This window comes from Bidens hawaiensis, unplaced genomic scaffold (genome assembly GCF_021521415.1).
Source record: "Bidens hawaiensis isolate Kalapana, Puna unplaced genomic scaffold, B.hawaiensis_p1.1 tig00025659_1, whole genome shotgun sequence".
NCBI classification, from domain to species: Eukaryota; Viridiplantae; Streptophyta; class Magnoliopsida; order Asterales; family Asteraceae; genus Bidens; species Bidens hawaiensis.
Genome location: NW_027494108.1, coordinates 114,393 through 185,967, shown reverse-complemented (window position 1 = coordinate 185,967; position 71,575 = coordinate 114,393). Strand labels below are relative to the sequence as shown.

At 37.8% G+C, this 71,575-nt stretch overlaps 5 protein-coding genes, 1 non-coding gene and 1 pseudogene across 6 annotated transcripts; 1 reads left to right on the top strand and 6 right to left on the bottom strand.

The window, feature by feature from the left end:
- The first annotated feature begins 35,954 nt into the window (after nt 1-35,954).
- On the top strand, nt 35,955-37,235 carry LOC143571992 (transcription factor MYB17-like). Its single transcript, XM_077057271.1, has 3 exons — nt 35,955-36,171; nt 36,315-36,444; nt 36,595-37,235. The coding sequence occupies exons 1-3, from the start codon at nt 36,009-36,011 to the stop codon at nt 37,124-37,126; spliced, it is 825 nt and encodes a 274-aa protein (XP_076913386.1). The 5' UTR covers nt 35,955-36,008; the 3' UTR covers nt 37,127-37,235.
- Nucleotides 37,236-37,288: 53 nt separating this feature from the next.
- On the bottom strand, nt 37,289-38,704 carry LOC143571991 (remorin-like). The gene is made up of 5 exons (XM_077057270.1): nt 38,551-38,704; nt 38,324-38,374; nt 38,157-38,244; nt 37,994-38,075; nt 37,289-37,573 (listed from the first exon to the last, which is right to left on the bottom strand). Exons 1-5 carry the CDS (start codon nt 38,687-38,689, stop codon nt 37,379-37,381), a joined length of 555 nt encoding a protein of 184 aa, XP_076913385.1. The 5' UTR covers nt 38,690-38,704; the 3' UTR covers nt 37,289-37,378.
- A 4,624-nt stretch (nt 38,705-43,328) lies between these two features.
- LOC143571979 (transmembrane ascorbate ferrireductase 1-like) lies at nt 43,329-45,177 on the bottom strand. The gene is made up of 4 exons (XM_077057263.1): nt 45,007-45,177; nt 44,148-44,196; nt 43,836-44,035; nt 43,329-43,758 (listed from the first exon to the last, which is right to left on the bottom strand). The coding sequence occupies exons 1-4, from the start codon at nt 45,148-45,150 to the stop codon at nt 43,459-43,461; spliced, it is 693 nt and encodes a 230-aa protein (XP_076913378.1). The 5' UTR covers nt 45,151-45,177; the 3' UTR covers nt 43,329-43,458.
- Nucleotides 45,178-48,638: 3,461 nt separating this feature from the next.
- On the bottom strand, nt 48,639-51,623 carry LOC143571998 (receptor-like protein EIX1). Its single transcript, XM_077057275.1, has one exon. It carries the CDS (start codon nt 51,621-51,623, stop codon nt 48,639-48,641), a length of 2,985 nt encoding a protein of 994 aa, XP_076913390.1.
- Nucleotides 51,624-51,837: 214 nt separating this feature from the next.
- Nucleotides 51,838-54,557, bottom strand: LOC143571997 (actin-depolymerizing factor 12 pseudogene; annotated as a pseudogene).
- Nucleotides 54,558-63,031: 8,474 nt separating this feature from the next.
- Nucleotides 63,032-63,105, bottom strand: TRNAC-GCA (transfer RNA cysteine (anticodon GCA)). Its single transcript has one exon. It is a non-coding gene; the product is annotated as a tRNA-Cys (tRNA).
- A 1,559-nt stretch (nt 63,106-64,664) lies between these two features.
- Nucleotides 64,665-70,818, bottom strand: LOC143571996 (pectin acetylesterase 9-like). The gene is made up of 12 exons (XM_077057274.1): nt 70,452-70,818; nt 70,282-70,364; nt 69,363-69,492; nt 67,593-67,667; nt 67,384-67,472; nt 67,175-67,299; nt 66,674-66,734; nt 66,535-66,591; nt 66,383-66,460; nt 66,200-66,305; nt 65,956-66,104; nt 64,665-64,873 (listed from the first exon to the last, which is right to left on the bottom strand). Exons 1-12 carry the CDS (start codon nt 70,573-70,575, stop codon nt 64,763-64,765), a joined length of 1,188 nt encoding a protein of 395 aa, XP_076913389.1. The 5' UTR covers nt 70,576-70,818; the 3' UTR covers nt 64,665-64,762.
- Nucleotides 70,819-71,575: the final 757 nt, after the last annotated feature.

Here is a 71,575-nt window from a genome sequence, read left to right as displayed (position 1 = left end):
GTTGTCTATCTTTCTGAAGAAAAACTAATCGACCCCGGGCAGATTACGGATAATCTGGTGGTTAAATAGATGTTTCCCACGAGGGGTTAGATCCGGCAAAGATGGTTCTTCTGATAACCTGCAAAACAGACACCGTGAGCTCGTCACTGAGAAGGGGGGGGGGTACCTCCTTGTGACCACCCTCCGGCGTGAGAATCAGACTAGATTGCTCTTGAATATAAGTGTATATTAAGAGATTGCTAGAGCAGATATCAGGTATAAGATGTAAGATACAAGATAAGATGAGATGATCATACCATTTGGGGTGTTTATAGCCGAAGGTAGGTTTCCAATAGGGTATAGCCGATTGAATAGTATTCCTGTTCTACCAACTGTGGCCTACGCACGTGCCATGCTGGTAGTTGGTGGGTAGGCAGCGGCTGACAGTGACCAGGCCTGCTGTGTACTATTCCTTTTCCACCAACTGCAGGCTATGCACGTGGTATGACAGGAGTTGGTGAGTAGGTAGCGGCTAATAGTGACATGTAACACCCCGACCGATGGCGGATTATACATCGGGGCGCCACGTATTGTTTCATTACTCGTGACACTATTTGGGTGTCAATATTTAATAAATATTTTCATTGCGCACGCGCAGAACATGAATCGAAAAGTAACATAAATCATATCATAACTCAAAATATTCAAATAACATAATTTGTCTTGTTACATTTTAATCTAGGTCCAAAGAAAAAGAAAACATCCTACGTGTCCTTGAGATTCCCAAAAGCAGCTACAGCAAACCTGAACATGTGTTAAAATAAAACGTCAACACTTGCGTGTCGGTGAGAAATCAAGTTTAATAGATATAAATAGATAAATACAAATCTGCGCGCAACATGTGCTTAACTGGGGTTTAACATAGGGTGTAATCAGATTGTGATCAAGCCTTAGATCATAGCTCATAGTTCAATCCGTGCTCCCAATTGAGCACAAAAACGAGAAATCATACGTGCATGTGTAAACAAAACAAGAAAACCGTAAACGATAGGTCTCCCGTGTTCATCTAATGGATCCATGAAAACTTCGGAATAGGCCGTCAAAGCGGTTAATGATTCACACATACAAATAAACAGCCAAGTAAACGTCCATAACACATGGGGTTTTGCGCACATAAATTTCATAAACAAGTTTAAGACTCAAGTTGTACGAACACATGAACATCCCAAAACGTTAAAAATAAAAGGGGATTAAGTACGAGATTACTCACCTGAAAAAGGTGTGTTGAAAGATAATGCAAGAATCAACTTTTAAACAAGCACAAGTTAACCTATAAGTAAGAGGTTATTGGTTTAACGATTGGTTTTTATGTCTTGAATATATGCAGTAAGTATCGATTTTTGTTAGTTAAACAAATTAAAACAAAATATATATATTTATATTTACCGAGATTCTGGGCTGAACAGAAGAGAAGACGGAGGCAAAGAGAGGAGCTGAGGATCTTCGGCAGAGAGCAAAGGGAGAAAGATTTGGGGAGTGTTTAAGTGTAGTGTGTGTAGTGTTAAAAGAAAATAGTTTTATTTATAGGAAAACCCTAGGGAACACAATCCCTTGAAAAGGGGAAAGATCTTATCAAAACAAGCAAAAGATATTAAAAAAGCACAAGAAAACAAAAGTAAAAGATATCAAAAGATATGCCGGCAGCTGCAGGGGATGGGGAAAGCTGACAGGTTACAGGTCAAAGCATGGCAGGAGTCAGATAAAACACTGTTCAAGACATGCAAAAGAAGATTTCAAAAGATTGTGTCAGTCACTTTTTCTGTCAACCAATAGGATTGGTGCGCATGCTGCGCCGAAAGTGGCTTTTCGGACAGATGTCGAAACTGACCTACAGTGCTTAAACAAAAGATAAGATATTTCAAAAAGAATACAGGCTGACCTAAACTGAAGAAAAGACTTAAGGTCTAGCGCGAGAAGGCTCGAGCGCGCGCGAGGGCGAAGGCAGACAGAGAACAATCCTTAGCGCGCCGCGGGAAGAACTTAAATACTTGGCGCGTCGCGGGAAGAACTACAATCCTTAGCGCGTCGCGGGAAGAACTACCATTCTTAGCGCGCTGCGAGAAGAACTACCATTCTTAGCGCGCTGCGAGAAGAACTACAATTCTTAGCGCCCTGCGAGAAGAACTACAATTCTTAGCGCACTGCGAGAAGAATTCGTCTCGCGTCTCGCAGGAACAGCCGGTCTTCACGCAGGCTTCCTTGTAAGGAGTCTGGCGCGTGGAGCTGCGCAGACATCCTTAGGCGGGAAGAACCAAAGGACAAGCAAAGAGTTAAGAGAAAAAGGGGGTTCAAGCTTAAGGGTTAAGCAGAGGGGCGGGACGGCGACAAGAGAGAGAAAGGGGCGGGACGGCGACAAGAGAAAGAAAGGGGCGGGACGGCGACAAGAGAGAGAAAGGGGCGGGACGGCGACAAGAGAAAGAAATTATTATTATTAGTAAGTAATATAAAATATATATATATAAATTATTTTATGTTAAATTTACAAAGATTAATAATCAAATTTTAAATCATAAAAAGAATCGGATTCGAAAACGGGTACCTGGGTCGGGTCGGATTGGGCAGATGTCACAGTCTCCCCTACTTTAAGAAATTTCGTCCCGAAATTTATCTCGAAGTAGGTTGCGCAGAGAATAGGTGCGGGTACTTGGTCTTCATTTGATCTTCCCTTTCCCAAGTGAACTCGGCTCCGCGCTTGGACTGCCAACGAACTTTAACAATAGGGATGCGACTGCGCTTGGTTTGCTTTACCTCGCGATCCATAATCTCAACAGGCTTCTCAACGAAATGCATAGACTCATCAACTTGAACTTCATCAAGTGGTATGTGGAGGTTCTCGTCAGCTAAACATTTCTTGAGATTGGATACATGGAAGGTTGGATGCACATTGCTGAGCGCGGGCGGCAGGTCAAGCTTGTAGGCAACTTTTCCCACCCTCGCAAGAATCTTGAATGGACCAACATAACGAGGTGCAAGCTTACCTTTCTTCCCAAAGCGGACAACACCCTTCCAGGGCGACACTTTGAGGAGAACAAGATCACCAACTAGAAATTCGAGAGGCTTCCGCCTGCGATCTGCGTAACTCTTCTGTCGGCTTCTGGCAGTCAGCAGATGATCACGGATCTTGGCGATTTTATCGGTTGTCTCTTGAACTAGTTCGGGTCCTGTGATTTGAACTTCACCCACTTCGTTCCAACAAATCGGTGAACGGCACTTTCGACCGTAAAGTGCTTCAAATGGGGCCATATCGATGCTAGAATGATAGCTGTTATTATAAGAGAACTCGATCAGAGGTAGGTGTGAATCCCAATTACCTCCAAAATCAAGAACACAAGATCGAAGCATATCCTCAAGGGTTTGGATGGTTCGCTCAGACTGTCCGTCAGTCTGAGGATGATATGCAGTACTCATGTCCAAACGAGTTCCTAACGCAGATTGGAGAAATTTCCAAAAGCGAGATATAAAACGGCCATCGCGATCGGATATGATGCTCAAAGGAGTACCATGACGGCAGACAATTTCCTTGACATATAGATGTGCAAGTTTTTCAACACGGTAGGTTTCACGAATGGGCAGAAAATGGGCAGACTTGGTCAATCGATCCACTATTACCCAAATGCTATCATGTTTGCTTGCGGTCAAGGGTAATTTGGTGATAAAGTCCATTACTATACTTTCCCATTTCCACGTAGGAATTTCAGGTTGTTCGAGCAAACCAGATGGGCGTTGATGTTCAGCCTTTACCTTAGAACAAGTTAGGCATTTAGCTACGAACACAGCAATATCCTTTTTCATACCAGGCCACCAATAAGAAAGGCGCAAATCTTTGTATATTTTATCAGCACCAGGATGAACGGAATAACGAGTTTTGTGCGCTTCACTCAGTATGACAGAGCGAAGATTCTCATCATTGGGGATCCAGTTGCGATTGAGATAACAGAGAATTCCATTCAGGTTAGGGACTAGATGCGCTTCTGCACCACACGCTAACTCGGCGCGTAGGTTGCCTTTGCTGATCGATGCGCGCTGCGCGTCGCGAATGCGCGATTCAAGATCGTTTTGGATCGGCGCGAAGCGAAGCTGCGTGCGCGGCAAGATACAGTTAAGTTGGCTGGGTTTGCGGCTGAGCGCATCGGCTACCACATTAGCCTTTCCAGGATGATATCGGATCTCACAATCGTAATCGCTGATGAGTTCGTTCCATCGGCGTTGTCTCATGTTAAGTTCCTTTTGATCAAAAATGTGCTGAAGGCTTTTATGGTCTGTGTAAATGATACACTTCGTCCCATAGAGGTAGTGTCTCCAGATTTTTAAGGCAAATACAACAGCACCAAGTTCGAGGTCGTGAGTCGTATAATTCTTTTCATGAATTTTGAGTTGCCTTGACGCGTAAGCGATAACCTTGCCTCGTTGCATAAGTACACAACCGAGACCTTGGTTGGAGGCATCGCAATAAACGACAAAGTCGTCAGTACCCTCAGGTAACGCTAGAACAGGAGCTTCGCACAACAATTGCTTGAGCGTTTGAAAAGCTTCTTCTTGCTTCGAGCCCCAAATATACGGTTTGCCTTTGTGCGTTAATGCTGTTAAAGGCAGGGCGATTTTTGAGAAGTTCGAAATGAATCGCCGGTAATAACCAGCTAAGCCCAAAAAGGAACGGATTTCGGTAGGAGTGGACGGTACAATCCAGTTCTTGATTGCTTCAATTTTGGATGGGTCGACATGGATACCCATCTTGTTCACAACATGACCAAGAAACTGTACTTCATCCGACCAAAACTCACACTTGGAGAGTTTGGCATAGAGTTGTTCGGTTCGAAGCTTTTGCAACACCAACTGAAGATGTTGTTCATGCTCGGCCTTGGTTTTGGAATACACCAGAACGTCATCGATAAACACGATCACGAATTGGTCCAAGAAAGATCTACACACCCGGTTCATTAGATCCATGAAGACAGCGGGTGCGTTAGTTAAACCGAAGGGCATGACCAAGAATTCAAAATGACCATAGCGGGTTCGAAAAGCAGTCTTGGGAATATCTTCTTCGCGGATACGCAACTGGTGATAACCAGAACGGAGATCGATTTTGGAGAAACAAGAGGCACCTTGGAGTTGGTCAAAGAGGTCGTCAATACGCGGTAAGGGATATCGGTTCTTAATGGTGAGCTTGTTCAGCTCGCGGTAATCGATACACATGCGAAACGAACCGTCTTTCTTTTTAACGAACAACACCGGAGCACCCCATGGCGAAGAGCTAGGGTGAATGAATCCTTTATTGGTCAACTCTTGAAGTTGACTTGCTAATTCTTGCATTTCAGCGGGTGCAAGTCGATAAGGAGATTTGGCTACGGGGGATGCACCAGGGACAAGATCAACACGAAACTCGACTTCCCGAGCGGGAGGTAAACCAGAAAGATCATCGGGGAAGACTTCAGGAAAGTCACGCATGATGGGGATTTCAGAAAGTTTCTTCTTTCCTTCATCGGGTTTGACCACATGAGCTAAGAACGCGACACAATTCTTTCGCAAAAGTCTTCGGGCTTCAGAGCATGACATAAGTTTAAGACCGTTAGATGGTTTCTCGCCGTAGATATGAAGATCTTGACCATTTTCCCGAGGAATGCGAATCAACTTCTTGGCGCAGATTACTTCGGCGCGATTTTGCGAGAGCCAGTCCATTCCAATAATCACATCAAAACTTCCAAGAGGCATGGGAATGAGGTTGATTAGAAAATCATGTTCATTAAGGTTAAGCGTGCAATCTTTGATCACGGAGTTTATTAAAATAGTTTTACCATTAGCCAATTCAACTGAAAAGTTTTCGTTTAAGTTTGCTCGTGGTCGCGCGAGTTTTTGTTCAAATGCGCGAGAAATAAAACTTCTATCGGCGCCAGTATCAAAAAGTATAGATGCATATTGTCCGTTGAGTAAAAATGTACCATTAACCACGTCATTATTCGCTTGCGCTTGGTGCGCGGTTATATTAAAAGCTCGGCCGCGCGTCACTTGGTTTGAAATTTGGTTAACCGGATTAGCTTGCGTAATTTGTACTTGTAGTCTCGGGCACGCGTTCCGGAAATGACTGGGGTCACCGCAGTTATAGCACGACCTGGGTCGTGGATTAGGGTATGCTGGTTGTGGGTTTAGCGGGTAAGTTGGTGGTGTTTGCGCGATTGGGTTGGCGGGAAGGACTCTACAGTTCTCAGCAGTGTGTCCAGTACGGCCACATCGGTTACATTGTCGACATGGGACTTGAGTTGGATGGTGAAGTCTACAGGTTGGGCAAAAGGGTTGGTTTCCTGTGTAAGGTTTCTTAGTTGACGGGGTAGGGAGTGCGGGATTGGTTAAGGCGTAGTTATGGACTACAGGGGGTGTTGGGTAAGTTGACAGCGGGTTAGGAGCGTATACTGAAGGTTGGTAGGCGGGTTGCTGGACAACGAGCGGGTTGGTAAGCGCGTAGGTTTGATGATTGGGTCTGCGCCTACGTTTGAGGTTGTTACGGTTTGAGGGTTCTGGCTTGGTTTCTATTGGTTCTGGGACAGTCTTGGCGAGTTTGGTCTTCTCGGCTCCCCGCAGGAACAGGGTTCCTGCCCTGACATGGTTGTCGCTGAGTACAGCGGCCAACTCGATGGCGTCAGAGAGGGTTGCTGGGTTCCTGGCCCATACAGAATCTTGAATTTCCATGGGGAGACCCCCAAGAAACTTCTCGATGGCTCGGCGGGAAGGGGTAACTAGGTGCGGGACAAGCAAACTTAATTCGTGGAAGCGCGTCGCGTACTCGCGCGCTTCGCCACTGAACTGCTTCAAGTTCCAAAATTCCTCCTCAAGGCGCTTTATTTCGTTGGGAGGGCAGAATTCTCTAGTCAAAAGTTCCTTGAATTCCTCCCAGAGCATGCTAGAAGCAGCCTCTGCGCCACGCGCGTGAGCTACTCCGTTCCACCAAGTAAGCGCCCTTGATTCTAGGACACTTGAGGCGTATAAGGTTCGTCGGTCTGGAGGGCATTGGGTATGGAGGAAGGTGTTCTCAATTTTCTCGAGCCATTGGAGCATTACGGTGGCTCCTTCAAGCCCTGTGAATTTCGGAGGGTTACCCGCATTAAAGGATTTAATATTGTATTCGGAGGGGTTGGGATTATTTTGGTTTAAGGCTTGGGCTATTGCGGCGGCCATTTCCTGGGAACGTTGCTGCCTACGTCTGCGCGAGGCTTCTCTCCTCTGATGACGGCGAGATAGCGGAGGCATTCTATAAAAGTTTTAATTTTTGTTAATATCTTGGTATGGGAAATCGTTTTAGCGCAAAATATATCGTCGTAAAGCTTGTTTCGCGGAGTTAAATGCTATCAAATTTTGAAGTAAGATATGAATTTAAATGCAAACTTAATACAGGTAATGAATTTGAATTGAAAATCGACAATTCATGTATCACCATGACTTTTCATATCTTCAATTTAAAATATCGAGTAAATGAATATTGGAGATTGACAATTCATGTATCACCATGACTTTTCAAATCTTCAATTTAAAATATCGAGTAAATGAATATTGGAGATTGACAATTCATGTATCACCATGACTTTTCAAATCTTCAATTTAAAACATAAAGTTAATGGTAATTGAAAATCAACTTATTCATGTACCACCATGACTTCTCGGATTTTCAATCCCCACAACAAACGATTATGTAAGTAAAGAAATAAATTGAAATTTAACAATAAAAATCGAAAGATCGCGAAATAAACATGAAATCATGTGCTGCATATACACAAGCATATTTTATAAATATCGAGTAATTAACAATTAGCGCGCAAACATGAGATATTTCTCATGCGCGAAAAGGGACTCTTAGGTATTCTAGGTCGTTACGTCTAACCACCTATCCTAAAGTCACGGAGCTCTGATACCAATCTGTAACACCCCGACCGATGGCGGATTATACATCGGGGCGCCACGTATTGTTTCATTACTCGTGACACTATTTGGGTGTCAATATTTAATAAATATTTTCATTGCGCACGCGCAGAACATGAATCAAAAAGTAACATAAATCATATCATAACTCAAAATATTCAAATAACATAATTTGTCTTGTTACATTTTAATCTAGGTCCAAAGAAAAAGAAAACATCCTACGTGTCCTTGAGATTCCCAAAAGCAGCTACAGCAAACCTGAACATGTGTTAAAATAAAACGTCAACACTTGCGTGTCGGTGAGAAATCAAGTTTAATAGATATAAATAGATAAATACAAATCTGCGCGCAACATGTGCTTAACTGGGGTTTAACATAGGGTGTAATCAGATTGTGATCAAGCCTTAGATCATAGCTCATAGTTCAATCCGTGCTCCCAATTGAGCACAAAAACGAGAAATCATACGTGCATGTGTAAACAAAACAAGAAAACCGTAAACGATAGGTCTCCCGTGTTCATCTAATGGATCCATGAAAACTTCGGAATAGGCCGTCAAAGCGGTTAATGATTCACACATACAAATAAACAGCCAAGTAAACGTCCATAACACATGGGGTTTTGCGCACATAAATTTCATAAACAAGTTTAAGACTCAAGTTGTACGAACACATGAACATCCCAAAACGTTAAAAATAAAAGGGGATTAAGTACGAGATTACTCACCTGAAAAAGGTGTGTTGAAAGATAATGCAAGAATCAACTTTTAAACAAGCACAAGTTAACCTATAAGTAAGAGGTTATTGGTTTAACGATTGGTTTTTATGTCTTGAATATATGCAGTAAGTATCGATTTTTGTTAGTTAAACAAATTAAAACAAAATATATATATTTATATTTACCGAGATTCTGGGCATAACAGAAGAGAAGACGGAGGCAAAGAGAGGAGCTGAGGATCTTCGGCAGAGAGCAAAGGGAGAAAGATTTGGGGAGTGTTTAAGTGTAGTGTGTGTAGTGTTAAAAGAAAATAGTTTTATTTATAGGAAAACCCTAGGGAACACAATCCCTTGAAAAGGGGAAAGATCTTATCAAAACAAGCAAAAGATATTAAAAAAGCACAAGAAAACAAAAGTAAAATATATCAAAAGATATGCCGGCAGCTGCAGGGGATGGGGAAAGCTGACAGGTTACAGGTCAAAGCATGGCAGGAGTCAGATAAAACACTGTTCAAGACATGCAAAAGAAGATTTCAAAAGATTGTGTCAGTCACTTTTTCTGTCAACCAATAGGATTGGTGCGCATGCTGCGCCGAAAGTGGCTTTTCGGACAGATGTCGAAACTGACCTACAGTGCTTAAACAAAAGATAAGATATTTCAAAAAGAATACAGGCTGACCTAAACTGAAGAAAAGACTTAAGGTCTAGCGCGAGAAGGCTCGAGCGCGCGCGAGGGCGAAGGCAGACAGAGAACAATCCTTAGCGCGCCGCGGGAAGAACTTAAATCCTTGGCGCGTCGCGGGAAGAACTACAATCCTTAGCGCGTCGCGGGAAGAACTACCATTCTTAGCGCGCTGCGAGAAGAACTACCATTCTTAGCGCGCTGCGATAAGAACTACAATTCTTAGCGCACTGCGAGAAGAATTCGTCTCGCGTCTCGCAGGAACAGCCGGTCTTCACGCAGGCTTCCTTGTAAGGAGTCTGGCGCGTGGAGCTGCGCAGACATCCTTAGGAGCGAAGAACCAAAGGACAAGCAAAGAGTTAAGAGAAAAAGGGGGTTCAAGCTTAAGGGTTAAGCAGAGGGGCGGGACGGCGACAAGAGAGAGAAAGGGGCGGGACGGCGACAAGAGAAAGAAATGGGCGGGACGGCGACAAGAGAGAGAAAGGGGCGGGACGGCGACAAGAGAAAGAAATTATTATTATTAGTAAGTAATATAAAATATATATATATAAATTATTTTATGTTAAATTTACAAAGATTAATAATCAAATTTTAAATCATAAAAAGAATCGGATTCGAAAACGGGTACCTGGGTCGGGTCGAATTGGGCAGATGTCACATGACATACAGTACAAGAGCATGCTGCTCGCCATACTGTTGTCAATGGGCTGTCGTATCTCTGGTCAGATCTTTTGCCCATACCTCGTCAGGTACAGTACAAAAGATCTTCCAGTATCGTACGGACTAGCTCATTTGGGCGGGAGTATTCCCCCTCCCGCCTTTGTGCGGGATTGTTCCCGGCTTTGCTCATTCCTTCAGGTGACTACTGAATTATTGAGAGCTAAGTGCCTTGTGCGTGTAGCCTTGCTGCGCGGGTGGCCTTCCCTGATGGTTTGTATCCGCAGCTGCGGGAACAGGCGGAGTACTTCACCATTGGGAGGCATTTCCTGCGGGAACAGCTTGCGTACTGCGCGTAAGGACGTCACGTCTCTGAGCATGGTGGGTCCTGCGGATCCAGTTGGTTTCTGCGCAGACGTCTCTCTTCCAGGTGAGTCCTGTGGGTCCAACTGGGCTCTGCTGAGACCTACCTCTTCGTTGTCTATCTTTCCATCCATAAATAATTAATCGATGTCAAAATAAAAAAAGGAAAATCGCATAAATATACATGTGGATCACAAACCTACTAAAACGAACATCAACCAAATTAATCACGTTTATAATCTTATTATATTAGCCAACTAGCTTTTAAACCCGTGTATTACACGAGATTATCAAACGATAAAAATAAAAAAAGTCCTTTATTTCAATTGTGATTCTCAAAATACTTATAAATTAATTTAATGTAGACTTAAAGGAAAAACAAACGTGTTAACGAAAATTACTAAAATAGCATGGTTTTGGAAATACCGGGTGTGGATTTGCAAGAAATTTAAAAAATGTACTAAAGTTGCATAGTTGGTCAAACGGCAGGTATGAAAATAACACTATGTTATAAAATCCACACTATGTTGTAACCCGCTTAACAAAATGATTTTGACCCGTGACCCATGGATAGCTAGAATGAATGAGATGAGAGAATAGAAATTTGAAGAACTGTAGGCTTGACACATAAGCTTTAACATTTTCTTTTATTAGTATTGTAAGATAAGATTAGACGTAGCATCTATTAAAAACCCCGTTATGTATCTCCTACCTTTTTCTTTGAATTGTGAACTTCTATAAATAAAGGCCGAAACCGCAAACAACCTCCACAACCCAAGGAAGGCAGAAGCAAACAAAACAGCTACATCAAAGATAATTTACATCAAGGGTACCAATTTAAGACTTGCAACTAGGTCTATTCTTATACCAAAGACTGTGATAAAAAAAAATTGAACATGAGACGTTTAAATTTAGAGTTTTCTAATGTCGTTTAAAAAAAACTAATTATGAAGTCGTTTTATGCAACAGTAATTTAAAATTTAATATTCAACTTCTTTAGAAAAAACATTTTACACTCAAATTACGTTGTAAAACATAGTTTATAAATTTAATTATAAAATTAGTATTACTTTAGTTTTTTATTTAAATTAATATTAAAATATAATCTATTTATAGAAAATACAACAATTCATCTTAATTAAAAAGGTAATTAGTTTTGCCATGTTATTTTGTAATTTATGTGCTCCTTATGTTTATTTTTATGATTCCCCATTTTAAATTTATTAACTAAATCATAGTAGCTATCACAACAGTTTATTTATGTTACCTTATCTATGTTACAATAGTTTCTTTTAAGTGCTTTGATTTACATCATATTTGCATAGCTCATGCATGGTTTATTTACTTTTACTGATTGTAAAAATCACGTCTAGACACTGATTAATTCTCAACTAATTGCTAGTCGATATCCCACATATCTATGTTACAATAGTTTATTTAAGTACTGTTATTTATATCATATTTGCATAATTATTTCCACGTTTCTTTATCAATTCTTCTTTGCCTTGACGTAGAAATAAAAATGGTTACACATCACTTCTGATAAAATGAAATTTTACCAAAACAAGAACACATAAGGCCCCCACAACCTTAAAAGAAAAACCGTTGTCTTTCCATTATGTTGTTTTAATAATGCATACATTAAATTTTTTAAAAAGTAATAATATTATGTAGGTTTATGTTGAAATTTTGAAGCACAAAAGTCAGAAAAAATGGTGGCCAGCTATTAATTGTGTAAGCTTTGGTTTTTCTCAAACCCTTTGTTTAGTCTATCCACTTCAATTAAAGCATTTTTAATTGGCAGTTTGATTTTTTTTTTCTTGAACGCCCAAATTATATTAGACTATACGGCCTACTAGCAAGTAACTAGTCCCACAAATAAACATATATCAATAAAACAAGAAAACACCTTAACGTGGCATGCCTAAAATTTTAAAAACAATATCATTCAAAATGAAAGCGTGCCACATTACCTCCGTTGTAGGCCGATCATCTTTCTCAGTTCCTTATATGCTTCACCTATAAAAACAAGCTCCAGTTCTTCCATTGTAGGTCGATCATCTTCCTCAGTTCTCCATATTCTTCGTCTATAAGAACGAGAGATGTTTGATTTATTCTTTTATCCTATTGATTTAAGCCTGTGCTTTATAGAATAAAAAGTGTCATTTCTTGCCTCATTTGTAAACAATTGTTAGAAAGAGAAAATTACAACTTTAATTAAAATTTCAATTGCTTCAATTTTCACATGTAGCTTTGTACTATTTTCGAAGTTATATAGTCTTACAACCAATACTTTTGGTGTTAAATATGATAAAACTTTCGATTTATGACGTTTTTAAATGTTATCTGAGACCGAAAAATTGTTAAAAATTAGATTTAAATGAAAAGTTAAAACAATGACAACAAAATTTGTCGTTTTACTATTTTCAGTCATGTAATTTTATATTAGTTGTAATCTAGTCATCAATCTAATATTTGATATTCCTTCCATGTTTATAGACATATATGTTTGTATATGTAACGTAACATATAACATTGTTGTTAGTAATTAATGGATAATGGTATGCTATCTTTAACCAAGACATGGACAACATTTATACGATATTGTTAGGAACATTTGTTTTGACGATTTGTTCGACGCATATGATTAAAAACCGGTTGTTGATAAGTTAGAAACGTGTAGGCAAGGTTTCAAGCAATCCAATTGGATTTCTTTTATAGTAGATATTTGGTACGTTGAGAAATCTAGATTTAGTTAAGCCTTCTTTGTACTTTATAATGACATATTAATAATTAAAAGTTTATAAATTAACTTTTGTATTCGCATACAACACATTATGTTCATATGTTGAACCAATATTATTTTAATAGCGTTTGAAACTGCACTTCCCTCAATCTTTACTTTACGCCACGCCGACTCTCCTCTCGCCATAAGGCGTGGAATTAGACCAAGGGGAGTCTCCATAGGAACCAATCTCTTTGATTTCGCACATAGGAGATCGAGACACTGCCATAGGCTATGGGTAAAGATATAGATTGATCACCCTATATAGGCAACTACATAGAGAGTCTCTACAACTCCATCTGTGTATTCTTTGATTTGCCCCCCCCCCCCACAATAAGATCAATATCATAACCAACGAGGTCCGCAAGTTTCACATCTTAGTAATACTAGATCCGATAGTTTACGATATAGGATACATATAAAACCTTTTTTTGTCAGGTTTCGAATTTAAAACTTGAGACCTTAAAATTCATAACCTTAATCATCACTCCATGTTAATGGATCAGAAAGTCCACCACATGTTTAACCATTACTAAAAAGTTAATTGAAAACAAAAATATTTAAAATTTAAATATTTATTGTGTGTGTTTTTGTTGACCATTATTTGTACCCATTTAACGTTCTTGCCGTTATCCACGTTTCGATGTACCTAAGAGTAGGAGGTCAAAAGTCCGAAATACCCTTTCTAGAAGCCAATGTGACTTTGTACACGTTTCCCATATATTTCACCATATATATTTCAATGGATAAAAAGAAATAAAGAGTTGAAATTAATTTATTTTTCTTGCCCACTAGACTAGACTATAATCATCCCTAGTAGAAGGGTCTAAAGCGGCGGCGACTCTTGCCATGGTTTAAGAGACAGAGCCTTTAGTGATAAAAGTTATCATGTTACTCTGCTTGTTTTTAGAAATAAAAGTGAAAGTTATGATTATGGATTATTATCGAATAATATAATAAGTTATATTTTGAATGGTTGAAAATCTAATTTTCCAAAAAAAACAAGAGCATAAGAATTTTTTCAATAAAATATTCGCATGTGTGAACATAACCAAAGAAAATATTCATTGAATTCTTTTAAAAAGTTGGACAAGAGACAAAAAAAATATCTAAATATAAGTTATTCTAGTTTCCATTAAGAAATACTCCTTTGCAAATTGATATAGAGAGAAATATTACAAGAAATATATTTCCTAACCATAAAATACATTTTTATTGATGAAATATCTCATCCTTTAGAAACTATATCCTTTACAAAAAGAAGTCTAACAATATTTAATAATATGACTTGAGAGCATGACGTTATAATGGTAATAATAATCTTACTAATATATTAAAACAAGATGATTCTTTCCATATGTTCGTATTCTAGCCTATCCACATAGGATTCCATGTAATCACATTTCCATATCAATAATTTCCACATATTCATAATTATTTTTAATCCACTAAATTAAAATAAGAATTCCAATTTAATTTAATTAATTCTACAATTAAATCTATTTATTCAAATTAATGCAATTAACTCCATGATTAAGTCTATTTATTCAAATTAATAACTATATTGTTAAATGTATGTCTTTCTTTTTAAGTTTCTGTTTCGTTTAAATCTATTTATTCAAATTAATGCAATTAACTCCATGATTAAGTCTATTTATTCCAACTAATAACCACATTGTCAATGATTTAATTTACTCTTGAGAAATAAGAAGAGCTGGTAAATGGTGATCAAACCGAATGTTTTTTAAGTTTTGTTTATTTATTTATTAAGAAATGACATGAAAAATGCTATAAAAATATAGATATCTTTGAAAATTATTTATAAAAAACACTCTAAAAGAAAAAAGAAAAAAATGTTCTTTAGAACAATTAGGAACATTTAAAAAAAATTAAATAAAGCTGTTTACAAAAAAATTTTCGAAAACTTAATGTGATACAGTTTAAAGCTGGTATGTATTTGTAAACTTAGTTTTCAATTAATATTACAAAATCTTTTACTAATGTGTTCTTTATTTTTTCTTCACGTCTAATGGTTCATTTATGTTATATTATTTATTATTCATTGTATTGTTTATTTATAAAGTATTTTCTTTTTATGTTATAGACATAGTTTAACATCTTTTGTAACATCTGAGGGTAAAAAACTTGTGTCAAATATTTGTGTTGACTGAATGCGTAGTTTATATTTTATATTATTTGTTGAAATGTTTTCCACCCGTGTGTAACACGTGTTATTATCCTAGTGTGTAATATTGTTAAATGTTTGACGATTTTAATATACGGAGTAATAAATGTATCAACTATCAAGTTTAAGATTAACTAGATACTTTACGTAAGGCAAAATATATTTCTCAAAATGTATTTTGAGGAGAACAAATGGTATCTTATATGAAATATGTTTGCTCAGCCGATGACCAAGGAATGTTCAAGTGAGTTTGCTGAAATGGTGGACCTTGTAGATAATTTGGGATATAATATTGGATCAGATAGATGGAGATGGGGCAATCAGAGCTTGGGAGACTTGTCGGTCAAAGAGGTAAGGGACATTATCTAAGATGAAAAAAATAACCGAGACCATTTCGTTATAAAATGGGTGAGATGGTGAAGAAACACTAAGTGACCCGGGGCAAATTACGGATAATCTGGGGGTTAAGTAATGTTTCCCACGAGGATGAGGTCCAGCAGAGAAGGTTTGTTCTTCAGGGGACCTGCAAAACAGACACCGTAAGCTCGTCACTGAGAAGGGGGGAGTTCCTCCTTGTGACCACCCTCCGGCGTGAGAATCAGACTAGATTGCTCTGAATATAAGTGTATATTAAGAGATTGCTAGATAAGATTGAGATATCAGGTAATGTCCTTACCATTCCAAGGTGTTGGAGTATTTATAGCCGAATGTAGGTTTCCTAGAAGGTACAGCCGGCTGAATAGTATTCCTGTTCCACCAACAGTGGACTACGCACAGGCCATGCTGGTTGGTGGATAGGTTACGGCCGACAGTAATAAGGTCGGCTGTACACTGTTCCTTTACTGCCGGCTGCGCACTGTTCCACCAACTGTAGGCTGCGCACGTCCCATCGTAAGGGTTGGTGAGTAGGCAGCGGCTAATAGTGACAAACAGTACTAGAGGGTGCTCCTCCTCGTACTGTTGTCGGTGAGCTGTCACCCTGTGATTGGTTCATGGGCTGTTCTGGTCAAATCGTCTGTTCTGCCCATACCTTAGTAGGTATAGTACAAAAGATCTTCCAGAAGCATACGGACTGGCTCATTTAGGCGGGAGTATTCCCGCCTTGCTCATTCCTTCATGTGACTACTGAAGTAGCTAGTGCCTTGTGCGTGTAGCCTTGCTGTTAGTGCGGGTAGCCTTCCCTGATGGCTTGTATCCGCAACTGCGGGAACAGGCGGGGTACTCCATTGGGAGGCTTTCCCTGCGGGTACAGCTGGCGTACTGCGTGTAAGGTTCTCTGAGCATGGTGGGTCCTGCTGGAGCAGTTGGTCGTTGCGCAGACGTCCCTGTTCAAGGTGAGTCTTGCGGGTCCAACTGGGCTCTGCTGGGACCTACCTCTTCAAGTCCCCCAGTCCAATGTTCTTCTCATGAATTATTAATAAGTGAGGTGAACTTTTGGACTTAGCAAGGGGTTTTGAAAAGGGGTTTTTAGGTTTTCCGTGGTGATTCTTCCCGCGGTTTTCCTGATGTCACGCAGAAATTCCCGACTTTTCTGCTTGATCCTAGGGTATGAAGCGGGTAGGTTTGTAACCTTCTCGCAAGTCAGGAGCGTTGAGTCCCACTTGTGTGGATTCTCCATGGGGTTTTGGTAGTTTTCAACATAGTGATCAATTATGCTAAAACCACCAATTCCGTCTTGGAGTTTCAAACAATATAGTTCTCGACGTTCCCGTCATGCGGGGATGTTATTCCCGTTTCCGCAAGCATGGCCCAGAAGATCCTTCTTGGTTTGAATTCCCTGCAGAGTGCTAAGTATGTGAAGGGTTTTGCCTTGACACTGTACCCGCACTCGTCTTACGGTTACTTTATTCCCAAGGTATTCCTGGTGTCAATTCTCTGCGGGTGCTAAGTATGTGAAGGGTTTTGCCTTGACACTGTACCCGCACCCGTCTTATGGTTACTTGGTTACCAAGGTAAGGGGTATTTTCCCGCCTACTTTTGAATCTTTTTTTTTTGAATTTTTTTGAAATTCGAAGAGTTGGTGAAAGGATAAGAACAGTCCAAACCTCTGAAACGTCGTGCGACGGTTTCTTCTGACTGTGTCAGGACGTGCAGGAAGTTATGGTGACGTGACAGTACATGGTCATTCCAGACGCTTTTTCAGGCGCGTGGGCGCGATTTTTCGGGCGCGTGGCCGCGAAATTAATGGTACGCGTCCTTTCAACAGCTGTTGCCAGCTTGCTTTTTGCCACGTGTCATAGTTTCATTGCACCTTCGATTTCTCTCTCTTCCGCATTAATTTCATCGCATTAATTGCGATTAGTATATAAAGGAGGAGAGGGTTCTTTGCAATTCACACTTTCACTTCTCTCTTCATCTTTTAACGATTTCCGGCGAATACTCTCTTTTTCAGTCGAGCATTCTCTTGAAATCGTTTTCTTCTTTCATCTGCAAGATGTCTTCTCACGATGTCGAAGCTACAGCCGATGACAAGAGTACTGCTGGCGAGTGCCAGTGTGCTCTGCCTGTCGATCTGTATCAGTACGTCGTCAGGAAGTTCATGCTCGAGTCTCTCGAGCCTGAGTTTCCTGAACCCCATCAGACGGTGTACGATGCCCCCAGAGGCAAGATCGGGGTATATGCTGCATTCTTTGTTTATGGGAATCTTAGGTTCCCATTGACAAAGTTTGTGTACCGTGTCCTGGAGAGGCACGGTGTGCACCTGACCGAGGTGCACCCGATGGCGATTGCCAAGATTCGGCACTTCGAGTGGGTGTGCCGGATTCTTGGCATTGAGCCCTATGTTGACCGCCTGATGACCTTCTACTCTTGGAGGTGCATCCAGGGGTGGTACACCCTGATAACCCGAATCAAGGGTTTGAAGATTTGCGCAACCGAGCGCAGTCTTCGTTCGTGGAAGAGGGAGTTCTTCTACCTCTCTGCTCGCGCCATCCCCCTTGCCATGAAATTTAAAAATGGGCAAGCTCTCCCAAGCCTTCACGCCTCCAACTACCAGGAGGCGGAATGGTTCTCGAATATATCCCGGGTCCAATCTCCGGTTTACCGGTTTGCGGAGTCCGGGATGGTGATGCTCGGGATGAGCCGGGTGTGGAAGGATGCGGATGCGCGAAAGATCCCAATCGTCCTCGAATACGGTTCGAACTCTGTTCCTTATGGTATGCTCTGTTTCTTTTTGTTGATTTAGAATTTCTTCTAACTTTTTCCCTGTTTATTTCAGAGGGGAACGACTTGCAGTCGCTCCTGCATCCGCGGGAGGCTGACAGTCCTGCTCGGATGGGTACTCGCGCTCTAGACGAGAACGAGTTGCCCATCCTAGAACAAACGGCGGATCGGTTTGTGGAGGTCTACCCGCTGGGCCACGAGATCCTGAGCGCCAAGCGGCCAGGTAAGGCGTTATTCGACCCTCGACCCCTCAATGTTGAAACCTCTGCTGGAATTCCTCTAATCTTATGTTCTGATGAGGAATCCGCAGATGGTCCTCCGTTGGTGCGGAATAAGAAGGCTGCCGGCGGAAAGGGGAAGGAGAAGGTGGCCTCCACTGCCGATCTGGTGCCTCGGTCCGACTCCGAGGCCGAGAGCAGGAGGTGGCGGGGAACCCCGGTGGTGAGAAGACCACCGCTCCGGAGGCTGTGACGACTGTCACCTCCGGAGAGCCCCGGATGACGGTGAGCGGCGCAAAGAGGCCGGCTCCATCGGGTTCATCCCCGCCTGTCCGTACTTTCAGGCTCAAGAAGACCCGTGAGTACAAACTTCCTTTATCTTTAACTTCATAGTTTTTCCATCATTAATACTTATCTTTTGTGCAGGCGTGGATGTTGACGCATTCCAGGGTGGAGCGCAGAGGAGTACCTCCCCGCCAATGACGGTAGACTTGGTCAGCCTACCTGAGGCGACGACCCAGGCGCCTGCGCCTGTTTCCGCTGGTTCAGTTGCTCACTCCTTTGAGCCGACTGTTCCAGGTGTGATGACGTCACCGCCGGCTGTGAGTGCTATTTTTACAGCATCTTTCACTGAGCCGGCGGTTACTATTGCTGCGGATTCCGCAGCGGCGACCGCGGCGGCTGTTACCATGCCGCCTCCGTCATCGGCCACGACGGCCGATCCTTCAGGTATGCTCGGGGCTTATCGCCAACCTCTGCCTCCTTCCCATCTGCCTGACCTCTTGGATAGATTTCCGTTGGGTTCAGGTGATGGGTTTGGCGGCTATCGGCCTGTTATTGACCATACAGGTGCGTAGGGTTCTTTTGGCCTATTTTATATATTTTTATCATCTTTTCCTAACTGCCTTATGTTTTTTGCAGTGTCGGATTCCAATGAAGTGTATGTTCCACGATGGAACATCCGCCGAGGAACAACCCTTCGCACCCCTGTGGAGTGCGTGGAGTGGGCTCGTCACGCTGCTCCCAGTGGTGCGTTGGGGGAAGCCATGGCTAGCTACCAGGAGGGTAGGCTAACCAATGAGCTTCGGGTTCTCCTGGCCCGGATGCAGCCGCGCGTCGAGCTGCTTTGTCGTGAAAACGACAAGTTAAAAGCAGCTCGCAATAAAGAAGTAGCTCAGGCGCGGGCTGTCCGGGAGGAGAACCAAAGGCTTTCCGCAGTGGCTGCGGAAAAGGAGAAGGCCTTCAAGGCCCTCGAGGTTGAAGTTCAGGCCCGGCTCGAGGCCCGTTCCAAGGCTGCCCAAGCTGTTAATGAACAGCTTCGGCTGGCTAAGGAAACTGCAAGGAACGCAACCGAGAGGGCCACCAAGGCTGAAGCTGTTGCTGAGCCTCTACGCGTGGAGAATGAGGAGCTTAAGGCCAAATTAGAGGCTCTCCAGCAGGCTCATGATGCCTTGGCGATGGAAGACGCCTAAAAGCTCCAGGAGATCTTGGACCAGAGGGGGGTGCTTGACCATACTGAGCGGAAGCTAAAGGGCGTCGAAGAGGCTGCTGCAAAGGAAGTGTTGCTTGCCAACCTTAATAAAAGTGAAGCCGAACGCGCCTGTACCCAAGCTCAAGCCGCCCTCCAAGAAGCTCTGGTTGCCAAGGAATGGCTTCTTCGAGAAGCGTTGTCTCAGGTAAGCTTTTCATGTCTTTACGCTTTTCTTTGTAAAAAGGTTCTGATACTTGTACTTTTTCTTTGTAGGTTGTGCATCGGGTCTTCTCAGAGACGTCTTATGACGATGCTATGAGCGCAGCCCTCAACGCTTCTCATGAGGATGGGGAAAAGGCCGGCTTCCTGCTTGGTCTAGGGTTCGTTGAGAAAGGCATCCCGCCTTCCAACTTCCCTTTGTATAATGTTGATACTGAAGCTGTTTACGACCAAGCAGTGAATCAGTATGCCGCCTTCCCGCATCCGGTGGTGGAGAAGGTGAACGAAGTCGCTGCTGCTGATGATGGGCTAGCTATCCTTAAAGCTTTCCTTGAACCACCACGCTCTACTGATGGAGCGGGTCCAAGTGGAAGTGGTCCTGAAGCTTGATTCTGAAGATCCCTTTCCACCATTAGCGTAGATTTTTGCTTTTGTATAGCTATCTTTGTAATATTTGAATTTGATGGAATAAAGATTGTGTTAGTTCTTTGCCTTGTTTATTTTACGCCTGTTTTGATTTAACTTAGCAACTTCTTTAGTACTTAGATAAGTTAACTTCTTAACGTGGTAAATTATAAGTTTGTTTCGCTTCCTCTTTTATGATTGTGCGGGTATGACCGTCACTTACACTTAGTAGGATGGCTTAACTTTACTTATATCTGACCTGCGTGGAAGTTTTCCTCATCTTTTCCTTTGAAATTTTCTAAGTGTTCAGAATAAGTTAACCTTTGAACGTGGTAGATGATAGGTTGAAGTTTTGCTTCCTTGTTCGTGATTGTGCGGGTAAGACCGTCACTTGCACTTACAAGGATGGCTAAACTTTACTTACATCTGACCTGCGTGTAGGTTTTCCTTAAAACTTGAGATTTTTAGCGTTGTGTTTATGCGGGTTTTGCCGCCTTCCACACGTAACGACTTACTTCTTCCCCCATTTATGCGGTGAATACCGGCACATCAGTGTGGGAAGTTCATAAGTATAAAGGTAAGGCTATCAACACATTGTGAAAGGAGAATCATTTCCATTAGAAGTGGCTCTAGGCCTTTTCTTTACAAGTTTGGAATTGATCTACATATAACATTTGCGTAATTGAGCTCCATTCCATGTTCTTGGGATGGGAGTGCCATCGAGCCTTTCGAGCCGGTATGCGCCCTTTCCCAGGACTTCTTTGATAATGTATGGCCCTTCCCAGACCGGGGCCAGCTTTCCTGGGCGTTCTTGGTTCGAAGCCTCGTTGTTACGCAGTATGTAGTCTCCTACATTGAAGTTGCAGAGTTTTACCCGCGTGTTGTAGTACTTTTGCATTTGTCGCTTGTAGTTCTCTTCACGCACTGCGGCTAAGTCTCTGCGTTCCTCGGTTAGCATAAGGTCCAACCGTCTTTCCGCATCATTGTCTTCTGGCTGAATCAAGACCCTTGGTGAGGGTAAACCAATTTCGACCGGGACCATGGCTTCAGTGCCATAAGTGAGGCTGAACGGGGTTTCTCCCGTACTGGCCTTCTTCAGTGTTCTGTTTGCCCAAAGGACGTGCGGAAGCTCGTCCACCCAGCCGGATCTGTGTTCCAAGAGTCTTTTCTTTATGCCTTCGACGATGCTCTTATTTGCTCTTTCCACCTCACCATTACCTTGCGGGTGTGCCACTGAGGTAAAGGTGTGGGTGATTTGAAGTTCTTTCAGCCACTGTTGTAGCTTCTTGTCAGCAAAGTTGGTGCCGTTATCGCTCACCAAATTCTGTGGAAGTCCAAAACGACAAATAATAAATTCCCAAATAAATTTTTTGATATGTTTCGCGGTTGTTTGGGCTAAGGGTTTTGCTTCTATCCACTTGGTGAAGTAGTCGATGGCTACCACTAGGAACTGAACATTTCCTGCTGCTGTAGGAAATGGGCCTGTCACATCGATGGCCCACTTCTGAAATGGCCATGAAGAGGTGACTGGAACAAGTTCATTCTTCGGGCGGTGCGTGTTGGGTGCGTAAAGCTGGCAAGACTTGCATTTTCTGATGTATGCCAGCGCATCCGTATGCATCCCCGGCCAAAAGTATCCCGCGTTGTTTAGCTTAGCTACAACAGCGCGGGGACCTGCGTGTACTCCACAGATGCCTTCGTGTACTTCCCTTAGGAGGTAGTCAGCATCTTGGTTGTCCACGCATCTTAAGAGTGACACCAATAATAAAATACCTTGCGGCAGGTATACTACCAGTATGTAAAGGATGTCATCGATGACACCAATAATAAAGGATGTGGATGACACCAATAATAAAATACCTTACGTCTGTAAAGGATGTCATCGATGAGTTGATAATTTAGTGCTTTACAGCGTAGTTTTCTTGCCTGTGTTTTTGACTCTGGTAGTATACCTGCCGCAAGGTATTTTATTATTGGTGTCATCCACGTTTCCGTGCCGGTTTGGATGACACAAATTTCCTTGTGCGGGACCGAAGGTGTCTCGAGGAGTTCAATGCGGATATCCTTTCCTAAGTGGGTGAAGGCTAATGATGCAAGCTTGCTTAACGCATCCGCAGATTTGTTTTCACTTCGCTTGACGTGTATGACTTTGCAGTCGTTGAAATCGCGCATAAGGGATTTTGCTTGTGCGAGGTACAGGGCCATTGTGTCGTTCACGGCCGTGTACGTCCCGTTGATTTGATTGGCTACTAACATGGAATCCACGTGGGCTTCCAAGTTTTTCACTCCCATCTTACGCGCAATTCTCAGCCCAGCCAAGAATGCCTCATACTCGGCTTCGTTATTCGTACTTGGAAAGTCCAGTCGAATAGCGTAAGTGTATTCTTGGCCTGCTGGGTTGGTTAGTTTCAGCCCTGCGCCTGAACCCTCGTTACTGGCTGCTCCATCAGTGTAGAGTCGCCAGACATCATTGATGTCTTGTGCTGGAGAGGGTTGAGCCTCTTCCTGGCACTCTTTTTCCCGCGATGCAGGCACTTCTGCAATAAAGTCGGCCAAAACCTGGCCTTTTATGGCTGGTCTTGGCTTATACTTTATCGCGTACTCCCCCAACTCAATTGCCCATTTGGCTAGCCGTCCCGATAACTCGGGTTTGCCTAGAACGTTTGCAAGTTTGAAGTTGGAGAGAATGGTGATTGGGTGACCCTGGAAATATCGTCTTAACCTGCGTGAAGCGTGTATAAGTGCTAAGACTAATTTTTCGAGGGTAGAGTACCGGGTTTCTACGTCTGTTAGGATACGACTGACATAGTAGATTGGCATCTGGATGCCTTTTCGCTCTACTAGCAGGACTGCCCCGGTTGCTCTATCTGTTGCGGAAAGGTATAGGATTAACTCCTCTCCCGCTTTTGGTGCTGCGAGCGTTGGGAGTTCGATCAAGCGTGACCGAATCTCCTGAAAAGCTGCTTCCGCTTCTGGTGTCCAGCGGAAGTGCGTTTTCTTTAAACAGTTTCTCAACGTTGACACGAAGGGAAACGACTTATCCGCGTGGTTTGCAAAAAGCGATTAAGTGCCACTAGTCGTCCATTCAGTGTCTGAGCCTGTTTGATGGTAGTAGGTGATTCCATTTTGATAATGGCTTCGACCTTTTCAGGGTTCGCTCTGAAGCCATCTTTAGTGACGATGACCCCCAAGAACTTCCCTTCTTCCATTCCAAAGGCACACTTGCTCGGGTTGAGCTTCATGTTTATCTTCCTGAGCGTGTTGAAAGTTTCTTCGATGTCTTTCAACATCGCTTCTGGGTCAGGGCTTTTGATGACCAAGTCATCCATGTAGACTTCCAAGTTCCTCCCAATTTGGGCATGAAACTCTTTGTCAATCAGGCGTTGGTATGTGGACCCGGCATTCTTAAGTCCGAATGGCATCATTTGATAACAAAATGTGCCATCGGGCGTCCGAAAAGCGGTTTTGTCCTGATCATCAACGGCCATGTGGATTTGATGGTACCCCTTATACGCGTCCAGGAAGCATTTAAGGCGGAACGGTGCCAACGAATCCACCTTAAGATCAATTTCAGGTAACGGATAACAATCTTTGGGGCATGCTTTGTTCAAATCCTTGAAATCTATGCACATGCGCATTGTTTGTTATTCTTCGGTACCATAACGGGATTTGCAACCCAAGTTTGATATCTACTAACGCGTACGATGCCTGCGTCAAGGAGTTCCTTGACTTGGGTTCTACACGCGTTAGTTTGTTCTGGCCCCATTACTCTGCGCTTTTGTACGATTGGCGTAACAGCCGGATCGCATTTGAGCTTATGCTCTGCCTTACTTCGGGGTACACCAGTCATGTCAGCTGGTGTCCACGCGAAGATGTCAGCGTTTTTCTGTAATAAGCGCTTGAGTAAGGTGCGTGTGGGATCAACAACTGTTGGGCCAATGGAAACGGCTTGGTCGGGGTACTTGCCGTTGAAGGCCCATCTTTCTGGCTCGGTGATGGTTGGTTTAGCCATCTTTGGTTTGGGTTTAGATGAGACAGATGCGATGCATACCTGGGGAATGCCGGTGATCATCGCTACACCCTCAGCTGTTGGCCATCCCATCATGCCGTGGACTGAGGATACCACGGCGTTGAATCTTGCCATCCCGTCTCTTCCGAAGAGAATGTCGTATGTGTGGTGTGGCTTCCTCATTACGACAAAGTCCAGTCTTCTGTGCGTGAATGATTCCCGTCCGTAAGAGTGACGGGGAAAGATAGGATGCCCAGGGGGGTGTTTGTGCTGCCATCGAACCCTTCCATCGAGGCGCAGATCGTTTCCAGGCGCTCTTTGTCTTCGTCATCTAGCTTGTCGAAGAACTGCCTGTACATCACCGTTGACGAGGCGCCGTTGTCAGCAAGAGTGCGGGAAGTGATGTAGTGCCCCAGCTGGCTTTTGATGACGATAGGGCCTTCTTTGCTGGGTCCTCCTGGCACTCGCGGGAAGCGCACCTCAGCTTCCTTCCACGCACATGGTTCTGTCGTTCGCCTTTTTCTTCCTCTGATTTTGCCATGAACCATGTTGATGCTGATGTCAACGGGCTTTCGTCCGTTGCCTCGGTACCGGTTGTCGTTCCTTCCTCCCTTCTTGATTGATGCCACCAGGTGTGCGAGTCTTCCATCCTTGACGAATGCTTCAACAATATCCTTCAAGGATGTACACTCTTCCGTACTATGACCTTTTGTCCCGTGGAAGTCACAGGATTTTCTCTGATCCGCATTAGGTCGCTGCCGGATCATTGGAGCTTTTGGCCATGGTAGCTTTTCAGTGGCAAATATCTCCGTGACGCTTTTGGTGAGTGGCGTCCACCGGTGTTTTTGGCTTGAAGGGTGTGTGTGATTTCTTCCGCCAACAAGAGGGTGAGAGCTGGATGAGGTGTCAAAGTTTACCCTTGACTGCCAGATACCTAGCTTCCTCTTTTTGTTCTGCCGGGCGATCCGAACATTGTTTTCTCTAGTCCTCTGCGTGTAGAGGTGTGTACTCTGGGGAAGATCCCTTCCCAGCTGCTTCTCCGTCTCGGCAAAGCGCGTGGCCGCCGTCATGATGGCATCCCATGTTGATGGCATGCCATCCTTACCCGTCAGTGTGCGGATAAGCTCTGGGTATTCAGCGCCCTGGATGAAAGCGGAGCGAACAAGATCTTCACTTATGTTGCCGAGACTTAACTTTTTGGAGTTGAAGCGAGTGATGAAGTCTAGTAAAGATTCATCCTCCTCTCTAACGCAGTTGAGGATCGTCCACTGTTCTTCAGTATATTTCCTCTGCTGGCTGAAGTGCTGGCTGAACTTGTTCTGAAAGTCCGCCCAATCATAAATGTGGTGGACCGGTAAACGGTCGAACCATGCCCTGGCCGCTCCAACCAGAGTCATCTGGAACATATAACACCACGTGGGTTCCGTCCAGTTACTGACGGTTGCCCCCGCAATGAATCTGTTCAAGTGGTCGTCTGGGTCGGATAGACCATCGTAAGTGCCAATGTTGGACATTTGTTTGGCACTTCTCGGGGCGATTGCTTCCGCAATGTCCCTTGCGAACTTCGACTTTCCTGCATTTGTAGCAGTTGGTCTAAAGGTTTTGGAGAAGTCACGCGGGTTTCCCTCCGCATTCGTTGGTTTAAAGGCTTCCCCAAAATTCCTTTTTGGTTGGAAGTCCGTTTCCTTACGCTTCCCTTTCGCCTTATGGCGAGGGTTTGCGTCGGTATCGAATTCTTCCCTCTCATCGTCTGAGTACTCGCACTCACTGTTCATATTGAGGTGTTGGCGAGTACTGCCGAACTCGTCAGCCTTTTGAACTGAACGCAAGCGTTCATCCAATTCAGCTTGGAACTCTTTCTGACGTGCCTCGGCCCACGCCTTAACTTGATCTAGTGTTTGGCGAGGGACCCTCGTTCGTTTTTCCAACTGGGCATCAGTGAACCCCAGTGGAATATTTACTGCACTTGCCCCGGCTTGGGTAACCGGGGTAGTGTTCGTAAGATTTGTATAACCGCCGGTGTTCCCCCCAGTTGCTGGGGTTGTTGTTACCGGGGTTTCTTGGTCGATTACTGGCCTTTGGACCGGAGTAACGTTAACAATTTCTTCAGAAATTTTGAAAAAACTAAGGATTAGTTCTAGCTTTTATGCACGGATGGCGCCAATGAAGAAACACTAAGTGACCCGGGGCAGATTACGGATAATCTGGGGTTAAGTAATGTTTCCCACGAGGATGAGGTCCAGCAGAGAAGGTTTGTTCTTCAGGGGACCTGCAAAACAGACATCGTAAGCTCGTCACTGAGAAGGGGGGAGTTCCTCCTTGTGACCACCCTCCGGCGTGAGAATCAGACTAGATTGCTCTGAATATAAGTGTATATTAAGAGATTGCTAGATAAGATTGAGATATCAGGTAATGTCCTTACCATTCCAAGGTGTTGGAGTATTTATAGCCGAAGGTAGGTTTCCTAGAAGGTACAGCCGGCTGAATAGTATTCCTGTTCCACCAACAGTGGACTACGCACAGGCCATGCTGGTTGGTGGATAGGTTACGGCCGACAGTAATAAGGTCGGCTGTACACTGTTCCTTTACTGCCGGCTGCGCACTGTTCCACCAACTGTAGGCTGCGCACGTCCCATCGTAAGGGTTGGTGAGTAGGCAGCGGCTAATAGTGACAAACAGTACTAGAGGGTGCTCCTCCTCGTACTGTTGTCGGTGAGCTGTCACCCTGTGATTGGTTCATGGGCTGTTCTGGTCAAATCGTCTGTTCTGCCCATACCTTAGTAGGTATAGTACAAAAGATCTTCCAGAAGCATACGGACTGGCTCATTTAGGCGGGAGTATTCCCGCCTTGCTCATTCCTTCATGTGACTACTGAAGTAGCTAGTGCCTTGTGCGTGTAGCCTTGCTGTTAGTGCGGGTAGCCTTCCCTGATGGCTTGTATCCGCAACTGCGGGAACAGGCGGGGTACACCATTGGGAGGCTTTCCCTGCGGGTACAGCTGGCGTACTGCGCGTAAGGTTCTCTGAGCATGGTGGGTCCTGCTGGAGCAGTTGGTCGTTGCGCAGACGTCCCTGTTCAAGGTAAGTCTTGCGGGTCCAACTGGGCTCTGCTGGGACCTACCTCTTCAGATGGGTTCCTCTTAAATGTGTTATTATGGTGTGGCATGCGGAGATGGGTCAGCTTCCGGTTAAAGTGGAACTGTTAAAACGAAACATTCACGTAGGTGGTCCAAGGTGCGTTTGTTGCGAGTGGGGTGATGAGTCGGTGGAACATCTTCTGTTGAGTTGTCCGATAGCTTTGGAAGTTTGGGCGGCCATTGGTCAATGGTGCGGGTTAGGTAACGTTTTTGTGTTTGGGGTTCGGGATTGTTTAGAGCTTTATAATGGAGTTGCAGGTGGTAAGTGGGGGAAACGCATCATGCAAGGCATTAGTATTGTTACATGCTGGAGCATATGGGAACGACAAGATTTTCAATAACAAACCAATCGTCGGGAGAAGTATAGTTGCCAATGTAAAAAGTCTATCATTTTTTTGGTTAAAAAATAGGTCGAAGTTCAAAGGTTTATGTTGTAAGTTTGATGGGCAGTCATCGATTTGAAGACTTGGCCTTGTTTTGAATGAAAGATATCTTCCAAAAAAAAAGATACTTTATGTAACCATTTAACAATTATAATTATCTTTTTAGCTATTATATAACCGACTAAAATAATACTTAAAAATAAAAAATAATCAACTTTTTGTAGATAACTTAAAATCTACAAATACATCACGATTGTCTAAATATAATACATAATTTTTTTTAAACAAACTAGTCTTCTCTCTTACACATTATGCCATCATCTTCCAATTCACCATATACATGCATTTCTTATAAAATGTTTTTTTATACATTTCTTTAGATAAGTAAATCAGTGGAAAACTAAAAAGTAAAATACCTTGTATAGTTGTAAGGCTGAGGGGTGTGGAGCGCGAGAGGGGGCGCGTGAGCCCATCCGTTCGCGCCCCGGGGCGCGAGCACCACACCACCGAGGCGCGAGAGGGGCGCGAGCACGCAGACCAAGGCGGGCGCAAGGCCAGTCACGGCTGAAAATGGGCGTAAAGTGGGCTTGGGAATGCGTGCATGACCGTTGGGGCTTAGAAATAGAGCCGTTGGCTCTTTAAGTTTATTAAAAAAAAAATTTTTAACTCTATATAAACCAATATCAACCCAATATCACATACCACACCCAAAATCACATAAAATACTTACCACAACCTCAAAAAAACCCAAAATCACCCCATCTTCCAAACCTTTTTTTAAAAACATGGCTGGAAATTGGTACCCAAACCTAGATTCAGATTACAGTTACGACGATTTATGGTCGGCACCGGACCAACCGATGTTTTATTCGGGGTCGCAACAATCATCCGGCTTTCAACCATCCAACATACAACCGTCTTCTAACTTTGTTGTTCCGGAGACACAAGAACCAGAAGGTGAAGTTGCGGGACAAAGAAGACGCGTCCACCGGAAAAAACAAGTTGCAACGGACGGGTCGGGTTCGGCTTCGACTGGAAGGACGAAACGGAAAAGGAACGTATCCGGAAGAGGTTGATCGAAGAAGACCAAGCCGAATAATAAGAATAATGTTTTTTTTAGTACTTTAATTTTTTTTTAGATATTAATGTGTTTTTTTAATTAATGTGTGTTTTTTTAAATAATTTATGAGTTTTTTTAATAATACGTTTTTTTAATACATTTATAAAAAAATAAAAAAAAACCGCTCGGGCCCCCTCTCGCGCCCCTCCACACCAGGGCCCGGGGCGCGAGCACCACAACCAACACCCATCTTATCAAGTTTCTCTCTCTGCCACACGTCACAATATTATTGGCTGGAGCCCCCACTCGCGCCCCCCACACCCCTCAGCCTAACCTTTAACAGGTGATACGATAATAAACACATGATTCGACTTTATCAAAAGTCATTCGAATCTTGATTTTAACTTGTTTCTTATCATACTTACCACCAAGGCCGGCTGTGACGTTTTGGGTGGTCATCTGTGATAGGGCCAATTTTTTTAATTATATATATACATATATATATATATATATAAATAATAAAAATATATATGTATTATTAATGTTTAAACCTAATTACTTAACTAATTTAAGACTCAAACTTTGTTTTCATTTTCAAGCAAAAAAAATTTCATGATTCCCAGATATCCCTGCTTAGTGCTTACCACCTGAACAGCCAGTGTCGCAAAATCGAGACTAGGTCGATTAATTCCAGATTAATCGCTAGTCCCCACTTCACTGATTAACTTTGGGCTAGTTGGCCAATAAATCGATTAATGGTCAAATCCGGCCAAAATCTTGATTAATTTGGGCTAGTCGGCCAATTAATCGGTCAATGGTCAAATCCGGTCAAAAATCAGGATTAATTGGACATAATCGGCTTTTTATGATGAGACTCGGGCCAAATCGGCAGTTTCTGGCGAAATTCCGACTAAAATCAGCGGTTTCGGTGATATTTCAACAAAAATTAGAGGTTTCCAGCGAGATTCCAACCAATTTCCGATCAAAATGTGTTTGTGTATGTATAAAATTGAAAGTTGCATATAAAAATGTGTGCGTGTATATTTAAAACTGAAAATTATACATTAAAATCCGTTTACCCTACCGTTTGCCTAGCGATTTTTACAACACTATTTGCAACACAAACTCTCATTTATCTAATTTCATCCATTCATCCTAGCTGAGTTGGTAAGGGTAAAAGACGAGACTACGTGTGTGATATTCGTCAATTTCGGGTCTTGTTTGTATTCGTTTTTGTATTTGTTTATTATGTAAACCGACCCGATTTGTAAACCGAAGCTTATGTTATAATCAAAATGATGGATTTATGTTACAATATTGTTTCACACTTGTTGGGTCTTGAAAACATCCTACCATTATTTTTATTTTTATTTATTTTTTTTATTATTATTATTATTTTGTTGTTTTGTGTTTTTGTCTTGATCCATTTTGTATGAAAACTCTTGTGTCTCACACCTATATTTGACCACCAACATTACCCTATATATACACCACCTTTCCTCTTCATTTTCCCTTGCTACAACTCCAAAAAAAAAAAAACTCTCTCAAACATCAAAGATTAAAGGTTATCTTCTTAAGTGTTCTTGAAGGTTTTTAGTCTTTCATCTTAATTAGTTTATGTAGCCTTATTAATACTTGTTTATGGTTGTGCAACATATATATAATATACACCCCTTGTTTACCTTTGGTAGTTACTTCTCCGATTCCGGTCGGTGAAGTTTCGGACCTCATAAGGCAAGGCTTCATGGAGGACTTCGTGTCCTTGATATATATACATCTATATAACTTGTTCATACATATTAATCTTGTTTATTTTAGTTTGTTGGTCATGTTTACAAGTTCCATGGTTATGGGTTTTTAAGAGTCTATGCTTCGGTTTAACCGTAAATAGCTATAAACCGTAAACCGAACTTTGTTACTAGTTTTGTTAAATAATTGTTTAAACATACTTATTGTTATATCTAAGTTTCTAAAATCATTTTTACAAATTCTATGGTTATGAGTTTGTAGAATCTTACCTCGGTCTTAACCCGAAACACGATCCGAACCGAAAACCGAACTTTTGTTTAAAGACTTTATTGTTAACTTTTGGTTGTAAAACTTAAAGTATTTTTTTATTTGTACATTATTATACAATTTCTTTAGTATTTGGACATGTGGAAACCAAACCGATTCTTACTCGCTTAAGACACACAAGTGTGTTTTTGTTTTTAGCCATCAGGACTTGTATATTTCTTTAAAAATAGTTAAAAATTGATTTTTAAATATTTTCTTAAGTACTTGGAAATGTTGGATGTAACTTGATCTCATAAGAAAGTTTGGACCGACAAAACCGAACACTCGCTTAACGTGCGTTGTTAGTTCTAAAATAATGGAACTACATACTTGGTTAAGTCTTATTAAATTATATTGAGTTATCTCATAACATTCAATATTTTGGAAAGTTGACTTTGGGTTTGACTAATTATCAAGACCCGAACCGATAACCCGAACACTCGATAAAAAAAAACTGTTTTAGTATCTTTATTCCAAAGGGATTTGCATTCTTACATTTTACCCACCTTATTACTTAACATAGGTTGAGTAAATATTAAGGTTAGATACTTTAACCCGGTTTGGAGCAAACTTACATTTTTAAAGGGTTATTATTATAAATTCTTAAATAGTTACATTTTAAACCTTGAACTTTAATTATTTACATTTCTCAATATTTATTTTGTTTAAAGACCTTCAATACAACCTTTCTAAATTCAAGACTTCTTTTCTTTTTAGGCATTGTGTGTTAAACTCGTCGTTCCGACAAATCTCCAAATTATCATCTTTCAAGTTTACTACTTGAAGGTGAGTACTTCATACCCCATTTTCCATCTTTTATTTTGGGGGTGACTGTGACATTTGTTAATATCGGGTTATTTTATACTTGTATTCTTAATGTAAACCCGATCCGTTTTGTATCCCGAACCTTTCGATATTATCAAAATGATGAATTGGATGTTAAATATTTGTTTTATAGTTGTTGGATAAAAAAAACACCCTTTTCGGTTCTTAAAATTCCCCGAAAACGCTCAAAACGAACTCCAGGGACTAAAACTACCAAAATGGAGACTTGAAGGACCCATTTGTAGTTTGTGCTTTCTTGGGTCTATAATCAACCCATTTTCATGAAACACCCTTTATGAAAGACCCATTCAACTTACCCTATATATACACACCCATCTTCTTCATTTGTGGTTGCTCATTTCTTCATTTCTCTCTCAAATTCTTGAATTCTAAGGTTGTTCTTCATAAGCTAATCTTTCATTTTAACTAACTTCTCAATACTTAAAGCTTGATGTTACAACATATATATAATATACACTCCTTGTTTACCTTCGGTCTTTCATTTCTCCGGTCTCGGCCGGTTGAAATGTCGGGCTAGTAAGGCAATGTTACATGGAGGACTTTGTAGTCCTTGTTTATATATTTAACAAATCTAACCATATAACTTGTTATACTTGCTTAACTTCTACATATTTTAGTTTATTGTTCATATTTGTCAAGTTCCATGGTATTGGGTATGTGGTGACTAGCCTTGATTTCATCCCGAGTTGAGAACCGAACCAAAAACCGAACTTTTGTTTAAAAGCATTATTGTTAACTTTTTGAATGTAAAACTTGAATATTATTATTTATAAGTTATTTTACAAGTTCCATGGTAATTGGGTATGTGGTAACCATCCTCGGTCTTATTCCTAGTCAAGGACCGAACCAAAAACCGAACTTTTGTTTAAAGCTTTACTGTTAACTTTTTGAATGTAAAACTTGAGTATTATTATTTATAAGTTATTTTACAAGTACCATGGTAATTGGGTATGTGATAACCATCCTCGGTCTTATTCCGAGTCAAGGACCGAACCAAAAACCGAACTAAGCCGAGTTCACTCGCTTAAGACACACAAGTGTGTTTTTAGCCACCAAAACTCATATTTTTCTTCAAGATTATATTTTAAATCAATTTTAGATAATTTCTAAACATACTTGGCATGTCGGTAACCAACTTGATCTTATAACAAGTTCGAACCGATAAGGTCGTATACTCGCTTAACGGACGTTAAAGTTCTTCACAATAGAACTACATACTTGGTTAAGTCTATTTTGATTTTATTGAGTTATCTCATAACATTTATTATTTTGGGAAGTTAACTGTGAGCTTGGTCAATTATCAAGTCTCGAACCGACAAACTCGAACACTTGTTTAAACCTCGTTTTGGTATTCTTATAACCAAGAGTTTTGTAATACCGCATTTTAACCCACATATTACTTAACATAGGTTGAGTAAAAAAAGAAAAAAACTAATGAATAGAATACCGAGACCCGGTTTCGAGTAAACTTATTTTACAAAACTCGTTTATTTAATTTCTCAGATATTTACATTTTAAATCCTAAACTGTATTTATTTACTTTATTTGTCATGTATTTTATTTTAAACCCTTCCAAGACTACCTACTAATACGAGACCCGTTTAATATAGGTCTTGCTCGTTAAACCGATCTCTCCGATTATTCACGACACTATCTTTCAAGTTACTTGTTAATGTGAGTATTTTTTTCATCCCCCGTTTTCCATATTTCGTTTTGGGGGTGGCATTGCATACTTTTCAAATTCAAATGATTTATACTTGAGTCTTAAACCACAACACGTATTGTATATGTTTACTTAAATAAATGCTCGATTTGGTGTTATATGCTTTACATGATTATGTGCAAATTCTTGAATGCTAAGGTGGGTAGCCTCATCAAAGTATGATCATACGTTAATTCCGAGTATATATGGTATCCCCATATAGAAAGGTGTCGTCAATGTATTCTTATTGACGATTTCATTATTGTCGTCAATGTATTCTTATTGACGGTTTTATTATCTAAATTGTTGCTATTATTTATTGTTTTCATATACTAGTTGTGGATTTCATACTATATACCTATTGTCCAAAACTATGAAAATTGCTCACCAACCTTCGTGTTGACAAACTCTATTTTATACAATGTTACAGGTTTGATGTTAGCTTGATTGGATTACTTGAAGAAACTTATTATCTTGGCTTTAGGATATTAGAAAATAAAAGAACAAGTTATTTGTTTATCTATCTATTTGGCATTTTGTATGAACAATTGTTGTGTTATTTATGATTATATGGATTTAAATGAGTTGTTTAAATATTGTAACTTTATAGTGTCATTGTGCAATGAGCAATCATGTCGCGCCTCGACGTTTCCGCCTTCATTGGTCGGGGTGTGACAGTGACATTTCATACTTATTCAACAAAATGCTTTATATTTGAATCTTAAACCACAAACGTAGTTGTATACTTTACCTAAATAATTGCTCGATTTGGTGTTCTATGCTTATATGCCTATGTGTTTTTCGCTTTTGGTTGGTGGAACTATAAAATCCTAGACTATTTGGCATCCCCTTATAGCAAGGTGTCGTTAACGTAATGCAATTAACGATAACTATAAAATCCTAGACTATTTGGCATCCCCTTATAGCTAGGTGTCGCTAATGTGTTTAGCGATATCTATTTATCCAAATTACCACTTTTATTTATCGTTTCGTATGCAAGTTTTGTGGCTATCTTTATTATATACTAATATGATTAAACTTATGAATTGCTCACCAACCTTTGTGTTGACAAACTTTATTTTATGAAATGTTGCAGGTTTGCATCTTGGTTGATTTATGATTGTGAAGAAAACGACATCAAAGACCTTAGGATATTAGTAAAAATGAACAATATCAAATTGCCATATTTTGTGATATCTTGTTTATGGTTATTTTATGGATAATTGTTATGTGACATTTTCGATGTTGTGAAATGAAATGAGTTTATTAAATACTGTCACTTTAATTAGTGTCATGTGCTTATGGACAATCGTTACACCTCGGCATGTTCCGTCGTCTTTGGTCGGGGTGTGACAACGTGATTTTTCGATAAATGTTTAAAAAGAAAAAAAAAAGTTGCATAGTCGCCTACGCAACGCTCTTTGATGGATTATTAAAGACACGTGGGATCAATCTTTATGTGAAAAGTCATAAACTTTTGTCTTGTTCTTTGTTGTGTGATTTGTTGTGTGACAGGCAGTAACACAAACACAACAGCCAAGTCTTTCTCTTTCTCTTTCTCTTTCTCTTTCTCTTCCTCTTCAGTCTTCATAAATCAACAAAAAATCATAAAACAATTTAACCCAAATCTTCAACAAAACCCTCCTATCATCATCTTCTTTAAATCTCATTTTCACCCTATATATCTATATATCTGTTTTAAGTATTTATATTGCATTGTACTTACGTATATGTGTATTAACACAACCTCTTTCTAGAAATACTTGACTTTTGTGTCAAATCGCCATAACATAAACCAACACGTTTAATATTGTTGTTGCAACCTTGCAATTATTGTAGCCTCCCATAGCTCCACTTTTTCGGTGTTTTATAGCTTTTATTTGTTATAGAATAGTAAGTTTAGAGATGAAGTGTGATTTGCTTCAGTTACTGAGTGTTTTGTAACCCGTAACCTGGCTCGGGTTGATTAAGCGTAAATTCGGTTAGATTTTGTGAGAAAATATAGTTGTTTGATGAGAAAGAGAGGCCGAAAAGCGGATAATATGGGACGAGCACCATGTTGTAACAAAGGTGAAGTTAAGAAAGGTGCTTGGACTCCCGAAGAGGATAAATTGCTTGTTGATCACATGACGAAACACGGCCATGGTACTTGGCGGTCGTTCCCTAAATTAGCAGGTTTGGTTCGGTTCAGTTATTTGTAGAATTCTAGATCTACGTGTATGCATAATTTGTGAAAGAACAGAATTTGTTTGTTGAATTATTATTATTATTATTATTATTATTATTATTATTATTATTATGTGGGATTGTTAATTTAGGTCTTAGAAGATGTGGAAAGAGTTGCAGGCTCCGTTGGACGAATTATCTTCGTCCTGATATTAAGCGCGGTGCTTTTAGTTATGAAGAGGAACAAACAATTTTTAATCTGCACCGCGTGCACGGTAACAAGTAATGAACCACTTTATCTTTATGTGTTACATGTTAAATAATAATAATAATAATAATAATAATAATAATAATAATAATGTATTTTCGGGTTTTTGGTTTCTTGATAGGATATGTTGTGATTGTAGTTAATTCGGTTAAATGATGAATTAGGTGGGCAGCGATTGCTTCACGGTTACCAGGAAGAACTGATAACGAGATTAAGAATTTCTGGAACTCGCATCTAAGAAAACGGATCCCAAAATCCAGCTCACCGTCCACGTCAGCAGAGACGAAACACTCCTTCTCACCAGCCGGCCACATGGCGGAAATGGAGAACAAGGACACCATAATGGAGTCAATGGATCCCATGCTTCTCCTTCCGGATGGGTCGAGTGAGAACAATAGCATTAACATCCTACACGAATGGGGATCTTGCAATGGGGACACGTTTAACAAGCATATGAGTTTTGATAAGGTGGCGTGTGAGATCCCGGCTCTTGGAGCCATGAAGTTTGAGTCGGGATCTTGTGAGTACGGTGTGAAGGAGCGTGTAAGAGTAAAGGAGGAAGCAGAGGAAGCGGAGGAGATTATGACAAATGGTTTGGAGTCTCAAAGCTCGTTTGAAGCGGATAATTCATCGGATATAACGTTGGATCTGCTGCTCGATTTTCCTAATGACGGCGAGTATTTGCAATATGAATAAGGTGAACAAAAACATAACCTTATGCCTTGTGTTTACATTAGAACAGATGCTTGAAACTTGATGAAATAATATTGTAACTTGCAAACTTGTTTTTTGCTTATAATAAATGGCTAGTGTAGTAAATTAGTAATGTAATATACAAATGCATATGCACACAAATAATGAAGCATTAAACCAATCATAATAGAAACACACTTGAAAAAAAATGAATAAAATCATACAAATGCATATTTAGTGACAAACAATGCAGCTTTAAAACCATCCGAGGAGTTTCTTCGGCGTGTCGCCTGTAGCCCGACACTTTGCAACCGTTTCTTCCGCGTTGAGGAGCTCTTCACCGCGTTTGGCTTCTGTGAGTGCCCTCTTTTCTTCTGCTTTTTTATGGATGAGAACAATTTTGTTCTTCATCTTTTCTATATATTTCGCCTTCTTTTTCTCCAAATCCTCCTGGTTAATGATTTTCAAAGGGTAATTATTAAGTTTGAAAAGAAATCTAAATCTTGTTCTCAGTGCCGGGCTATGAAGGGGGGCAGGGAGGCCAATTGTCCCAGCCCGATCACCATGCTAGGCCTGATTTTTTTTTAAATTATATATATATTTTTTGAAAAAAAATATGTATTCTTAATGTTTAAACCCAATTACTCGGCTCATTTAAACCCAATTTCATAACAACAACAACCAAAAAAAAAAATTTTGCACAACAAAAATTATAATCAAGTAAGCCAATTTAAATATTTAATTTTTTAAAACCAATAAAAAAAACCTTTTTACTTAAAGGCCCAAATTTTTTTTTCGCCATCAGCCCAAAATTTTTTAATGATTCTCGGAGATAGCCCAGCCTGTTCTGGTTAAGTTCAAGTATGTTACCTCGATCTTTTTCAACTCGGCTTCTAGTTCGGCTTTCTTGCTGTTTTCCCATGCTCCAATGGAAGCTAGCTTCTGTTGAGCTCTATTCAATCATACAAAACATTCAGCAACCGAAAACCACAAGTTCTGTTTATAGCTTACGAAAATATAAGTGCGGTCTTACTTGTTTTCGGCTTTAGACTTCTCGCTTTCTTCCCATGCTTTAATAAGCGCCTCTTTCTTCTCGGTTGCTACTTTAGCAAGCACATCATCTAATCAAACAAACAAATTAAGCGAGAAGTCTAAAGCCGAAAACAATTAGAATTTAGATTGCTAAGATAGTTAGATTACCTCTGTTGACCGAACCATCTATAGGTTTCTCCTCACAAACTTCTGCTGGTTCTGTCATATAACATCAAACAGTTAGATGACATAACAAACCAGCAAACGTACCCAGTAAAATCCCACTCGTACAGCATGGAGTTAAAAGGCATTAATCCTCACTTTTTTATTAATTAAATTAATTTATTTTTTGTAACGAATTAATATTCGAAAAGCGAAACTAGAGATTAGATTACTTTCAACGACGACTAGAGCTTTAGTGTCATCAACGGGTTTTTCTTCATGAACAAGAGGCTCGACTGGGACGATGGCTTTCTCGTCCTCGGGCTGGCACTCGGGTTCCGTTTCCGCCTTCTTGGTATCTTCGAATGCCATATCTTGTGGAATTCAAGAATTAGGAGTATAATGGAATATGGAAACAAATGAAAAGATTCAAAGTGTGGGTTGGAAAGGACAAGGAGTGTGATTGTTATATAGATTGCTGGATTTTATTTATTTATTATATTATATTATGAATTATGAATTGAGTTGGCCAACCTACCATTAACAGACTGTTGCTTCTTTTGTTTTCTTAAATTTTGTTTTTCAAATTAAAGATTTTTGTGTAAAGGAGATGAAGAGCCGTTGGGTTTTATAAAGCAGGCAAGCAGCATGCCCTTTTTGTTGCTTTTACTTTTCTTGATCTCTTTCTTTGAGTTTTAGGCGTTTCGTTAGCTAAATACAAATCCGTAAATATTATTATCGTGTTAGTCAGGTCAGGTTAGCAGGTTGAGTTGTTTAACCTGGAAACAGGTCACATATATATATATATATTCATATTCAATCATGTCATGTCATGTCAGACATATTTAAAACCGTGTCATGTACCAGTCGGCCCGTTTAATATTTGCTTACGAATGCGAGTAATGACTAGTGACTTTGTTACAATTGATGAAGTTAAAATTTGGAAATTAAAAGGGGATATAGTTTTCAACATGAAAACTTAATTTTACTTATGAAAGCTATAAATTATAAATTAAGAGTTAATTAAAGTATTACACTTTAAATTTTAACACTTTCTAAATGTAACTTCTAAAATCGGTAAAGCAAACTTAAAAAACACACTTACATGAGTTAACGAGTTAACCCCCTTATAAATAGGCCGTGTTCATGTTACACAATTTACAATATGTACGAGATCGATCATGTTCAGTAGACATGTTTGACATGCTATATCAGGCAACCCAATAACTTCTTTTTTTTTTTTCATTTGTTTTCGTATTTAAGATAGTTCGTTTGTGTGATTACTTGTAAGTTGTAATTGCTGTAAAGCAGCGTAGTTTAAGCGATACAGAGGATCATGCCTCAAGTCCGAAGCCAAAAGTTTGGTTGGTGAGTTGTCTACGCTTGATTCACTCAACTCCTAATCATGTAATCACCACTTGTTAATATTATTATAGTTAAACTTTAAGGTACCAACACGTCTTGTTTTTAAACATCATTTATCATGATTATTGTGTTGTCTTAGTTTATAAAGTATTAACCGGAGGGGATATACGGTTTTCTGGTGTTCAGGAAATTATCTTGTGATAACTTGATTGTATTCGTCAAGTTTGTTTTCTCGTTTAAGTATTTTGATTATATAAATGCCCAAGCAGGGGCGAAGTATAAGAGGGACTGGGTGTGATCTCGATCACTGCCGTTTAGTATGGTAAATTTTCACGATTTTGTACGGAAACTTTTATGGGTATTGAGCATGGTCACCCTCGAGGTATTGAGTTCGTGACTTCGATCACCACGTGACTAAGCCAAACTTCGCCACAGTGTCCAAGGTTATTTTAAAGTATTAACCGGTGGGGATATATGGTTTTTTCTGGTGCTAGGGAATTATCTTGTGATAATTTGAATGTATTCGTTAAGTTTTCCTGTTGGAGTATTTCGATTATATAAATGCACAAGGTTACGTGAAATCATCTATATAATCATCAAAGAAAAATCACTTGAACACAAAGAGGTTATAAGTATGTGTGTATGCTAATTCGGTTTCAATTTGATTATAAAATTCAAATCATGGTTCTCGTTCAAATGTAAATATGATTAAAAACTAGTATTTATAGACAAGAAAATAAAAGATGAACTAATCACTAATCCTAACTAATTGATAACAAACTCTAACTAACTAATATGAACTAATTCTAACTAATAAACTCTCACACTGATTTTATGGATAACACAATCCTCTACATGCATGCGTATACACGTTAAGTGTGATGCATCCGATAAAAAATGTAATCTTTTTATGAAAAAAAGATAGTTAACTTCTAAAGGGTTGAATGAGGGCAAACATTCCCCTCAATTGAGTGGTTGCGCTCCCGCTGGCTCCAGAGAACCTCTTTTTTTAACGTGTCATAGTAGAATAATTCTTGTAACATTAAGTGTAGCTAAGGAAATCAAAGCACATAAAGTGTAGCTAAGGGAATCATACATATACTTTCTGTAACGGTATACTAAAACAAAATGGTGCTTCGAATTTTTTTTAGGAGGAAAATGTAAACTTTTTTTAAACTTTGTTAGAATAATATGAACCGTAAGAAAATCTATATATTATAGAAAAGCAATTGAATAAAATAAATATAAATATAAATAGCACTAATGCAAAAAGTAATGACCATCACCAACTCACAAGACTAGTATTCCAAGGAAACACAGAGATGCAGATTCTTTTACAAGCAAGTAATTGTAAAGAAGGACTTCAGCTATCGGTTACTTTACATTTCCATCCCTGAATTTCTTTTATATGTAGATTACAATCCACTGTTTAACCAATCACATGATCAATTTCAATATATGATGCACATAATACAGTTGATCTTTGATTGAATTACAATCATTTAGATGGAAATAACCTTCCACATAACTAATATATATTTGTCCCAACATGTGTAACTATTGTCTATTGACCACTGATGGTCAAGATACTTCATTGATTTTTTTAGTGACTTGTATATCGTTAAAATTATTTCACACACGCTAAAAAGTGTTATGCGTTGTACCTTGCTTCTGGTATATTGGTCAGATATAGTGGTGTACAAAATTAGGCTTTTTTTTTCATGACTGACTTTTAACTCGCAACGTGAAAAACGTGATCTAGAAACATGGCTGGTAATGGTCATCGATTGTAAAGTTTTTTTTTACATATGAGAAGAAGCATATACCCTTAATGATGGAACACACACTAAACAATTCAAATGTGAAAACATGACAATTTCAAAGTTGAATATAAGGTGTTGGCAATATAATATAATCACAATGTCCAATAATATTCTACATCATCTATAATTATTATTTGGATTTAGATTTTTAACTTTTTCAATTTCTTAATATTGCATGATTTTTGTCGTTTCAATCATGTTTCATATATGCGATATTGGGGAGTGATTTTTAGTTATTTAGGATTTATTAGTTTTTAAGAAAACCGCTTTTGTAATGAAAGTGTATTTACTTTCTACACATGATTATCAAAATTTTGACATGGTACAATAGATGAAGGTCTTTTTAGCACAATTATGAAAAAGAGATTCCCTAGGGGAATTTAGTAATTTACAAGTTGAAATCAATGGGCGCGTGGACAGATAGATAGGCTTTTGAATTCATTGGGGGCTCTATTTCTGTCACACAGTTGTCACGTTATTTAATATGTCGTTTATACCATTCAACATCAATATTTTGTTTTCTTTTAACCACCACTTTTACGAGTTTACATGTGCGGGATTTCAACCGTCTTTAATTATATGATATGTGTTTTGACTCGAAAACCCTCACGTAGACAGAAGCCTCAACAGTAGGGATGTAAATGAGCCTCGGCTCGTTAAAAAGCTCGATCGAGCCGAGCTTAATCGAGCCCGAGCCCGAGCTTAAAAGTAAGCGCGTTTAACAAACGAGTCCGAGCCCAAGCTTCACTTATTGAGCTCGAGCCGGCTAGCAAGCCTAAACGGGTCTGTCATTTATGGAATTTTTAAAAATATATGTTTAATAATTAAAAATTAATACATATAATGTTATGAAAAAAATTTTAAAAAAAAACTAAATAACAGATATTATTTTATACATAAATTATAATAGAAAATAAATATAAAAAGAGGTATAGTTATTTAAAAAATAATTGATAAATAGTAAACGAGCTGAGCTCGAGCTCTGTGTAAGTTAAACAGGCCAAGCTGGACTCGGCTCGACTCGTTTGCACCCCTGCTCAACAGCCAGGTATCGCAGACGCCAAAGCTTGAACCAACGACGTCTCCTTGGAGAAGCAACGGGCTACCCCTAAGCAGAAAGCCCGAACACGTGTTTGTTTTATACATGTGTTTGTTCTTGTTTTGATTTGCTTAATAGGATGACAACACGCTCCATTTCTCATTGAGATAGTCAAATGGGTAGTATTTGTGGGTTGTGCGATTAACCAAACGACAATAAAAACCTAAAAATTTGACACGAATATGACACGTGAACTCAAACACAAATACAGCATGCCACTTGATACATACAATACTATGTTAAGAAGTATTTGTGTTTGATCTTGAAATATATAAAACATATATGTTTAAACAAGAAAAATTGGATTTAGATAATTCTAACTATCGACTATTGCCAATAACAAACACAGTCCCAACTAACGAAATGCCTGTTGACGATCACATTTTTTAACATATTTGCTTCTAACGATCCATGACTAATAAAATCCTACACTGTTGGTCGTCCATCACATAATAACGTTTTTGACCGAATTAAGTCGATGAATTCACACACCTATCTCTCATGATTATATAAACTGCTTAGCAAAAAATGTCTTAAATGAAACCCTATTATGTCGATGAATTGCAACGACAACGTCTGATTGAATCATACAACTCGGCTAAACTCAATAACTTCCAAGAAAAATTAGTCGTCAATTCTGGATCGAAAAGAACAATTTTAAAATTTTGATCTGAACAAATCATCACATGTCACACAAGTATATGACTTAGAAAGACAATTCTGCTTAACTTTAAAAGACAACATACATAACATATTATATGCAATAGTCATATATATGTTCAAATAATACAGCAACCAAACACAGCTGCAACTGTAGGTAACAATAATTAACATTTAATACATAAAAACACAAATTATATAGCGGAATAGCTGTGGTTGTCTTCCTCAGAGCCACGAGAAAGTGCGGTCAGCAGTACAAAGGTGCCATACAATATCGCAACGATGGCAGTGAAATTAACCAGAAATGCCTCGGAACCATATTTTTCAATCCCCGAACTCTCCAAAAACGTTAACTTTTCAAGAAACCCGAGTGCTGAATTTGCAACAACCAAAGTGTACAAAAATATCCCAAACAACACGTGCCACGGAAGCGACTCTTTTCTTAGATCAGCCGTCCCACCCGGGTAGAAAAACACCAAAAACCCGTAAATCCACTGGTCAAATGCATTTTATGTATTAGTCTTAAGGCACAATGATTATAACAAAAAATGTTTAATAAATGGCAAATTACCTGAATGCCATAAAGAATGATGATACCGATACCAAGCCAGGAATGTAAACTGTATAGATTTGCGATACCGCTTTCGTTGTGGTTTTTGAATGCCATATAGATTCCAATAATACCAAGTACCAGGGCAATGGCATGTAGGATAAGATGGATAAGCTTCTTTTCAGCCTTCTTGAAAGGAAGAGCTTTGTAGCTTATTATAGCTACATGTTACAAAAATCAAGAACAAAAATAAATATAAATATGAATCATAGTTCAAATATTAGTTAAAATATTTGTTGATGGAATGTATTAAATGAGATTGCATAATGCTACCTTCACCACCCAAGATAACCAAACCAATAAGCATCAGAACTGGATGAACCTGGTAAATAACATAAGAATTAAGATATACTCCAAATGACAATGTATTGTGTATTTATGTATATATATAATGGAGCAACAAACCACAGCGGGGCGTTATGGAGTGGGGCCACAAACCTACGTGTCAGTGATGTGGTACTTCGAGGGGCCACGCTACCCCCTTCCACAGCGAACAACCTAAACTTATACACTAGGGGTGCAAACGAGCCGAGCCTGAGCATGACTAGGCCCGAGCTCGGCTCATTTAACTTACACCTAGCTCGAGCTCGGCTCGTTTGAGCTCTATTTTCAAAGCTCGAGCTCGGATCGGCTCGTTACCTATTTATTAATAATTAATTTTTATATATTTATAAGTATATTTATGTGTTTTATCAATTATAATTTCATGTACAAAATCATATATATTATTTAGTTAATTTTTCATAACATTATACATATTAATTAACAATTGTTAAATAATACATATTTAAAAATTATATAAAATGACAGATTCGTTAAGGTTCGCGAGCCAGCTCAAGCTCAATAGGTGAAGCTCGTTTATTAAACAGCTCACTTTTAGCTAGCGCTCGATTAAGCTCGGCTAGATCGAACTTTTTCACGAGTTGCTTGAGTCATTTGCACCCCTAATATACACTCTTAAAAGGCAAAGTCAGATCACTTAAATCACAGTATCAAGACAGTCAACAATTAGATTATATGCAAACTATAAACCCTTAAATTCACTTTTCTCAATAATCACCACTAAAACTTATATAACAAATAATAATAATAATAATAATAATAATAATAATAATAATAAGAAAAGGCTTACGTTGAAGATAAGATTCTTGTTAGATGACTCCCAAGCTAAGCCGCCTCTAAAGGAGATGTTCCAAACCAGAACCATAACCGCACCGGCAACACCCAGCACGTGCACCACGTACGACAGATGCAACGCCTTGAATTGCAACCCCATGCTGTCTTCTTCTTCTTGAAGCTTCTCTCAGTTTCTGAGTTCTTTTGATGGCTTGCTTTTATTGATAAAGAACATAATCATGTCCTTTGGATTGTGTGGAGATCGAAGATTTGGTTGACCGTCGGATTAGGGTGAACGCCGACGTGGCGTTGAGGGGTAGGTACGAGATGGATGTCCACGTGGATTGGTGATGGTGGGTAGTCGTGTAGACTTACCCAATCAATACGTGAATGGATTCTCACCTTTTCTTTTTTTAATAATTAATTGATTTTTTTATTATATGTAACGACTGTTTTCTTGTATTTAGGTCGGAGAGCCTGATGCCTACTCGGCTTTTCAGAGTTTGGCGTGAATGTTTCACCGGGAAACTATGGCGTCGGCTGCAATTGAATGTTCATAGGTTTGTTTTCTTTTGTTAAAATAATAATTGTTTGGTGAACGAGTTGGTCATCTGTTTTATGCATCTTTTAAACGTTTAATTTACTAATATTGAGCTTTTGATGCTTTTTTGTTTCTTTAAAAAACATAGAAACAGCCATTTTTTTTTGACATTTTGACGGCAATTTTAATAAAGTTTCACGTTTATATTAACTTTTCTTTTTGGCTGACATTTTGCTATAAAACATGTGAATTAAATTTTGCATGCTTAGATACATAAATAACATATGTTGAGGATATGATTCTCACTTATTGTGTCACAAGAGTAGAACTCTCTAGTGTAAAACACGATGGGACGAAAGCCTGGGTGGTCTCGAGCAGGGGCGCAGCTTCTTGGGGACAGGGTGGCCCCGGTCACTGCTGTTTTTTCGGTTAACAGTGTAAATTTCGTGATTTTTCCTAAAAATTTTATAGGTATTAAGTGCGGTTACCCCCGATATATTTTTCCAAAAAGCTAACGGTCACCACTGATTTTTTTTATATATATAATACCCATCGTTTGATTTTTTAATAAAACCTCAAGTTTTTATAATCAAAAGTTACAAAATAGTAGTTGAATAGTAAAATCTTTGTTTTTATAAAGCTCAAAATTGAAGGGGGCTGTTTGATCCGACCATAACCAAATCACCGACACGAATTGAATCGTCGACCGGAAAATTTTTGGGTTCATGATTTCGATCACTCCGTGACTAAGCCCAAGCTTCGCCACTGGTCTCGGGATTCAAACTGACGACTTTGCATAATGCGTAGCTCAAATTATTCATTGTTTTAATCCACCAAAAATGACATAAGAGGAGGATCACCTAAGCCCCTGCTATATAGTTTTTAGTTTTTACCTCGGTCAATTTTTATACTTAAAACATTAAACATTGACGTCTGAATAACTGAATTATAGCTCAAAGATTTTGATTTGTATCTTAAATGCTTAAACATTGATAATTTAGCTTGGTTGGAAGGAATGAAACCCAATTTTCTATCATAGCGTGATTTAGTAATCGTCTAAAGCTTATGGGGTCGCTGCGAAATCATGTTTTTATACAAAGCGTTTTACCAATTAGAAGATTAAGGTGCTCTTGCGGTGATGAAAAATGTGCATTTGTTTGAAGGATTCTTGGACGTAACCAGGGCCGGCTCAATGAATGTGAAGGCCTAAATCGAAATAAGATTTTGGGGCATTTTTATAATAATTGTTATGAAAAAAAAATATTACTACAAGTTTTGAGTTCATGACCTATACTTTAATAACAACCAAGCATACCATTGCACTACTTTGAATTTACTTTACCTATTATAACATCTATATATAAATTTTTTTGAACTTGAAGGCTCAATTAAGTGTGGGCCTAAAACCTTAACTTGTTTTCGTTGGCCCACGGGCCGGCCCTGAACGATAGTATCCAAAATGTTTCAACTCGAGAAAGAGAAAGTGGAGGTAGTTATATATGCAAATTATTCAACTTATACACATGAGTTATTTACAGTTTTATCATCACATTTTTGTTCTTTATATCTTTTATCACTATACTTTTATTCATTTTTCTTTTATCCTTACACATTCGTCAATTGTCATTTGAACTTTTATCATCAAACTTTCACATCCTTAATCTTATGCCACAAGATTTTTAGCTTTTTAACATCGACCCCAAGACTCTTGCACTTTTACAAATCACACAAAAAAATTTAGTCTTACACCTTGGTTACAAAACTTTTAGATTTTTATAAATTGGTCACAAAACACCTTTTCACTTTTAACCCCGTCACTTTTCCACTTTCAACCTTAGTTTTGACACATAATATTTTTTCGACGGTACCGTATCTAACCGAACCTATAATGACCAAGTTCCTGTCACGTCTCCGCCGCAACACAATATTTGGATTCTTTCGGGTCTCCGGCGAGGTAACCAGTGGAGGCGTTTGGGTTCCTTCATGAATCATGTTCTAAATTGCTTCATCTCAGGTTCCATCAATTTGTTATGAAAACAAACCATAAACATAATTGATCAAGTGTTCACTGTCCCCATGTATGATAAAATCTTTTATGGTGTTTTTTGTTATTGATTTTTTTTCTTCTTTTAACTGATATCATGTTCAAGATATAAGTTTTTTGAACAAGTTTAATTTGTTATTATGTTCATTGAGAGATGATGAAATAATAGTTAGATAAACTCACCTATCTTGGGCAGGCCTTTAAATGAACTAAACGTTCTGAACTGTTCGGCCGGAAGTTCGTTTATGTTCCCTTATTTAATTAACGAACATGAGCAAAAAAATTGTGTTTGTTTAATTAAACGAACGGACATGAACACATGTTTCATTCGTTTATTTATGTTCGTTTATTGTTCATTTATGTCTGTTTATTTATGCTCGTTTACATATTAGTGGCAAGTAATTAAACATTATCCAGAAGAGTTATCTACTTAATGGTTTTTATATTTGTTCATCTGTGTTCATTTAAGTGTGTTCATATATGTCCATTCATGTTTGTTTATGTTAATTTACATTTGTTCATGTATGTTCATTTATGGTTGTTTATCTTTGTTCAGTTAGTTCATTTATGTTTGTTCATCTTTGTTCAGTTATATTTGCACATTGAATTGTTAACATTTAGAACCTACAGTCAATTTGTTTTTTACATTGACCCATATGCAGTCAAAAGGTCTTCAAGTACATTTATGATTTTATTCACCCCATTACCCTAGCCGCAATATATAGCTCGAAAAAACTAACTTGCAGCCAGGGGCGAAGCTTGGATGAGTTCGTCGAGGGGCCGGACTCAAAATGTATTAAAAAAATTCATAAACGCGGGAGGGGGGGGAGACTCAAATTTTAAGCCGAAAACGGGTAAATTTACACTACGTATAAAAATTTTCGGGCGAAAACATGTAAATTTACACAACTACCCAAAAAAAGGGGGGGGGGGAGAATAAACTTCGCCCCTGCTTGCAGCGAAGCGTCTCATTGTAGTTGGTATTAACAACTTCTTTATAAATCAAAGATTATATATCAAAATAATAACACAGTCAATAAGAGTTCATTTTCATTTTTCTAGCTTATGTAAACCTCCAAAAACTGAAAAATGCAAGTCTCCATCTCTTCACAAGCACCAGAATTCCCAAAATCCCAATAGACCCCGTCATGAACCCACTCGCTATACTGTAAATCCATATCTTCTCAACATCATCATCTTCATTTCTATCGATATTCTGCGGCTTTGCAGCAGAGACTTCAACACGGCTGCAACTCTTCGGTAATGGGCTGCCACAAAGCCCGTTATTGCCAGCGTATATCCAGGGTTCCATGAGCGTCTGGAGCTGCATTCCAGTTGGTATCCGGCCCGATAAATTGTTGTATGACAAATTCAAGTGACTAAAGAAAGTCAAAGACGACATACTCTGTGGGATCATCCCTGAAAGACTGTTTGCAGAAAGATCAAGGGACATTAATGAACTCAAGTTACCAATTTTATCAGGAATCCTGCCGGTGAGATGATTGTTCGACAAGTTAAGGCCGAGCAATCCTGAAAGAGAAGCCAAGCCCTCGGGTATTTCTCCCGCCAGATTATTATTCGAAAGGTCTAAGTTAATCACGTATCGCATTATCGTTGTATACTCGAGCAGTATCCCTCCCATTACTTGAAACACACTCTGCTCAAATCCGGAAAACGCGTATAAGTTGGAGTCGCCTCCAGTCATCCCATTTAAGTTTTGGAAGCAACGAGGGATTGTCCCGGTTAAGTTATTAATTCCAAAATCCATGATTTGAAGTTCTGAACTTTGACACAATTGTTCTGGAATTCGACCAGTGAAGTTGTTGTTATGCAGCCTGAGAACAACTAGGAAATGGATCTTCTCTCCGAACCATTTCGGTATGCTTCCAGAGAGCCTGTTTTCGCCAAGATCAAGAACGTTTAAACTCGTGCAGTTCGATAGGGAATTTGGGAGTTCTCCATGGAAATCATTCTTGCTTATATCTATCCATTGTATGGATTTAAGTTTCCCTAATGAGCTTGGAATCGTTCCCGATAACCGGTTGGAACTTAATATCATGATATACATTTCACTGAAATTTCCTAAACAATCTGGAAGGTTACCGGACAGCGAGTTTCTTGAAAGATCGAGAATAGCTATGTCGGGCGTGTTACAAAATGAATCTGGAATAGACCCGTTTAAAAGATTGTTCTTATGAAGCAACAATCTTGAGTCTCCAGACTCTATTTCATAGCCGACCAACCGTTCTATAAAAGTCCCGGGTGGCTCAGGTGACTTGGTGGTTTGGTTTGATGGGAGGTTTGTTATCGGACCATTGAGAAAGTTATGGGAAAGATCCAAAACCGGTATGATAGTTAGGTTGTAAAGCCAGTCAGGAAGCGGTCCATAAATGCTAGTGTTTGAAAGCATTAGAATTGTTATATGCTTTTGTGTTTGAATCCATGGAGGAAATATTGATTCAATTTTGCAAGATGTGAGAATAATGTTTCGTAGCTGGAAAGGCGGCTTCCAATCTGGTGAGATCTTGAAGTTCAAAAGGTAGTTTGAGATTGCAGCCAAATGTATTAAGTTTGATGTGTTTGCAAAGTGTGCTTCAGTGACTATACCAGATAAAGAGTTGTTGGATACATCAAGAAACCGAAGTTTCGAAAGTTGTCCAAGGGAATCCGGAACAGACCCGTGTAATAAGTTTGATGATAAATCAAGAAACCGAAGCTGTGACATGTTTCCTATTGATAATGGAATCGAAGACAATGAGTTCCAGCTCAAGTACAAGAACTCTAGATTCGCTAACCGTCCTATGGAGAACGGAATCGTCCCATTTAACAAGTTTTCGGATAAATCTAGTCGTCGTAACAACACTAGATTTCCTAAAGATGTAGGAATTAGCCCCGTTAATTGGTTTCCTGTTAGAACTAACTCCGTTAAACTCGTTAAGTTTCCTATAGACTCCGGAATGGTTCCTGTCAACAAGTTGTAATCAAGATACAATACTTTTAAGGCTGCAAGTCTTCCTAGAGATGTCGGGATGTTGCCGGTTAACTTGTTCTCGCTTAAAAGCAGTTTTTCAAGTCCATACCGACTGCATTCAGACGGTATGGTGAGTCGGCCTTCCATGTAATTAAACGAAAGATCCAACTGTTTTAACTCACAGAGTCTCCACACCCCGGTTTCTTGGATACCCGCGAATCCGTTGCTTGCAAGATTGAGATCAACAATGTTTTTCATGAAAGGAATAGTGGAATTAAGTTTGTTGTTTGAAAGATCCAGAACCCTTAAAGATGTCAAGTTTTGTAAAAAAATTGGTAACTTTCCATCAAGCATATTCCAACTAAGATAAAGTGCTCGTATACCCGAACGCGTAAGATTAGAATCAAGATGAGTTTTATCGAAATGATGATTCGAAAGCTCACAATTCGACAAATGTAACTCGAGTAAAGAAGGAGTCTTATAAAACAGTACCTTATCGAAATCTTGTGCACCCGTAACATTCACTCGGCTTAAATCAAGATACTCCAGCGACGTAAGACCCGAAACCCAAGTGAAATCATCAACAATTAGTCCCATGTCACTTACATGACGATCACGAAGATCAAGTACACGCAAACTCGAAAGTTTTCTTAGTTGATGTGTGACAACACCCGAAAAGCCTGCGAAAGAAAGATTCAGATACTCGAGCCGGGTCATCAGCCCGATGAAGCCAGGAACCGGGCTGTTACCGAAAGAATTCCCACTTAAATCCAAGTAAGTCAAATGAGTCAACTCTAACAAACTCAAGCTCAACTCGTTTCCCTCTAACTGGTCAGCATTGGTTCCGAGATCAAGGCGGACCACGTGCCGTGTGGCGTTATTGCAGCCCACGCCGAGACACTGACAACAGTTGTTTCCGGTCCATGATGATAGTCGGTCAGGAGCGTGTGATGTAGTTAGGCTGTTTTTAAACTGTATAAGAGCCTGCCTTTCGTGTTCTAAGCAACCGAAACATATGTTTGCGGTTGCAAAAATGATGAAGAGAGCGAAAATGTTACACGATTGGCGCGCAGACATGATCAATCAAGCTTAATCTGATTAATTGCAGTTTCTATAAGATATTAAAATGATACCATATTGGCATATTGTATGAGGTCAATGAATATACACGTTGACTATTTTAATACACGGAACTCATAAAAGTCAAACTTTGGTTTCACACTGGTCAAAATAGATCCACCAACTTTGAGTTTGAAATATACAAATTGATTATGAATATATAACAATAAAGGCATAGTAAGTTTGCATTACACTATTTCTTATAGAAAAAATGACCATAAATTTAAGTAAAAGGTTAAAAAATATGGCATTAAGGAATGATGGTTCATAATTAACCAAACTCGTATCGCTTAAATTGCTCGCGATTTTATAATATCGAAGCTCATCTCACTAGGATCTATGGCTTGCAACTCGACTTGGATCCCGTCCAGTTCTCTCTTGAATCTGTCTTTGGAACTCGCGTATACCATCTTCATTCTCACTTTTGATGTATCCGGTGACCTAAGATACGTAAATAAATTTTGTTATTTTAGAAAACAAAGATTGATGGCTATGTAGGTGATGTCGTTTTATATGTATCATGCAATGAAGAAAATCTTGCTTTTCTGAACATTTTCGTTGGTTGTGAAGTCAAAGTCAAAGACGGCATAACGGCATTCATCTCTAGGGAGTGCGTTTGTGAAATCCTCGTAGCTTTCATTAGGGCCACCGATCTTGTCAACGGTCACTTGTTGGTCGACAATCTTGAAGATCAGAAATCGGTGGTTTCGTTTGGCTTTTAATTCGAGAAACTTTAACTTACAATCATCCTTAACAGCTATTCCAGACGCCGCGTTTGCATGCTCCACGAATCATTATGATACAAACCGAAAACATAAAAGGAAAATCAAATGGGATGATGATCCACACAAAACAAACATTGTTTATAACAAAAGTTTGTTTATAACGACTTGTCTTGGCCAACCAACTCGTCTGACTTGTTTAGATGAACAAATTACATGGGACAACTAGAATTTGTCGTTAAGTTGTAGGAAAAGGTAAATGAAACTATTGTGACAAAATTTTCGCATTTTTAGCGACAACTAGAATTTGTAGTAAATTTGAAGCAAAATTTGTCGCATAATTGCCGGTAACGAAATTTGCCACTGCTTTGTTTCACAAAAATTAGGTTTGTCAGAAAATTATGGCTATGAGCCATTTGCCACAATTTCACTACAAAAACTGTTGCTACAAATTGACCAGTTTCCTAGTGGTGTGTCTCGTAACATGTGATAGTTATGACTGATGTTTTTATATATATATATATAAGGGATAGATCATGTGAGAAGTGATATTGTAGCGAGAAGTCGATATCAACCATTGATCATCTTTGATTTGTTCAATGCATTAATTCCTCTAATTACTCATAAAATATTCTTCATATTAAATCTTGTAGAAGGTTACAAATTTGAATTTTCTATTACCTACATATAAAAAAAATGTATATGTAGCCATGTAGGTGAATTGTATTAAATTAATCACCTACACAAGTAACATAATAATCTACACATAGCTCATATTCAATTATACAAATTGTTAGTTATTTTTATTTTTATCAAAATGTAACTCGTATTTACCAACACAACTTATTTTCTCCTACACTAATTTTTTTCCTTTTATTTTTCACCAACACATAACTAATATTTACCTACACATATATCGTATTCACCTACACAATTTGCTAGTTCATTTTATTTTCACCTACATACAAAATAATATTCATCTACACATAACTCGTATTTGCCTACACATAAAAGATAGATTATAAAATAATTAAAATTATAAAAAAATATGATGTGTTCCTACATTGCAAATATTTTACAAGTTTAGGTTAATACTATTAATTGTATGTGATATCATGAACAAGGTTTGTTTATATAGGTTAATATTATGATATGTGTAGGTAAATACAAATTGATAGGCTATAACATGAGGTAAACTTGTATACGTAGGTTATTATTGTGATTTGTGTAGGTTAACATGAACTAATTATGTGCATGTATATAAATATTGTGATCTGTATAGATGATAACATGAACTAGTTTTTGTATGTGTAGATTAATATTATGATTTGTGTAGGTATTTGTTTTTATGATGGTTAATATATTTATATTTTTGATGGTATGTGTATGATAGTTTTGTTTTATGAATTGTTTAAAGACTAAATCAAATTAAAAAGTAAAAATAAATATATAATCATTTGTAACTTAACATTAATTAGTATTAATTACCAAAAGAAACTCATAAACTTTTTACTAACATACTTCTACAGTTAAATAATTCAAAATTAAAAAGAAAACTTATGATTGGCCAGAATCTCTTCTCGCACTTTTCACACTAAAAACACTTCTGAAATGAACCCAATCATATATATATATATATATATATATATATATATATATATATATATAGGGTAAGGTTAAAATGAAAACTCATTTGAGTTGTAAAAACCCGCGAAAACCCTATGTAACATCGTTTTTTTTTGTTACATGTAATATATGTTGTAACATTTAATACGAAACATCAAAACATCAAAAAAAAATGTTTTGCTATTTTTTAACATTTTTTTACTAATTTTTATATATGTTTTCAGGAAAAAGAAAAAGTTATATTTATATTTACATTTTTTATTCACTTTAATTGTGAACCACAAGATTTAAACATTAATTAAAAACATGTAGTTGAGAATGAGTTTCTAAAGTTTTCACAACTCAAGTGGGTTTTCATTTTATACTTAGCCTATATATATATATATATGTATGTATGTATGTATTATTTATATAACACGAATGAGAGTTAGTTACATCGATTTCAACTTATCATCCTGAGACCAGAAGCCCACAAACGACATGACACGAATCACATGATTACTACTCTACAACAAAATATTAACTGAAAACTTACGAACGACATCGTTCTTTTTATCAACCAACTTTTGATTAACATGTCCTCTTTCATCGGATTCAAATATTCAATGACCATACATGTCACATTTATCTCCAACATGTTAGGCACGTATACGATAAAAGCATGGTTTTCAAAACAAATTAATACTACTTGTTTAGAAGCCAAAAATATAGACCATATTTGAAAAGCATGTTTTGTTTTCTCTCTTTTTCTTCACTAACGGGGTAAAGGCACACAGTTGCGTTAGGTCTCATATCACATCAACGACAAATTTTATTAACAACTATATATGATAAGATCAATAAAAATTAACCAGTTTTAGAACGTTACAAATTTCTTTAAAAAAAATACCTTTTAATAATTAGGAAACATGTACAGTGTTGCAAAAATCCCGACTAGGCGCTAATTAATCCTCAATTAATCGCTAGTCTCCACTTCACTGATTAATTTTGGGCTAATCGGTCAATGGTCAAATCCGGCGGTTTCCGACGAGATTCAGACAAAATCTGCGGTTATTGGTGAGATTCGACCAAAATCTATGGTTTTTAGCGAGATTCCGACCAAAATCAAGCAGTTTCCGCGCGAGATTGCATAAAAAAACCGGCGGTTTCAAGCGAGATTCTAGCCAATTTCTGACTAAAATGTGTTTATGCATGTATAAAACAGAAAATTACATATAAAAATGTGTGCCTTTATATATAAAATTAAAAATTAGACATTAAAGTCCGATCCGATTAATCCCGATTAATTGCCAGTCTCCACCTCCACCCGACTAGCGATTTTTATAAATGTAAGTATGTAACCAAGAGACACTTTGATGTTCGAGAAACCTTTTTTTCTTCTAGAGAACCATTTTTTTGTAAATTTGTTGTCTTTCATTATATATCAAGATTTTTTTCCCTTTTCGATAACTAGTTTAAGTTTATGGCTAGAGGTGCACGTTCAAGCCGGCTTAGGATCCAAAACTGGTATCCAATCCGATCTGAAACTGGTGGTGAAACCGGTTTAGGGGAAACCAGTATTAATCCGATCCGTCAGTTTGAATTCGGTTTAAGTGTATTGGTTGAAACTTGTTAAACCAAACCGAACCATATTTCACATCATATAAAGCGGTTTCTTTTTTATTTTTAAAAATATAAAGCGGCTTCTAATCCGAACTAGTTTAAACATACTCAGTTTTGACATTCTTCGGCTCGATCCAAATTGGTTTTAATACCGATCAAAGTTAATCCAAAATCCGGTTTTGTACACTTCCACTAATGCCATTTATGTAAATTTGCATTGCTTGCTTTAAGGCCCAACCCTATTGATATCGGTGTAAGGCCCATGAGGAAAAACCCTTGTCAATTGTTATGTATATTTCCCCGGTTAACAAAATAAATAGTTATTAACTGCGTGGAACGCCCGATTCAAACTTTGAAGATAGCGTAAGTTCAGTTAAAACAATATAGTCTAAAGAAGCTGATCAATAATAAATCATGTAATGAACAACGAAACTTTTGTACCTTCTATTTGTAAATAATTTCATCAAATTCAAAACATGAGAATTAACAATATATTTCAAACAATTGTATTCAGGACTTATAAAACAACAAACTATGAAAACTAATTGATTGTTAGTTTGTTAATTGTTACAACTATAAATTCCAAACTACTAGTCGTGCTGTTAAACCGTCAATACCGAAAAACATATTTCTCAAACCAACCAATTTGTGTCGATTTGGACAATTTGATCGTTTGAAACAGCTTACAAAGACTCCCAACTAATCACCTTCATGAATATGCAGTCACAAACAAAATTTGGCAGCCTTCTGGTCAGAGCAAACCAAACTAAGTGTATTATATTAATACTTTCTATATGATAGTGTGATACGTTATTTATTATACGGTTAGCTAAATCTACCCCGTCTTAAAGATTTCATTGTATTCCTCTTGAAAACATCAATTAAAGGGCTTCTTTTGTCTTTTAGTGTAACCATTGAGAAATATTACTGATTTAATAAGTTGAAGAAGAAGATGACAAGCAAAATAAAAAATATTTTTCAGATGAGATACGTTTATAACCAAGTTACTAAACATGTAACAAAGCAACAATAGTATTCAACTATTCAAGTTCTTCGGCATCATACCTTTGAATGAAGTGGAAGATAGAGAGAAAAACCAAGCCACTGATAACCAATGCAGGCATGCAGCGTAACGATGGAAGCTGCCTAAGAGATCGCATGATCCAAATCATCAGCTGACACCATGGTCGGATTATGATGATAAACTATACAATATGGATCAATGCGATCCCTTTGGAAGCTTCCGCCTGCTGCAACAAATGAAAATAAATCTAGTTTGAAGTGTTAATGTTGTTGTATGCATCAAACAATGGATGGTATGTTGGATTAATATAGGATAGGATGGGTTATGGTGGTGGGGTAGGGGTGTTTGTTTGACAAGTTTTTCAGTTAGAAATCTGTCAGCGTGTCGTGTGGTTGCATGAGTCAGTATGTGTGTGATATAATTTTAGTTTTTTGTCACGCTACTCGTGTGAATTAAATATAATATATTAATGTGTTTGTCTGCTTTCACTTTTTCACTCCAAAACCTTTTTGTTTTCAAATTAATATATTTCCTTTTCCTTACCTTACACTAAATACTTTATAAGTTTGGTGCCGCAAATTCCGTATTGGGCTACTTTGCGGCACCTTACTGGTAGTATTTTTTTAAGTTTTGTACCGTAATAAACGTAATGAACACAATAAAAATCTATCGAATATGAATTTTGTTTTTGTTTTAGTTACTGTATCGTGCCGAGCACCATGGAAACCGACTGAATTTGCGTAGACTCAGCGCGTTTTGTTTTAGTCCCAGTACCGTAACGAAAACCGACTGAATGCTAATTTTTGTTTTTTAGTTCCTGTACCGTAGCAAACATGAAGAAAACTGACTGATTTAGAGTAGACTCAACCGGCTCAACGCCCGAAATCGATAATGGTCGGGTTTTACCAACCGACGCCACGCCATTGGTCTACCCAATTTATATATTTTGTTGTTTTATTTTTGTCTTAGTTTCGATACAATAACGTACGTAACCGAAACCAACCGAATTCGCGTCGACTTACCGTATCAACGTTTGGCTTTTACCACCGCCTGGGTTTTACCGACCTGCCCGGCGTAACAAGCTGGGAAAATCTAGGCTAATACAATATTATTAGGCAATTTAGATTTTAATAATCCCACCTTTTAGCAGTTGATCGATAATAGTCTCATCTCGTAAAATAGTTGTCACTGATCCGACCATTCACACTTATTGTTTTCACTGGACCTCTGTTAAAAAAAATTATGTTTTGGGGTTTTGATCGAAGGAGGATACAAATAAATTGATGTAAAACTAACTTCGAAACGGTGCTTCAAACGGCTTGATTTTTGTTAATTGAAACCGAATTGAAGCACCGTTTGGTCGTTTGGGGCACCATTTCGAAATTCGAAGTAAGTTTCACATCAATCGACTCGTATCCTCATTCCGATCAAAAGCATAAAGCATCAGCTTGAAATTTGGAAAAAAACTTAACGGAGTTAATTTTTTTAACGGGCCTCAAGTGTGATTATTAAAATTCAACTTGTTTATATATTATGATTGATATAGAGGGAGGGTAGCAAAGCTACCCGCGGATCGTCAAAGACATCTGCCACCCGCGGATCCATCAACCAACCCGTAGATCGCCAAAAGACATCCGCGCAAGGAACAAGTGGATTAGCGAAGCCATCCACAATCCAAGACACTTCGTGGAACTCCGTCATAACTCGCAGACGGTCACGCAAACATCCGAGGAAGGAATCCACAGATAATTCAAGGGATTCATCACACGCATGATCCCCACGTGATATGGAAGAGCAGTTGCAACAAACTACTTCTAGAAGATTCCCTCAAAACCTCCTGATAGCGACATCGGCCAATGGAAAGAAGACACCTGGACACGTAATAGCCATCCCACGACGTGCATAGATAATGGCTACACCATAAACGGGTCCATGCTGTCACATCCAATAAAGGCCCGACACGTGTCCATTCGGGCAGAGCAGGAATAACTTGAAAGTGACAACTCCACCAATCACATTCCCTCCACCTTCGGCTATAAATACGAAGATCATATCTTCAGGTATTCACTCACATTCTCAAGCCTAAAGCAATTACATACTATGTCTTACTTTATTTCGATCAAAGTACGATACTTATTCTCACGCCGGAGGGTGGTTACGGAAAGACCCCCCACTCTGTCATTCCCGTAACGAGACTCAACGGTGTTCTGTTTTGCAGACATCAGCTTGGATCTGTTCTCATCGCTTTAGTATACCCACATCTGGGGAAATACCCGATCGGACCATCCAGTTTGATCTAGTGTTTCTTCAATTAAATAATCTTTTGATTATGTATTTACTTTTTCTAGTCCACTAATTTAATTTTGCACGATATGAATTTGGATATTTTTTAGTTGGTTGAATTTATTTTAGAGATCATTATCGTCATCAATATATTCTTTCTTGTCGTATTTATTAAATCAGTATTATGATATATAAATTCACTACATAACGTATAGGCTATATTCAATTCGGCTTACTTCCTACTAAAATTTTAAAGTGGTTATATTTTGACCAAACAAAATTCGAAATTTTTAAGTCAAATATATTCAAAAGTTAAAAAAAGACATATATAAAATGATAAAATAATAACACCCGATATTATCATTTGAAAAATTTTCAATTTTAGAAATGCTTTTTAGGCTGAAAATCACTCATCTTAGTTTGGTTAAGGTTTAAAAATCACTCATCATGATTAGTTGTTCTAAGACGGAGTACGTATCATCACGGTGACTTATGTGGTGTTCCTACGAGTAAAAGTAAAAAATCCAGATCACTATCTAGGGTGATGTGATTTTGCAAGCATCCAAGTTCGAATGTCTAGGATCATTTCTTCATAGCAATGGGAGCATAAATCATGATGTAGCACAACGGTTTTAGACAAGCTGGTGTAGGTGGAGGGTCACCTCAGGGGTATCGTACTACCGTGTGACAAGAATTTCCTAGCTAAACTAAAGGAAAATTTTTATTGGGTTGTTGTTCGACCAACTATGTTATATGATACAGACTGTTGGGCTAATAAGAAGACACAAACGTGTAAGATGAAGGTAGCAATCTAGCATAGTTGAGGATGCTGATATGGATATGCAGGAACACAAAGTTAGACGGGATAAGAAACAAGGTTTATAGGGAAAGACTAGGGTTGACTAGTATATTGAATAAGAGGAAGCTGGAGATGGCATCTGATAGAGGAATGGAAACCTCCATTATGGAGGGGAGGAGCATAGGACTAGAGGCTGACCCCACTCATGTGGTATGAGTGAATTAGGTGTTTATGAAGACATAAGATTAAAGTTAAGGAACTTTAAAGAGCATACTCTTTAGCTATGCTTTATTTGCCGTTGTATTCTAGTAATTATACCCACACATTATTTGATAATGTTGTACTTATTCTCCTCCAGTAATTCAGCCTATATGTTTCTCATGATGCTGTATTTGGTAATTGTTTTTACTCTTATCATATTTTTTATATTAGCACTAGCGTTCTAATTCTGCAATTATGAAACCATTATTAGCACACTAGCATTCTATATTTTTGTACAATACTTTTTTATAGAGCCGGATGTCTCACTGGAAGCAACATCTCTATTCTTTATGATAAAGATATATACTACCTACATCTCACTGTTTCGAGAACCAACTAATACATTTGATACGCGTGAGATTTTTAATGATATAGTTGTTGTAAATTACAATAATATATTTATGTTGATTTTTAACAATAACTTAATCCTTGTTTTTGTTGGAGACACTATTTCCTTAATCAAATTAGCCAAATATCATATGTTAACTAGCAGTTAGTCTTTTAAATTAGCAGTTAGTTGTATTCCGTTCTTTGGTTGACAAAATAGAAAATACAAACACAAATTCTCCCAAGTGTTGTAATTCTCAATCACCATTCTGTTATTTTAATGAAAGTGATTAGTCTTTCTTTTTTTTTTAATTTTCTTTTTTTAAAAAGTAAAGTGATATGTACACATCATAATCAACTTAAACACAAGTTATAGTGTATAAGTGTATTAATATCATGATAATCATAATTATTATTATAAAAATACTACTACTGCTAATAATAATAATAATAATAATAATAATAATAATAATAATAATAATAATAATAATAATTTGTGAGGAATTATAGTGAAAAAGGGTGGCTTTTTGGAAGAGCAGCTATGAGTTACAATCAGGAAACTAATTATGGTAAGAACCAGCTAAGCACTCAAGAGACACAACATACATGTGCACATGCACGACCCCACAATTGGTCCTTTGTCTATGAACATGAGGGAGGGTGAGTAATGGACCATATTTGTTAATGGGATCCTACTAATAGTACTACTTAACTATTTTCTAAATAATGCTGCTGTCCACTATTCAATATTTCAGCCCAACATATTCTTGTATTTCTTTTATTATTAATATTATCATTGAATAATCAAATATACAACAAAGAAATATTACCCATAGCAAAACTATTGATAGAATTCAAACATGTTGGGATGAGCACAAATGTGTTCTCTATATATGTTTAGAGAGGTTGTATCATTTTTTTAACTTGTAAAAATAGTAATCCAGATAACGTAGAGTGTGGTTAAGGGAATCAATGCAACAACAATACAAAGTTATTTAAAAGGGAGGTAACGTGTAAATATAATAATCCAGATAGCAGAGTGTGGCTAATAATTAAGGGAATCGATGCAACAAAAGACAAAATTGGGTTTACGAGTAGCCACTTATAAACTACAACATAAGTTTTCACTAAGCAACAACTAAATACAAAGAATAGCGTTGTTCAACTTACAATCAAGTTCATGTGTAACATTTCGTTTTTTGCATTAAAACATTACAAAACTAGTTGTTATTTTAGGACGCGATACACTTTTATAGTCATGTTGGTAATTAACTACACATACATATGATTATATGAAGTTATTTGACACGATAGTCGTGACTCGTGAGTCACAATTTTCTCGCATATCATCTAATTATAGATCAACAGTAATTAAATAGCCAGATTGATCAAGATAAAACTCCAATTTAGTTATATATTTTCTTTTAGGCCATGCATAGTGGCTCGTTTTGGAGTCCAAAACGCGGTGAACACCGCACCCCCTCATTTCCGTGCCCCCCCCCCCCGGTTGTGTAGACAACCGTGGTGGGAGGAGGGTTGGGCCAATCACATATTTTGTCTTTTAATTTTGTATTAAAAAACTAAAAAGTAATAAATGTGCAATGATTGAAATGGAATTACGAGGCATTTTATCACTACGCTTCTTTTTGCGAAACTAGTTATTGTTAATCGAGACGTCACGCATCAAAAAACACCTTTACATGCTTAGTTACCATTACATGTGGTCATATAATCGTGGGTTGCTCCATAGTTCTGGTGCTTTAATCAACACATTTCCCCCCTTGAATTAATAAAAACATTTTATTAATAAAATTTCTTGTTAAATATGCCTATCAATAATCAAACTTGGCCTACATATTTTGCAATAAAAAGAAATATACTTCATATTTAATAATGGAAACATAAACAAAATAAAAACGAGAAAAAAACAAATAACTTGTTATAATTTGAGTAAGAGAGCCATGCAAATTTATTGAATATACGGGACCATGGGTCATGTCAAATCTCGTTAGGCTCGGGGTCGAACTCACGGTTGCACGCACATAACGTCGAAAGCCCACATTGTTCATGTCGCTATGAAATGGCATATGGGTCCTCTATGCATTCATCCTCTTTGACTTGTTCGTTTTGAATTTGTTTTGGGTCTCATAAAGATTAAAATGAAGTGGTTTAATATATGTGACTGGTCTATTTATGTATGTGTGTGATTAAACACATGTTCTTGGTCCTGAGTTATGCATTATTTGTTTTGAAAAAAAAAAGACTAATATTTTTTTAATGCTATTGATATTAAATTAAAAATAAATATACATATCTATATTTTTAAAGTTTCTGATAAAACTATACAATGTGTGCATGAGAGAATGAGTAACAAGTTACCAAAATTATTTATTATGTATCACCTCATTCTCTCAACGTAACATTGCGTTCACCATTAACCAAAGGTCACAACACGTTACAACCTTATATATGTTAATTTAACTCTTCTAAACGAAACCTTAACTCGAGTTTTGTTGGGTTCTGCTAGCGGTTAACTTTGCTTGACAAATACGTGTCCGAACATTAACTGAGTGTCTATATAGCCTATAGGAGCAAAACATAGGACACAGTTACACGATGTTCACCTTCGATTGCTAAAGTTTAAAAAAAATGATTATCATTCTAATTTTCTGTAATTAATCCAATGATGTAAACTCGTACTTTCCCTAGACTCTGAAAAAAAAGACAACCCAACCGGGTTCGAACCAGTAAACTCTTGATCTGCAGTCAAATGCTCTACCACTGAGCTATGGACCCAATTGTGTCACAAAAAATATTCTGTTGAGAATAAATTGGTTAATTGAGCCCTTCAAAGTAGCGACAAAACTCGTGTTTTTAGTTTTTACAATGAATTTTCTAGCTACTCATGTTAATATAATACAATGACCTTCAATAAATTATTCAACAATCATGTACAAAAGTGAAAACATATAGTGCTTGGATGCGTTGTTGATTGTTTAATATTGAAATCGTCTTATACTTGACAGTTTGAGTGTTCAAAGAACTCGGATTGTTTAGACAATAATCAGTCATGGATTTAAATACACAATCCAAATTAGTCCAAGCCAATTATTTGAACCTGCAGTAATAAGACAACAAGAATCATATTATGTCCATCTATAAGATAATAAGAGCAATAAGACAACCACAATAATACAATGCAGTCCATCATCATCTTTGCCTATTAACTTCTGTATGTGTAATTCATACAGTCAATAATGTTGAATGAAGTGAGTCCCACTTTATATTTTATTTTGATATATCACATTTTCTAGTTTTGTTATATATAAACTACAAGATAAACACATATAGTGTTTTTTATATATTAAGATTCTTAGTTAAGTGAAGAATTTGATTTACAAAATGTTTATTTATCGCAAAAATACAATTTCGAGAAGCACAATATGACTTAGAAGAGCGTCTCATTGATTATGAATAACTGTTTTGGACGTTAGCGTTAGATATGCTTGTCATGTTTGCTTGGCATTGCCTTAATGCAACTGACGTGCATTCGTGAATGTTGGAAAGAAGTCTCGGTACTTAACCGCCTATATATTTAGATATTGGAAGCATCAATATGCGAACGTGCCGACTTGACCAGATCGTTGCATTTGATTAGATCTGCTAAGTGAAGCTCGCAACTTGTGTAATCAACTTGAGCAAATGCGCAAAGCTACAAATTTGATCAATTTTAGTGAAGTTACAAATTTTATTAGTTTGAGAAAATATGATAAGGTGTCATATAAATGTATAAGCTATGATTTTCTATGTTTAATGAAATTATATGGAAATTAATCAACAAATATTATGTGTTCATACAAAGACTTTGTTGAACTGTTGAAGACTTGAAGTCTAACACTCTAACCCATTTACTAATCCAGGTTTTGGGCTACAAAAACCTATTTATTTACGTATTATGTTGGGCCAAATACTTGTGTAATGGGCTGGTTGTTAAACAAAAACCCATGTTAAAAATCCATGTGAACATATTTATACATTGTATCCCTTAAGATTCATTTATGTGCGTAATTAACCATTCATTTATTTATGTAATTATATGATAACACTCAAGTTTTATTAATTACACCATTAACCCAACACACTTATTTACATAAGGTACCCCGTAACTTTTATTTAGTTTTACCACAAACCACAAAACTTTTATTTTTAACATGGTAACCCTCGTATCATATTAAAATAATAGTAAGAGAGAAAAAAACTATTTTCTAAAAGAATATTTTATTCAACTCTGAGTCCAATTATGTAAAGTAAAACATCTGTATATCTTTTCATATGAAGAATGAATTATATGGGCAAATTTGTGTGTTCTAATTAGTAATTAAGTAACTAATTACTATCTCTTCCATGAGGTATGCTCAGGCTATTTGTAGTTGTATAATTTTGATTTTGTATACTATGTGGCTCCTATGAGATTGTGGCACGTGGTGTCACATGGATAACGACAATCAACCTTCTTAGAAACATTTCTGTTGAAGTACCAGTCGCCAACGGATTCTGCAATAGTCTGTATAATGGTTGAAAAATGGATTAGCTTGCTCAAGCAAAATGAAGCATACTCACTAGAGATGGCAATATGGACGGGTCGGGTTTGGGTAACTAGTCTGAAAAAGTTCTGATCCATGAATTATATTTGGTATAATAGGTGCCCCAATACACCTTTTTGTCAAACAAAATTTGAGCTTTATACAAATAACTAAATGTCATATATGATTTCAAAAAAGTTACTATTTCATAGCTTTTTACAAACAAAATGTCGCGTTTCTTCTTTGGTGGGCTTAGGGAGTAGTGGTTTCGCGGTCAGTCAAGCCGCATTAAAAGCTGCTTCAGGTAAGGTGGCAAAACATGAAAAGGCGTGTCTTGACAACCAACATGTATTTATTCCTTTTGCTTTTGACACTTTTGGTTTCCTCGCGCCTGAAGCTGTGGAGCTACTTACCCGTGTTCATCGGGTCATGCATAGTAATGTTATGACTCCAAGATCAGCAAATATAGTTTTTAAAAGATTGGATTTTGCGATTCAAAAAGGGGTAGCGGCGCAGCTTGTTGCCCGCTTGCCTTCTGTTTCGATGTAATCCAATAAACAATCATATATTATAGAAGCAATAAAATTTTATATAAAAAATTTTTCAATAAATAATTTAGAAGGTTTTATGCATTAAAAAAATACACTTTTGAGAAATTTATAGTTTCCACCCATTTAGCTCAATATATATATAGAACATACGGGAAATCACCAAAATACCCATTTTTAGCCGAGAAATTAACGGAAAAAGCCTTGACTTTGTAAACTGATCAAATAGGGTGTGGCATGTGTCAGTTGGCGCAACAGATTTCAATAATCTGGCACAGCAGATTCGACATGGCAGCGCTATTTCCGCTTGAAGTAATATTTTCAGGTAAGGAAAGAAGGTCACATGATATTGAGTAAATAAAAAGTCAAGGGCCATTTTGTCAAAGTCAATGGTCAAAACTCAAAATGGCTACTTTGATAATTTTCCCTAAAAACATAACCCGAGTCAACTCATTCATATGCCGAAATTGCCACCTCTATTACTCGCTTAAAAAGATGAGTTAGTTAACACGGACCTCATTAAGCAGCAGCGGTGAATCTAGCGCAAACCATGTGTCTTGTGACTCACTTTGGCAGTGTGCAAAACATGAATTTATAAAAACATCTCCTCTTGTTGAATCCAACAAGAATGACTTCACAGCTGTAAGCATGTCTACTCTGAAAGCTAAACACATTAACACATCCATATATAAATATTAGAGCAGTAAGTAGATGTTACTAAAACTATTCATAATATAAAGTTGTAAAAAAATCATGAACCATGCAAAAGGCTTATTTGCTCCGGACTGCACGCGCTTGGATTCAATTTGCATCTGTTCCAATGTCCATCTGGATCAGCTGATGGTGGAACTAATATATGGTGGAACTACCAAAAAAAAAAAGTGAAAAAGTATGAAAGTATATTAAGGTTACTAGATGCAAGAAATTATACATGTATCTTACTTGGTATACATCGTATGCGGAATTTAATATGAAAAGTGGTGGTGTAATGTGTTTCAACAAGTATTGAGGGAAGATGCACTGTGAAACAGCTAACAAGTGTCAAAAATACTATTGAGAATAAAACATAAGTGAGTGAAGATGCGCGTTATTACTAGTTTCGGATCGCTGATAGAGTTTTTGCAGTTTTCGTCTAGGTTGTTCTCTATTCCCTGTCAAAAGTTTGTCTATATAATTATTAGTAATTCGGAATGCATAGTGCTGCTTAATTAATATTGATCATTGTTTGTGTACCTGTAGCGTGACAAGCTGTTGAAAGATTGTCCTCTGAGTATGTATCATACTGATGTCGGGTCTGCAACCCGAAAATCCAGAGAAAGAAAAAAACGTTAAATTTTGTCGATTTCAGCCCTTTCTTTATATGGGTCGATTCGGGTTGTTATTTTCTCAACTGATTATAAATTTATAATCATGGTTAATTCAAAATATGGATCATTGTTTTACTAATTATAGTTAACATATTAATTGTTAAAATGGACAAAACAAGTTGCGGTTCATTGTTTTACTGAAGTAATATGTTAACTATAATTAGTAAAACAATGATATGTTAACTTGATTAGTACAACAATGATATGGATCATTGTTTTACTAATTATAGTTAACATATTAATTCGGGCTGTTAACTTGATTAGTAAAACAATGATATAATTAGTAAAACAATGATATGAATCATTTTACTGCATCCATCTTGCCACCACGAATATATAACAAGATTAATATATCATGGAATCGTACGAGTCCATAAAGAATCCAGCATCCCCGAGACATTTTACTGCAGTAGTATCTGGTAGATAACCGCTAAAGTTGTTGCAATGCAAGTAGGATGCCAAACCACCAGCAGAACACCCCGAAAGCAAAGCCTATAAAATATAATAAGTTTATAAAAGTTTTTTTAACGTTTGTAGATTTTGAATTGATGTCAGCTTTAACTTAATTATATTTACCTTGTTAGCCGACCCCAAACCTTTTGGCAGAAGATCTTCAATGATCGCTTGCCAAATCCGTTGGCCACGAAAATAAAGTAGTAACGTCTGTTATTCGTAGTGCATATAGAAAATTTGTAAAATTTTGTATTAGCAAAAAGATTGCATGTAATAATTTAGTTATTTTTGTTTCTTAGTAATGACTGTTATGTGATATTTATGTATCCCATTGTCGAACTTAGAATCCCCGGCAAAAGATCCTCCATCGCAGTATCTCAGCTTCACGCGATTCCAGTTGTAAAAATCTGTTCAGTTTCTTGTTAGAATTAGTTAGTTTTTTTGGGTAATTAGTTACATTTTTCTGTTTCAGGATCAAATACATTTTATTCTTAATATGAAAACAGTGAGAACCAATTTGTTGTTATTAGGTTTGTTTTTATAATTGTCCGCTGTTATTTTTTGTTCATGTATACTGATTTCCGATTATGAGACGTTATAAGTATTCGTTGATTTACATTTTGTTGTTATTGTTAGGTTTTTTTTCTTATCTGTCATAAGTATTTGCTGTTGTTATTTTGGTGCTGATTTTGATTATTTTGTTGTTATTATTAAGTTTTTTTTCTTTGTTATTATAAAACATTGCTTATGTAGATTGGTATTGTAGTTGATATTATTTCCTATGATTCTCATGTTAAGATCATTTTGTACATAAACCTTCCTCACATTTTTCTTTATCAACTGATATAAAAAGATGATTATGTTTAAAATTCCAGTTCCCATAGTATTAAAAAAAAACTATTGACAATCATGCCACATTACAAATGAGCAGTGCATGGTCCAGTACACTGATAAAGTTGCATTTGACCATTGTCAATTTGTATCTATATATGATGAACATGGCAAAAGCTCAATGTGAAAGTTTATCATTTAGGCAAATGACATTTTTACCCTCCCGATTATTAGTGCACATAAGAGCATCTTCAATACGGACTAAAATACGCTAACATAGTAGCACGTCATAAAAATTTTAACATCAATTTCTTATTTCCTGTATAACCCAAAATTATTGTCATATTATCACGGGGACGGCTTAGGCATAGGGCGATGTGGGCGACCGGCCATGGCACTTCATTTTCGGGGGGCACAAAATTATATATATATATATATATATATATATATATATATATGAAAAAGAAATATGTATATTTAATGTTTTACTCTATTTATACAATAACTTGCTTTGTCTAGTGGCAAAGGAGTATAACATCTAACCAAAAGGTTGTAGGTTTTAGTCTCACTTGATATATTTTTATACAAAAAGTTTTTTACACAACCTAAATCATAACTAAGTAAGCCTATTTTAAAATTTAGTTATTTAAACCAAACAAAAAACCATTTACATAAGGCCTAAAATTTTTTTTTGCTTATATTATTTCGTTACTCGTTAGAGTCTATGGGCCTTTTTATTTTGGCTCGGCCGAGGCATATAAATTCTCGGAGACGGCCCTGCATTATCACCACCTTTTACATTTTATTTTAATAAACAATTTGTTTTTCTAATGAACTATTTATATTATTTAATATGCTGTGGTGTAGTGTGGTGGTAAAGGTGTTGACATTACCTAGCAAAGACTAGGGTTCAAGTCTCATAAGAGGCTAAAAAAATGAAGAATAAAGATTAGCCGTTAAATAAAAGTTAACATGTGAAATCATAAATTAAAATTGGGCCTAAGCATGACGAATTGCCTATAAGAATAATTTAATTTTAAATGTGTCTGTACTCTATACTTGGAATTCAATCATCATATTCATAAATATTAGGTCAAGTAATTTTCATTATTGTACGTTTAATGAATTATTACTTGCTTTAAAAACGATTTGGTGTTTATTAATAATATACATTAAAGTTAATAAATTAGAAAAGAATAATAGGTAAATTATTTATCAACTTAGCATGAATGGAGAAAGCTGAAATGGAAAAGAAGACAATAATACATTACCCGGGTTACATGATGCGTTATTACTAAGAATGCCTGAGAAGGTCTCTAACTTATTCATTAGACGTGTAGATCCGCGTCTAGTTAGGGCTCTCTTGGCACATGATTCGATATCATTACACCAGCCGCCACCCTATTACCACTGAAAGTTAGCATATATATACGTAGACACCATGAAAAGACCACAATAATATTTCAATCAAGTTAAGTAGTTTAGTGCGTAATTATTTAGTAATAAATTAGTTTGAGGACCATTAAAGCCATACAAATAGTTGGAAAAAAAAAAACGCATACAAAATTTCGAATCATTATTAAAGCATTGATTTAATAATTACCTATCTATACACATATGTTATTGTTAGTTAAACTGATTATTTTTGTTCTTTTTGGTGTCATTTGTGTTAAAAAATTTGAAAACAATGAAATGTTAAATAGCTATAAAATAATTAGGTACATCATGTGAGTTTAATTTTTCTGCCCCACCAATATATGTAGGCTGAAAGCATGTAACGGATGGTGTTGGACTCATTCTATAATAACTAATTAATTAAATATTAGTAGTAATAATAATAATATAAAAGGAACATAGTTTTTTTTTAATAATTATTATATGAATATGATGTGCATTAATTAATATTGTCCGTAGAATAAAAAAAGGTTGAAGATGGCCAGCCGTTTTTATTTTGGATTTATTCTTTTTAAACCAACATAAATGATAGGATTGTAACATCACATTACTGTTTCAGTTTCAACTTTCAACATCATTGAGTAATAAAGTTATAGTTAAAAACTGTTAAATCAATTCGGTAAAAAGTACAAGTGAGTTGAAACATAAAAGACAATATTCATTTAGAAAAGGTCCAAAAATGTGTTTACTGTTTAAAATGTGACAAAGAGCACAAAAGTTTAAAGTTCAAAGTACCTCAAATTGCAAAAGCCAGTTGCTTGATCCTGCCCCAAATCCGCGATGTATATGATACGCAGGTAAACTACCGTCCAAACAATCTATAAATTATAAATATTCATAAAAACATTCAGTCAGTTGTCATATCATATTCATAAAATAATTACTTAAAAAACACATGTACATACAAGCACCAAGCGCGCCAGCGCTGTGGACTAGAGTCATGTCCACCAGAAGACGGTCGCCCGAGGCTGACAAGGTGCATGTCAACAAGGTGGTTACAACAAACACGATTGTGACAACTTGCTTCATTGCTTCTTGTAAGCTCTCTTGTAGTGTGAAATTTATAAACGCTTACAAGTGAATTTATAATTTGAAAGGTTGCATGGAAAATAAGAAGACCAGACGGAAAAGGATAAGAATTCAATTTTCAGAGAGAAAAAGAGTAATAAATAAAAACGAATGTTTGCGTTTAGAGTTTGGATATGAATATGATGATATGAAGACTGATGAGTCCACAAGATGAAGTGTAAGGCCCACATCAAGATGGACCAGTGGGTGTGGTGGGCCCGGGTCTAAAGCCCAGCTGGTATGATGGCTTAGGAGTTAGGAAGGTCAAATTTGGGTCCCTTCACACTTGTCGGCTAAGCAATGAGGTTGGTTTTGTCTAATTAAAGGTGATTTGATTTATGTGTAATGTGTTTTGTCAAGATAAAACAAGTTTTATGTGAGTATATTCTATATAAAATAATAATTTTATAATATGCATATATTATTATATATTTGTATAATACTTTACAAGTTTGGTGTCGCAAAGCCCCTATTAGGCTAATTTGCGGGTAGTATTTTCTTTGTTTTGTTTTAGTTTCAGCCCGTAATGAACCTAATGTGAATTTTGTATTTGTTCTTTTATTGTTTTGTTTTAGTTACGGTACCGTGCCAAACGCGACGGAAACCGACCGAATTCGCTAGACTCACCGGGTTTTGTTTTAGTTCCAGTATCATAACAAAAATCGACCGAATGCTGATTTTTGTTGTTTTAGTTCCGGTACCGTAAATAAAATGACGAAACCGACTGAATTTACGTAGACTCAACCGCCTCAATGCACGGGATCGATAACGGTCGGGTTTTACCAATGATCGAGTTTTTACCGACCGACGCCATGCCATTGGTCCACCCCAAATTTTATAATTTTTTTGGTTTTATTTTTGTTTTAGTTTCGATACAATAAAGCACGTAACCAAAACCGACCGAATTCACGTCGACTTACCGTATCAATGCTTGGGTTTTACCACCGCCCGGGTTGGAAAA

Coding starts and splice junctions, on each gene's coding strand:
- LOC143571992 (XM_077057271.1), top strand. CDS start 36,009: ATGAGAAAGAGAGGCCGAAAAGCGGATAATATGGGACGAGCACCATGT. Junction 36,172..36,314: donor GTCGTTCCCTAAATTAGCAG/GTTTGGTTCGGT, acceptor TTGTTAATTTAG/GTCTTAGAAGATGTGGAAAG. Junction 36,445..36,594: donor CACCGCGTGCACGGTAACAA/GTAATGAACCAC, acceptor ATGATGAATTAG/GTGGGCAGCGATTGCTTCAC.
- LOC143571979 (XM_077057263.1), bottom strand. CDS start 45,150: ATGGGGTTGCAATTCAAGGCGTTGCATCTGTCGTACGTGGTGCACGTG. Junction 44,197..45,006: donor ACAAGAATCTTATCTTCAAC/GTAAGCCTTTTC, acceptor GTTATTTACCAG/GTTCATCCAGTTCTGATGCT. Junction 43,759..43,835: donor TCATTCTTTATGGCATTCAG/GTAATTTGCCAT, acceptor GCATTTGACCAG/TGGATTTACGGGTTTTTGGT.
- LOC143571998 (XM_077057275.1), bottom strand. CDS start 51,623: ATGTCTGCGCGCCAATCGTGTAACATTTTCGCTCTCTTCATCATTTTT.
- LOC143571991 (XM_077057270.1), bottom strand. CDS start 38,689: ATGGCATTCGAAGATACCAAGAAGGCGGAAACGGAACCCGAGTGCCAG. Junction 38,375..38,550: donor AGCTCTAGTCGTCGTTGAAA/GTAATCTAATCT, acceptor GTTATATGACAG/AACCAGCAGAAGTTTGTGAG. Junction 38,076..38,156: donor AAGTCTAAAGCCGAAAACAA/GTAAGACCGCAC, acceptor ATGATTGAATAG/AGCTCAACAGAAGCTAGCTT.
- LOC143571996 (XM_077057274.1), bottom strand. CDS start 70,575: ATGAAGCAAGTTGTCACAATCGTGTTTGTTGTAACCACCTTGTTGACA. Junction 66,461..66,534: donor CTATCAGCGATCCGAAACTA/GTAATAACGCGC, acceptor GCTGTTTCACAG/TGCATCTTCCCTCAATACTT. Junction 66,105..66,199: donor GCAAATAAGCCTTTTGCATG/GTTCATGATTTT, acceptor TAATGTGTTTAG/CTTTCAGAGTAGACATGCTT.